Raw genomic sequence first — 60,948 nt, 5'->3', positions numbered from 1 at the left:
TGTTCACCTACACGACCGACTTGTGCTCACCTACACGACCGACTTGTGTTCACCTACACGATTGCTTCCGTCCCACATTGCTGGGTGCCCCCTATCAGTGGCGGGTTCTCCCTATCCGCAGAAATTAGTTGAACTGACTTCCCACCGAGCAAGACTGCGCAACAATGTGGATCTGCCTGGTGGCGGAAGTTCATATACAAAGATAATTCTGATCTATTCTTAGTGGAGGGTTCAACAAAGCCAAAGCACATTTTATTTGGAGTGTAAGCCGCGAGACAAGACTACGTACTTTACTAGAGAATTTCTTCACAACCGAACCAAGTCCGGTTCAAATTTCATGTCTCAACAGCTTAATATTTCCATCAAATCAATCCATTCAAAGCACGTTGAAGCCAACAGTGGGAAGAATGAAGCGATATCGTTTGAATATTTTCTTTGTTATTTTTCAAGGTGAAACACGAGCAAGAAACACAACTAGAACGGTATTACCTAAAACGCTAGGTGTCGCACGTCAGTCCCCATGCAAAAACTAAACAATTGGCGATGGAAACAAACTAAAAAGTTAACAACAACTCGTTGGTGGAGATATTGCTGATTTGTTAGCAGCGAAACCAGGTTCCTTTCAACTCAAAAATCTGTTCATTGTGATGTGGAAGTTGCTGCTTCACATGAGGAGGAAGGGAGGCTTCACATTTCCATAGTTTCCGGTTCATCGGCAGCTCTCTCGGTTGGCTGCCCGCTCACAGGGGGGACGAGTCTTCCAGTCCCACTTGTCTGCCCATCAGCTGGGGCAGTCGTGGAGGCCCGGGTACTCGTTTTATCTTCCAAAGTGGCCAAAAATGGGGCGACAGACTCATCTTCATAAATAGAAACATCTTGATCCTTTCCAACGATACAAACTGAGCAGTTCTTCACTGTGAGCTCCTGCTCGGATGGGAGGGTCTCCCTGAGCGCAGTGAGACCGTGTCGGACTAATTCTTCTCCGCTGCAAGTTTTGAAATCCTCCAGCCGTCGTTCCAAATAAGTTCTTGCACTTTGCGATCTAGATCCTATCGCCATCGCCTTGCAGTTGTAGTAATTAGCAGAAGGACAGGTCTGGTAAATATGTGGACCTTGCTCATCATAACCAGCCACTAGGATTCCCACCCCAAACGGACGACGTCCGTAACGCTGCGTTGGAGTCTGCGTCTTGTCACCGATGGTCGCGACCAATCGCGAGACGGGAAGACGATTGTCAAACATGAACTCCTGGTGCATGCACTCAGTCCTCATGAAGTTGCTCAAGGAGCGGCCATCGGAGGTCAACCCAGCGATGGATATTGCAATATGAGGAGCAATCTTTTCGATCTTCTTCTGATGAGCAATGAGCTCTGACTGGGATCTCTTCAAGGCGACCAGAACAGCATGAGAGCCGGATTTGAGGCCAATAGTGGCCGCCCCCTGCTTGACAGCTTCCATCGCATATTCTATCTGGTGGATCCGGCCCTGAGGGCTCCACACAGTGACGTCATTGTCGTATTGATTACGAAACATTGTACCAGGTTATAAGATTAATCCACTGTTCATTAAATTATCAAAATTTGGATTCTGGAAAACATATTTAAATGAATAACAAATGACTAAAGAAAAAGTTATATACAGTTCAGGCCTAAAAATAAAGTGCTTTTTTGTCGTAGCCATGCTTACGCATGGTGATTGAATATTTGAGTGGACGGAAGGCAAGGAAGCTACTCTACTCTTGTAAAGTGTCCACCTTCAGGCATGCTTTAGTGTCCTGCTAAAGACACAGTCGTATGCTCTAGCAGCGTTTCATAGGAGGTTGAATTGAAATTTTGCAGCAAAGGACTTACCATTTGTGTTACAGGTTTAAGTTTTTATAAGTAAATAATTTTTTATGCAAATATTAAAAATTTTGTATCGGTATGTAAAATGGCCTTGACTGGCGAACACCATGCATTTATTGTGGAAGATTTCATTAGAAATGGGAAAATTAAGAAATTTTAAGACTCATTTCAAACTAAACCGTAACGATTGTGGTAACGATTGTGGTCCCAATCGAAAATCTGTAATGCTTTGAATCAAAAATTTCAGAGCTACGGGTTCAGCACTAAAGCGAAAGCCACCCGGAAGGCCTCAAAGTGTTCGAACTCTAACAAACATCCTTGCTGAAAAGAGTCAATTTAACAATCTTTTAGTCGTTCAGCTCGCAAGCACGCCTCGGCATTGAGCGAAATACATCAAATGGTAACCTTTTCACTTTGAGTTGAGACAATAAATGTTTTGATTGCTTATAAATTTTGTCTCTTTTTCCTAGTTTGAAATGTGGTAGGTTTTTCTGGCGCACCCTGTAGTATTTTGTCAACTTACACAGTTACTCTTTTGTTATTAGAAAGATATTTTCATGCATATAATACTGTACATGTAATACTTTGGTGGTATTGTTGTGTACATACTACATATATATAATAAAATTACAACAGGACATTTTGTGATTGCTGTTTTAATTCCAAAATGTGCCCAAACAGGCAAACACCACTTTCATTCTGGAGGAATAATTATGTGCAGTGCCTAATAAAACAATCCATAAAAAATGCAGTTCAAATAATACGATGACAGCAGTAACATGCAAACCTTGATGAAAGCACTTCTTATTGCCATATTTATTTATTTTATAAAAAATTTTTTCTAACAACAAAATGTGAAAACCAAAAAAAAGGTCACAGAGTCAGCGTAAAAAGATAAAACTTATATAACTTGTGAAAACATTATAGATAAATAAATTATTAAATTTTTTTCTGCGAAATTAGTTTTAATTGTGAAATATTTACAAATTTGCTAAGTGGATGCAATTACGTCGATGGCCGCAAATATGTCCACAGACCCAATGTTTTTCGTTTTGTTGTTTGTCTTTGGGTTTTGTTATGTTACAGATATTTGCTTGAGAACACGAAACAACTATTCATGCATATTTTATACCATTCAAGGTTTACCTGCACTTTTCTGGTTGTTGACCGTACTGGTGCATCACTTATTGTAGGTGCAACTAACTGTTTCGTTTCAGACTTGTTATTGAGAAAAACATGTTGCTTTGTAGTTTGCAACAATCAGGGAATTCTAAAGGAGATACAGAGGCCCACAGTGATTGCCTTATTCTCACAACACTAGACGTGCAGTAGTTAGTACCACGCTAAACATGTGAGTCTTTTTTAAATTGCAGAAAGTTTTGTAGAACAGCTGGTATAATCAGCTACACAGGACAATTGGCAAATGATTGTAGCATATATATTATATATTTGAAGAATACTTGTTAGAAAGACAGCTGAAAGGTGGGTGCAACCTACTTCGTCCCCAGAACACTTCGTACCCCAATTTCAGGGTACAAAATGGGGCTATGAAGTGTTCAGGGGATGAAATAGGTGGGTGCAACCTAGTTCGTACCCTGAACAGTTTGTACCCTCAGTTCGTACCTTGAAAAGATCGAGAGAAAAAATTAAAAAAAGCCGAAGTCGCTGATAGCAGTTTAATAGCACAAAGCCGAAGTCGTTGATCGGAGTTTCCACAAACAACTCGAGGGTTAGGGTTAGCGGAAACTGCGGAAAAATATTTGCGGAAACTGCGATCAGCAAGGGTTAGGGTGAGGTTTAGGTTAGGGATAGCGGAAACTGCGATCAGCGACTTCGGTTTGTGCTATATTTCTCTCGATCTTTTCAGGGTACGAACTGAGGGTACAAACTGTTCAGGGTACGAACTAGGTTGCATCCAAATAGGTTGCATCCCTGAAAGATTACCAGTTGTTTTCTTAAAGAAACCCTTTTGCAGTAGGCTAGATGTAAAGCAAGCTAGTTTATCAAGTAACTAAACTAACAGCATGCAGTGAACATGATGTTGAAAGCACAATACAGGTCAATACTGTGAATCCTATGCTTCTAGACATGACATTATTTTCAACTGTAAGAAAACTGTTGGAAGTTTTGACTTCTCCATGCATGCGGCTGTACAATACACAAATTAAATTTGTTGGACAAGTGAAATATTTAGGTATATATACTGATTGATGATACCATCAGTGATGACACGGATATTAAAAGGCAAGTGCAATCTCTTTATGTCGCTGCCAATCACCTTAGGTCCAAGTTTGGAAATTGCTCTACCGAAGTTAAAAATGTAATGTACCAATCATATTGTATGCCAATGTATGGTTCGCAACTATGGTGTAACTATAAAACTTCTACTTTAAATCGCATACGAGTTGCTTGCAACGACTCGTACAGAATTATCCAGTGCTAAAGTATATCAGGTACAGAACGACATTTGATGCTCTATTAAGAAAAAATTGCTATGCAATTGTAGAACGTTGCAAAAGATCAATTAATTCACTTTTGCGCTTGCAATGTTATGTCTTCTGATTACTATTTTAATTGTATATACATTTTATATTCACTACAACAGTATTTTGTACGTTGTTTGATGTAGCCTGCTTGATGTTGTGTTAGTCTGATATTTTGTGTGATGACTGTTAAAAATTTGAATTCTATGGACTTTGAGTCTGATTGCAAATAAAAAAAAAAAAATAGCAAAGTTCATTCAATTACTAACAATGCCAGTTGTAATTTTGTTCAACTTTGTTCAAGACTTCAACAATCGGACACTTCACTCTGTCAATCTCGGTGACCGGGCCTGCGTCAGTGATTCAAAGCCTCTACAAGTATCCGAAACTGCCAGGATTAAGCTCAGCAAGAAGCTTTCCCAGTCCAAGGATAAAGATTCAATCAATCAAATCCATCAATTTTATGATAAAGACGATGTACGATAAATAAAAAGCCCTTCTATTGTCAGACATAATAAAAGCCTTTGTATCCCCTTTTTTAGATATCCCTGGCAACAATATCCTAATATTCACTTTTATGTGTTGTACTGGTCGACCCTGATGTATTGGGATGAAAACCAGGCTTCTTTAAAGCAAAATGGAGAGTACCGGTATGGGGATGCAACCTAGTTCGTACCATCAGTTTGTACCTTGAAAAGATCGAGAGAAAAAATTTAAAAAAGCCAAAGTCGCTGATCGCAGTTTCCGCAATCATTTTAAAATTTTCCCCCTAAAATGATCAAGAGAAAAAATAGCTCAAAGTCGAAGTCCGCTGATCGTAGTTTCCGCAAACATTTTTCCGCAGTTTCCGCTAACCCTAACCATAGAGTAATCTATGCTCTAACCCTTGCTGATCGCAGTTTCCGCAAAAAATATTCCGTAGTTTCCGCTAACCGCAGTTTCCGTTAATCCTTACCCTAATTCTAACCATAGAGTAATCTATGCTCTAACCCTAACCCTCGCTGATCGCAGTTTCCGCAAACATTTTCCGGCAGTTTCCGCACACATTTTTTCGCAGTTTTCGCTAACCCTACCCTAACCATTAACTAGGGAAGCTCTAACCCTCGTTGATCGCAGTTTCCGCTTACCCTAACTCTAACCATAGAGTAATCTATGCTCTAACCCTAACCCACGCTGATCGCAGTTTCCGCAAACATTTTTCCGCTAACCCTAACCCTCGAGTTTGTTTCAAATTGTTTGGGGAAACTCCGATCAGCGACTTTGGCTTTGTGCTATTAAACTGCGATCAGCGACTTCGGCTTTTTTTAATTTTTTCTCTTGATCTTTTTAGGGTACGAACTGACTGTACGAATGGTTCAAGGTACGAACTAGGTTGCACCCCGGTACGGTACACTACAGCATCAATTACCGGTATGCAAACATTTTGATTCTGGCTAGAAGTTAATGAAATTTTGGGCGAAAATTATGCCAAACCACAATAATTCCATCCCTGGTGATGTACAACTACTTTAACATCACTTAAGTTTGAACTAAGTATCTGAAATACCGGTACATCACTATGATTCACAATTGCCTAATGCCTAGCTTCACCATTCAGTCCATTCAGGTTAACAAGTAACATCACAAATTTGCAACCTCACAAGCACTAGTGTTGCCATATCCTAGTCTAGAAATGTAGAATGCATTGCTGGAAAATTTTCTGGTTTGAGAAAGATACCTTTTATTTCGTCTGTTGCGAGAATAGTATATGGTACAAGTATAAACAATGCGAATATAATAGCACAAAAGTCAATAACAATATTGATTCCACAACAGACAGGAAGTAGCAAAAGACTATATTAGTCATCGAGTCAGCTGCTTGCTGTATATTTAATGTGACAAATGTCAAGCATCGGCATTACGTTGGCATAAGATAGGCTTAAGTTCCGTTAAAATGAAAACAAAAAGTTGTTTAGCCTACTGCTGCGACAGTCAAGTGAATTCCTGTAGTCTTATTCAAATATCAAAAAATATCATGCCCTAAAAAAGTAGTATAAAAAAAAACTGTAATGAGTTTTGCTGGTGCTTTATTGTTTGACGTGACGGTCTATTAAGTTTTAAGGTGTTATAAATGTAAAAATAATGAAAAAGGCAATATAACGCAAGAGAACAACTGCACGCCCAGCAAGCTGATGCAAGAGAGAGGCCCAATTACGGATCCATAGGATGCACTGCCAAATAATTATAAATTCAAGACAAATGTACGACTAGTCCAATTGATGTCAAGTTATCTTATTGTGATAACTTGACATCAATTGGACTAGTCGTACATTTGTTATAAATGTGTTTGTTTTGGTTTTTCTTGTTATTTGAGAAGGTAACCAAGCTGTTGGCTCAGTTGTAACATTCCATACATACAAGGAGTTTCTGAGTCGATAAGGCGAGCATTGAATCGCGCTGAATTTAAATTCGCTATGAAACCGTTTCGAACCATTGGCAATATTTATCACTACCAAAAGACCCAACTCCATTTTACAATAAATGTGGCGTTGTTTATGAATTTTTATTTTATGCATTGTAGTCAGGGGACTGTAGTACATATCTTTGTAAAATTTTATTTTGCATGTAATTCGCTCTGAGGATGCGCATTGTCATAGTGCGCGAAGCGACAAGCAATAAATCAAGCTGTTTGTCGTTACTTTTATTTTCACTTTCATCAGATGAACCTTGCAACTAGTGATAGAAACGATAGCCTAATTGTCTTATGGACACCCAAACTTTTCAGCATCCATCAAACAATTGTTAAAATGTTTCAATTCCTTTTGGCAAAACAATTAAAAGCACACTGTATGATTAAATGAAAGCCGAACTGATATGTAGAGCATTTTACGTCAAGTGTTTTGCTCAACGACGACTAGTTCATCATGGGCGTATGAGCAGATCTTTCCAGGCTAGATTGGAGGGCAGGAAATCATCAGCCACTCAGCAGTTTCGTCGTCCAGGACCCTAAGACCATGCGCACCGTTTAGAGGCCGGTGGGTTAGGCAGTGGTGGATGATAGCCTATGGTGTGCGGTCTGTTCAGTAGCACCACACTCGCATTCTGATGAAGGAGCCAGGCCCCACTTGTGCATGCCCAAACGAAAGCGGCCGACGCCAGTTCGCAGTGGTTAAGCCTGATCCACGCAAGCCTTGCGAGTGACATCGGTGTCGGGTATGAAGTCACGGAGCGTGGAAGTATGGTTTTGCCACTCCGTGTTCCACATGTGGTTCGTCCAGTGTTCTGCACTTAAACCAAATTTTTATGCCTTCTTAAGTAGGCTAGTTGTTGTACGGCAGGCACAAAGGGGCGTCTTGATTTCAGCTGCTGCTTTATAGGTAGTGGTCGCTTGAATGCTGCATGGAGGAGATGGTCAGGTTCCAGAGCGCGTCGAGTGAAAGAAATCGTGGCTCCTTTACGGCGTAGCTCAGCGGGTTGGATGTCTGCTAGGATGGGTAGGTAGTTTGTCGGAGTGGGACGGAGGCATCCAGTCACAGTATGCAGTGCGTCGTTGATGGCGGTATCAATAATGTGGTGGGTGTGAGAACTACGACACCAGACTGGTGCGCAGGACGAGAGGCACGTAATCTGCCAGTTAGGTTGTTCAATGTACCGTACTCCATGCTATGCGACTGGAGTGCGTGAAGTAAATCGACGATTGATGCAACGGCTTCTGACCAGCGCTCCTTTCTCTTTGAGTCCAGCCTTGCCAACAGGGGGCGTAAAGGAAGTCGGAGTAGAGACTTTCGCATTCATTATCCCAGAACGGTATGTAGCCTACGTCGGCCGTGGGGGATGGAGTGTTTTGCCCCTGATATTATTGCACCACAAAAGTCCTGTAGGCTTCTTCCACGTTGTTGGTGTGTGGGGATGGGAGATAGGCTACTATATACTCCCAGTTAGCCATTTTGAAGTTCCATCGCTTAACAGGCTTGCTCAGGACTGGCATTATGATTGTAAGCGTTGGAGCCGTGATGATCGAAGGTCGATGTTGGGACCGGGGAACTTCGCAAGCACACGAACGTCTGTCCGGTTGGCAATTATCAGGGTCATTACTCGCGAAAACCAGATCGGGTGGTGTTGTAGACCCAGTCAACGTGGTGGCAATTAAAATCGCCAGCATAGAGGCTGGGTTGTGGGAACACTGGGATGGCTGTTGGTGTTAAGCGTGAGGGTGGTGGCTTATAGACATTGATGATGTGATGGTGGTGTAATGATTATAGTCTGGACAGTGGACATTGATGGTGGTGGCAATTTTTAAGTTCTACATTCGTGTTACAGTTGGTGGCGAACCAAAGTTGTTCTCAGCTAGGCTCAAACTTTTTTCGGAATTTTAATGAAATTTCTTTTTTAACATTTCTTTTTTAACAGCACAATTTTCCCTTTAAATTTTTACAATCTTCAGCTTATCTGAAATATCATATATAAATCATCAGTATAGTTTGACATTCCAGTTTTATGCTGCGAGTATTTGCTCGTATTTTGGCAACATGTCGTTATTAACTGAGTGATCATTTAAATTTAAGTAGATCTTACATTTCAATCAATCAGAAAATGTTTTATATTTTTTATATTATGCGTGGAAACTCTTTTTATTTATTTCATCCTAACCAAGCCCATCGCTTCAGTTCATCAATCAAGGGAAGACTCCAGGTCCGGCCAAGTTGGAAAATTGACAGGTTTATTGTTTGAACAAGTTTGGCAATCGAGTATATATATATATAATGATCTTTAATTGCACTATTTCTTCTGAGAGCAGTTAAACCAAATGCTCCTTCACTCTAGTGGCCAAATTTCACTTGGTCATTTTCTTCTTGGTGCTGCTGGTACCAGTTGATCTACTTACTAGGATTATAAGAGCTTAAAAATAGCCGACAGAAATTCTTCAAACAATGATACGGTGCCATACTTATTACAATACGGTGCCATCTTCAAACAATGATACGGTGCCATACTTATTACAATAACAACAAAAATGCTCAGAATCCTTTTTCATTTATTAAAGGCAGTGGCTATTTGACCGGCGCCGGTCTTTGAATCTTAAACACTATTTGACCGGTCATGACGTCACTATATAAGCATTTTTTCTTTTTCTCTTTCAAAGCAAAAGACGAGAAGAGTGCCTATATACCGTAAGTTCTAAATTCAACACCTACGTTCAACTGATTTGGTGGCGCATAGGATAAGTCTCCGGCTGGTGCTCCAAGGGAATGAGTTCGATACTACGCAGCTAAGCGTTCTTTTATTTTTAATTTTTAACTAACTTTTGACCCGAATTGACTCAATCGTTAGGCTGCTGCATTTTTGTGGTTAATTTTTAATTTGAGTAGCCTACAGCCCAATTTTTTATGTCTTTTCAACTATGAGTAATGAAGTTGGGTGCAACCTAGTTCGCACCTTGAACTATTCGTACAGTCAGTTTGTACCCTGAAAAGATCGAGAAAAAAATTTAAAAAGCCGAAGTCGCTGATCGCAGTTCAATAGCACAAAGCCGAAGTCGCTGATCGGAGTTTCCCCAAACAATTTGAAACAAACTCGAGGGTTAGGGTCAGCGGAAACTGCGGTTTGCGGAAACTGCGATCAGCGAGAGTTAGGATTAGAGCATTGATTACTCTAATACTCTATGGTTAGAGTTAGGGTAAGCAGAAACTGCGGAAAAATGTTTGCGGTCAACGAGGGTTAGAGCATAGATTACTCTATGGTTAGGGCAAAGGTTAGCGGAAACTGCAGAAAAACGTTTGTGGATACTGCGGAAACTGCGATCAGTGAGGTTCAGGGTTAGAGCATAGATTACTCTATGGTTAGAATGGTGCACGGTCGTTTGGTCGACAGACATTTGGTCGACAGGACGTTTGGTCGACAGGACGTTTGGTCGACAGGACGTTAGGTCGACAGAACGATTCATTTTTGGGTTAGGGTTAGGTTTAGAGTCAGGGTTAGATTAGGGTTATGGTTAGTTAACTAACCCTAACCCTAAAATAAATCGTTCTGTCGACCTAACGTCCTGTCGACCAAACGTCCTGTCGACCAAACGTCCTGTCGACCAAATGACCGGGTACCGGTTAGAATTAGGGTAAGGGATAACAGAAACTGTGGAAAAAATTTTCCGGATCAGCGAGGGTTAGGGTTAGAGCATAGATTACTCTATGGTTAGTGTTAGCGAAAACTGCGGAAAAAATTTTTGCGGAAACTGCGATCAGCGGACTTCAGTTTTGAGCTATTTTTTCTCTCGATCTTTTCTGGGGAAAAATTTTAAAATGATTGCGGAAACTGCGATCAGCGACTTCGGCTTTTTTAAATTTTTTTTTCTTGATCTTTTCAAGGTACGAACTGACGGTCTGAACTGTTCATGGTACGAACTAGGTTGCATCCATGAAGTTAGAGTTTTTTAATTTTCTTGAATTTAAGAATTTCTCTGGATAATTTTCCGTTCGTCATAAGAGGATGTGACCGTGTTTGCCGAACGACGCATTACATTTTTGCGTCGTTCGGCAAACATGGTCAGTCGGTCACATCCTCTTATGACGAACGGAAAATTATTCAGAGAAATTCTTAAATTCTAGAAAATTAAAAAATAAAATTAAGTAATAAAGTTAGAGTTTTTAATTTTCTGGAATTTGAGAATTTCTCTGGGTAATTTTCCGTTCGTCATTACATTTTTGCGTCGTTCGGCAAACACGGTCACATCCTCTTATGACGAACGGAAGATTATCCAGAGAAATTCTTAAATTCAAGAAAATTAAAAAACTCTAACTTTATTACTCATATTTGAAAAGACATAAAAAATTGGGCTGTAGGCTACTCAAATTAAAATTTGACCACAAAAATGCAGAAATCTAACGATTGAGTCACTTCGGGTCAAAATTTAGTTTAAAAAAAAAAAAAAAAAATGCTTCCACGTAGTATCGAACTCATTCCCTCAGGAGCACCAGCCCGATAAGTACCCTACGCGCCACAGAATCAGTTGAACATAGGTGTTGAATTTAGAACTTATATAGGCACTCTTCTCGTTTTTTGCTTTGAAAGAGAAAAAGAAAAAAATGCCTACATAGTGACGTCATGACCATGAAACTGTTGAGGAGTTAAATCACTTTGCAATTGCGAACCATTAGAGCGTAATGTGTTTTTTTTGTTTGGTCATTCTTACTTGTTTTTAATGCTTGCCGTTTTTGTTTCACGTTATTTTTGAACGTGTGTTAGTGTGCAATAAAAGATGTCTGCGGCCAAGTGTTGCAAGGTTGAGTTTTGCTGATGAACGTTGAAGAAACGTTTGTCTGTTCTGACTTTTCTCAGATAAAACACGACAACGTTTCTCAGCGAAACTTAATGTTAATTGTAGCTAGTCAGGAAGTGCAAATTTTGGTTTGTATCAGCTACTTGAAAGGAAATATTTTCATCATAATAAATGACCGAAATAAATAAAAAATGACCGAATTTATTCAAGTCATTTCGGACAAATGACCGAAAAGTCTCAGCGAAAAAAAAACCCAGATTACACCGGGTGGCAAGCCGAGGGCAAACAAGGTGGTGGTCCGCTGTTTGGGGCTCGGTGCCACAGATACATGCAACTGGGCTCGTGTCATAGCCCCTCTCCACCATTGCAGACTTAGTGCGTGCAACACCGGTTCGGAGTCGGTTTAATGTTTTCCACTTTGCCCAAGGAGCGTTTGTTCCTAGGGGGAAGGACTCTGATGGTGGGACCTTTATTTCAGTGTATGATGGGTCATTTTCGAATTGTTGTTTCCATTGCTTAACCGTATCTGTCACTGCTTCCTTTTGGCATCAAGAGTTACTGGCCGAGACCATCAGGTCTACGTCTCTCTTATTGCTAATTACTCCGTCGGCTTATATCAAATAACAACGGGAAAAAGTATGCCGTTGGTCAAAAGCCTTATCTATCACTTCAATCAATTTATTTCGCAAAATACATTCGTAATTGTGTATTTTAGGTAGAAAAGGTGATAAAGACTCGGTTTTTGACCTATGTTCGCCATTTCTTGGTCAAATTTCTCAGTTCACATTTTATTTTGAAAGTCCTCTTGCATAGAACACAGAATTTCATCAATTTTGTTTTTCCGTTTCTGTGCAAGCAGTATTCCATGCACTTTTTGCACTACAAAGCAATTTGCGCAAATAATAAATTACCTTCCTAATTGATGTCTGCCAGCAAAGAATGACTCATATCGCGTCAAAGACCAACTCCCTACCCAGACAGCAAAATCGACGTTGAATCAATGTAAAAATGACGGATTTTGCTGCCTGGGTAGAGAATAGAATTTTAGCGCCATCGTGTTATGACTGACAGACACAAAATGAAACCGCACGCTAATAGCAAATTGTCAATCAAGCTATAGAATATCAGGAAATTTCTTGCATTTTATAACTGGCTGTGACAAAAGGTTTATTGTGAACTTCACAATTATCCGATACCAACATAATCGGGATTAAAAGTTGGGGCAAGAAAAAAAAGTAAAAGTCAAGAAATCTCAGGTTTCTAGCGTCACTGTTTCTATGTGAAATTGCTGAATTAGCAGAGGGCGAGACCATAAGGTCTACGCCAGTAACAGATACGGTTAATGGCTATCATTATTAGCCTATTTGGAGAGTTTGCACAAACCCTTCAATAATTTTTCAGAAACCCCAATTATGATGTAATGTTTCTTCCCTTATACCCCAGTCCTCAATCACGGTGGCCTTTCATTACTAAAACCTACTATTATGACACAACATTGAGTTGGGATTGGATTCTTGAATCTTCAAGTGCCAAGGACTTCCAAATCCGTCCATTGTCACTCATAATGATGTAATATTGCCCCTTTGGCACCTAATGTTGCCCATTTGAAGTTTCCCTTGCTGCTCTATAAATTTCCAAAGTTGGTTGGTTTTGTGGCGTATTTTGGAATTTATTTATTGTAAGCGCCAAACTTGAACACAACTAATTTTGAATTTTGGGGATTTTTTGGTTTTAGACTAATTTGTCACTGTGTCAGTCGCGGTGGTGCCACGGCTTGTGTTTTAGCACAAGATCTTGTGGTTTTACTTTTGATCTTGTGCTTTAAGTTTTACCCTATTTGCACAAAACTATTAAAAAAAGCTTTGAATCAGCATATTATGCCATTAAGCATTTGATATAATTACTTGCCAATACCAAAATTGCTTCTTTTTGTAACACTAAAGTATCGGCCTAAAAAAGTGATATAGGTATCGGCCAAAATATTGGTATCGGTACATCTCTAGTTCATTTTTTGTTCTAATTTTAGACATTGGCCTATTCGAACCCAGTGTTCAAGTTTGGTAAGTCAGCTGCTTGATGCAACCTCCAGTTTGTGGGTAAAAGTCGTTTTGAAGATCTGGCATAAGTAATGGCTTTTAAAATATAGTTAGAATATATATACTGTAAGTGTATATATATGTTACATAATAACATAGGCCCTTTGTAATTCCTGTTGTGGATTAAACAGATAATAAGAACATTGATAATTTTTGTTAAGTTGTTCCTATCTTGTAAACGCTAAGAACATGGCTTGGTATGGTGGAAGTTGGCCAGTGGAGCAGCACAATTACAACCGAGAGCAAGTTGCTGACGAACGGCAAATGTGGCAACAAAATATGGAAGCCACTAATCACGTTGCATTCCAACACTTTCAAAACTTTGCTCCATATCGGCACAACATGGTGAACGTGGCAGCAGTGCCTGGCTTTGCTGGTGTGAAGTTTCCTGAAAGTCAATTATTTTCTCAACCTCAGCCATCTTGTGTATTTGGTGCTAGCAACGAAATCCCTTCCTCGTCAAACAAGGCCATGCCACCTGAAGAACCTAAAAATGATCTTCAAGATCAATTGCACAACACTATGAAGGTTCTTCCACCTCCCATGCCGGAGCAACAGAACCCGATCATGGTTGAGCACACTATTCCCAAGTCTCCTGATGTGCCGCCCCCTCCGGCTCCAAGCAAAAGTAAACCTTCAACAAGTAAATCTGAAACTCGTAAAGTTAAGAAACGTGGCAGGAAACCAAGCAAGAAGAAAGCACAGATTAGCTCTCCAAAAGCAGATGAATCACCTGCAAGCTCATTTCAATGCCTGATCTGTGAAAAGTGCTTTGAGTTTGAAGCGAGCTTGAAAACGCATTCGATTCTCCATCGTGGAGGGGGCCACCTCTATAGGAGAGCTCTGATTGAAAAGTCGATCAGCCAAAAGGAGAAGATGAAGAAATCGTTGGCCAAGACTTTCCAATGTAAGGAATGTGGGGAGTGGTTCTCACAGAACCGAACTCTGGCAAAACACATGAAAATACATTCTGGAGAATCATCTTCAGTTTCATCTGCATTGCCCATCATTGATAAAACATTTAGATGAAAACTGAGAGTTGCCAGAACATTTCTTTTCTTGGAGACTCCACCATGCAAGGTTGCAGTTTTATCATTCGCATTTATAAACCTCTTCAAAAAGCGTAACTGTAAAAAGTTGATGTTGAAATTGAATGCACAAAAGGCATCAGAAATTTCATATTAAATCACAAGAAAAACCTAAAAACATCACCCTCTAACTAAACTATCCCATTTGTCAATTAATATCCCCTTGGGGAAAACACATTAAGCGATTATTTGTTCCATGGTACTTGTGTGAGCATTATGTCGTTAAACATTGGTTTTGTGTTTTGCTTCTCAGCCGGCAAGTGCTTTCCGCAATTGTTTCCGTTTCATTCAATTCGTGTTTGCCTGCACAGCACCCTCCACCTGGTACTTGTTGTGGTGTGGAAGTGTAGGTCAACAAAGTTTTCAAACTCAAATCAGGACAATTGGTCCGCTTCGAACCGCGGCAGATGTTGACTGACGCTTGTAATAGAATCGGAAAATCGTGTTTCGTTTTATCACCTCCAGGGTACATCGTGTTCTTGTGGGTTTTCATAAGAAAATATCAAATCTTGTTTTATTTTCAACCAATCGAGGTTTTTCAATTTTCGTCACAGCTATTCAACCATTAGGTGGCATTATCGGGGATGTAAGTATAAAAATGACGTCACATTGGTGTGGTGCAAAAGGAGTAAAGAAAATGACGTCATATGGAACATTCGAACAGCATCTTTGTGAAGTTGTTGAAATCTTGGCCGATCCCAGTAGTCTGTCATAGTTGCTGCTTTTGTTGCACGCCACCGTTTTTCAGGTGTTTGTTTGTTGAGTGTTCACGACATTTTGACGCTGCCAACTTAGCGCCGGATAGTCGCCAGTTAAACTCGTGTATAACAGGTAACCGCATATATCGAATGAAAATCGCTTGTCCGTTATACACGAGTTGTATTTGTGGTACAACGCCATGTGGTCGCATGTTTTGTCTTCCATTGTTAATCGCGGCAAGCTGGTCGCGTCAAAATGTCCTCATGAGCCTAACTAATGTACAGTATTTTGTTCAGTCCTTGTGTTGTGTACGCGGCTTCCTATACCTACGTAGAACGACCGCGATATGACAAACTGAATGCAGCGGTCGCAGATGTGAATTTATTTTGTTTCCGCGAGCAAAACCGTGTCCGCTCGAAAGTATAATTTCCGAATGATACCTGAGTTTGTTGTGGCAATGAAGTCACCGCCGTTGGCACGGGCGGCCGGTTGTTGATATTTCTTTAATGTTTTTCATTTCAACTTTGCTGCTTATTTTGTGAATGAAATATCTTGTGGGAGTCACGCTTGATTGATTCCTCTGCTTGCATTGCGGATTCATATCAAATTGTACATATGTGAATAGAATGAATCCATGCTTGAGTCGTCGGTAGGACTTCAAGTGAATGGAGTCGTTGACCCTTGACCTCCTATCAGCGATCTCCCTATAAAGCTGAACGTGGGAGACCACGCTGAAAGGGAGTTTATTTTTGTAATCAATTATTTTTACTTTTTAGCATTTTTCAGTGGTCCCAGTCGCAAGCATTTTCCGCCAGAGAGCGCCACCGCGCATGCATGCCACTGTCAAGTAGCCGAGGTGCACAAGTGATGCTGTACATGTTGGATCGCCTTTTGTATCTGTGCTCTTCATATCAATACATTTGTTAATAAACGAACATATTCTTTGGTCGATGACGTAGGTTAGAAGCTGACGTTGAGGCTGGCTCAGGGGTCCTGTGTTGTCACAATGTGAAGGGAGCGACACGTAGCAGGTTTGCGACAATGTTTATTTTGAATGAAATAATAAAAATGCAAGAAATTATAGAAGTACTGTATATACAATTTGTCACAATGCCAAGATGTGGTGTCCACTTTGGAGTTTCGCTTAATTATAAGGCAACAATCAACACAAGACGGCCGTTCCATTGCGTCATAGGTGAGAGTTGTGTTGCGGGGCAAATGAAGAAGCACAAGCAGTGAGGTTGCCTCACTATCCGCGCGATTGTTTGTGACCCAGCAATTCCCATCAGATGGATCGTCGGGTTAAAGATTTGGAGGGGAATTTGTAGTGTGAGACCCAACTTGACCTCGGTTGTAAAGATCTCGTCCATTTCACACAAAACGAGTGTACAAAATTACGAAGGAAATATACTCGCAATTGCAAGGAGATATATAGCACACATGTCACAAAGGCACTGCTATGACGTTATTGCACTTGATGAGGTCACAAGGGTAGCGAACGAAGACGTCACTTTGAAACTGGGGTTAGGGTTGTACATCGATGACGATAGCTTTACGTCACTGAGGATCAAAATCCCATCTCCGGGTAGACGAGGAAGGAACAAAATGAACATTTATGAACACGGGAAAGTTATTGCAACGTCGCCGATCAAAATACGGGCGCGTCTCCGATTGTCCAAGCACGCGACATCCATCCACGAATTAATTCGTTCAGAGTCACACGGCATTGGAGTAGAGCTTTGTTGAATGAAAATCTGGCAACACTGCAAAGAGCTCACTATAACATGGCAACCCAGGTACGACGAAGGCAAATTTGATCAATGGAAATTAATAGTACACAGATGAGTGAATCTTATAAGAAATTGGTGGGAGGCCCCTTATGGAGGGGTGATTATCGGGGACTTGATGGGAGGTGGGGGCTTGTCGATCCATTTGCTCCATCCACCGAAGGCAACAAGTTCCCCACACGAGGCGCTAAATCTTCCCATAGTTTGCACATCTTCAAAGAAAATAATTCATGATTAGAATTTTGTAAAATGCATTCGGATCACAATGTGCTCGACACAGGCGTTCACGTCGTTCATATTGTGACGTCATACACTTATAAAACCTTTCATCTGTGGTTAATGGTAAATAATTGGGGAAGATGACATAAATTTATGAATATTATGAGCTCACAATGAATGTTTGACGCCACACCATTTGATAGTTGCCATGCAACTGCGCTCACCTCCTGATGCCCCTTGATTTGGGTGGCCACTAGGGTTGCCACAACCTCGGCCAGGATCTGCATGTTGGCGAAAATCAATTGCGTCTCCAAGTGGATGCAGTGAAGCGAGAAGTAACTTCGGTTCTCGCGGTTTAGGATCTCACTTTCTTGCTGGGGAAAACAAAATGGGCGGGTCACGTGAATAGCGGGGTATATATATGTGCGCATTATCTTTATTCAATGAAGAAAAACGTAATATCTTGTGACAGGTGTCAAACCCACAACAATGCTTGGTACATGTCTTGGAAAACAATAAGTCCATTTTCATACGATTCAGTTCAATTAGAAACACCTAAAAACTCAATTTTTATCAGCTAGATCAGCGGTCTCAAACTGTTGTGAGGGTCAAATGAATACTTGCAAATTAACCCGAGGGCCGCGACACACAATAAAAAGTCAATAAACGAAATAACACAGCAAGAAATAAGAATGCAAGATTGCAGTAAAAGAAATAAGATGTCGGTTCGTATGCACGAACCGATACTATCGGTTGTGTGGCCGAGTGAGTACGTCTGCACGACGTTCGCAAAGGACGTGGGTTCGACACCGCTCCAGAGCACGCGGATGTGTCTAAGCAGAGACGCTTAATGATAAGCCAAAATAAGGGGAGCAGATGACCCGATAAGTAAAGGTCACTTCGCTGCTTCCTGTTGTCTGTGATCGCAAGATAGAAAATTAAATTATATTATTATTCTGATAGAAAAACACAAAAATAAAAAACAATACAACGCTTTGGAGTAAAAACTTTGCAACGGACTTTTTGTTTGTTTATCTTTATCCTGCATTGCGGGAAAGCGGACTTGAGCGCTATGCATCGGTGTACGCCTCCGACATACATCTGACCCACGCTGCAGCCGACGGCAATGTCTGTTTCCGGTTGTCTACTCTACTTATGACTTAAATTTGGTACTACCCATTACTCGAAATCGATCACTGGGTAGAGGCAATTATCGTAAAGTTTCTTGCGCAGAGAAACAACAGCAATTGCGGGTGGCTGGAGTCGAACATGCAGGCTCTCGACAGCCGCAAATATCAAGGTTAGTGTTGTGGTAGCGGCACAAGCAGGGTAACGGATGGGATGAAAGACGTTTTTTCCATCTTCCATCCTAAGATTTTCTTCCATTCCATCAACAACAACAAAAAAATTGTAGGCTATCTTCATTTAAGCTAAAAATTTTACAGCAACATTTTTCTGAAGATTACGCACCATTTGGTGTTAGAAGCTTATAACTATAAGAATCCAGGGCTGTGGAGTCGGGATGACTCCACGGTGTAGCTTCCATATGGATAAAGTTATGTGTTTGATGTACAGACGAAATCGGTTAATCGTATCACCTATTTGCCAGACGTTTTGATACGATTATACGGTTGATTCGTTTAACCAATTTACTAAAAAAAAGGTTTATTGTGAATAGGCGTAATTGTTGAGAAGATGTCTGTGCTGACTAGGCTGAAACGCCATTCGCCTGTATTAATTTTCTACCATGTACCGCACTGGTATGTGAAGCTATACTGAAATAAACTTGATTAATAGATTTGTTTTTACTGTCACAGTAGTTTCCAAAGGGTTGTGTATGCTGCCACATAATGTCATTGTTTCTCACTCTTTGATTAATTGTTTAAGTGTTCACACAAATAGAATCATTCAAGAGCGAGGTTCTTCAATCTAGTGGATTTAAATGTCTAAACTTAAGTGAAATGTTGTCATACCCACTGGACACTGGATAAGTGAGGCACACTGGACGAACTACACATGGAACACGGAGTGGCAAAACAACACCTCCCGACTCCATGATTTCCTACCCGACGTCGATCCCCACCCTCCGGGAATGTCCCTCGCAAGACTTGTGTGGGTCCGGCTTAACCGCCTACGAACCGGCGTCGGTCGCTTTCGTTCAGACATGTGCAGATGGGGTCTGGCTCCCTCACCGGGATGCGAGTGTGGTGCCACAGACCAGACAGTAGACCATGTCGTCCATGACTGCCCAATCCATCAACCACCACATGGAACGCTTGGACTGAAGGCCCTGGATGATGAGACTGTCGAGTGACTGATGACTTCATGCCCTAACATATAGTCCGGAAGAAAGCTCATACGACGAAGAACCCACAAAGTGTAAATATTGTCGACTTCGCTTCCTTGAACAATCTTCCGCCGATAGCCGCGCTGGTTTATTACAAAAAAATCGACATAGGCTTAGTTCTGTTAAAAAACGTAATCAAACGGAAACTTTTACTCAATGTATTTCACAACTTTTGTATTTCTTTCCATCCCATCATCCAAATCTTCCATCCCTTTCCATTTCCATACCAAAATGTGCCCTTCATTCCATTCCCTGGGCACAAGGCAAGGTCTATGGATTGGCAATGTGATTGTGATTTAACAATACGAGTGTCTCGTGAGAAATAAAATTGCGCGACAGTTGCACTGAAATGTGAAGTTTGATTGGCATTTTAGAGTGGATTTTACCTTTCAGATTTGGAAAAAAATGTAAAACTTAAACAGTTTCTGTAGTAGTAGTCCAGTTTTAATCCGGTGATGTCCCCGTTACCGAGGGTGGCCGGATTCACCTTCAAGTGCCGCAATCGCCTTCACACCCTGCCTCCACGTCAATCTGTCTAAAGCGTCTTCTGTCTTAACGCTTCTGTCAAGCCCACCTTGTTGCTTTCCTCCTCAACTTGCCTTTTCCACGTTGTAAATCACTAATTGATAATAATTAAGTAATTGTAAACTATTGGAAACTTTACAAGTGCATCGCGGGTCCCGTGTTCGAGACCTTTGAGCTAGGTCATCTTTACAGCTGAAAGCAAACAACACAATTAATCAAAACGACAGCGCGAAAGAGTTGGATCCTGCTGCGGTAAAAAATTCATGGAAATTGAATTATAATTGAAAGCAAAATCATAAGTGACAAAAAAAGAACCGACTTTTAGCTGTTCATGATTGGCCTGTCCCGAGTGATAATAAATTTGCTTGCACAGTAGTCCCCGCTTATTAAGCCCACTGTTATTAAAGCACACACGCTTATTAAGCAGGAAAGAACCGTTTGTTGTGTACAGTTGTTAACAGATTTAGCAACTTTTAGCCACAATACAGTCGGCCATGGTCAATTATGCGTATGGGAGTGGCAACTTACCGCCACTATCTTCGACTCTATCTTGTCCATCCCTCCCTGAAACAACAAACAACAACTTTAGGCTCGGCCTATCGTGACGTCATGCTTGTCGCGCGCCGGTGACGTCACCTGTTCGATGTTGGCGACGGTGGCCGCCATCCTCTTGGTCTTCATGGCTCCGTACTTCTTGAGAGCAGAGTGATGATCCCTGAGGACTCCCTTCTCATGGCGTTCACATAGATCCTACGCATCAACAAGATGTTGTGACATCTATCCCAAACCTTTCAAACTTAACAACCGTCTCTTTTATTGACATGCCACATTCTTTCCCGTTACCGCAGAGTTGACGGAATTTGATTAATGCTGGGCACACGTTGTAAGCCTGAACAACAAAAGTCACTCAACAAAGATTACATCTAAAAGACGTTGATATTTCGTTGGTCAACATTTTGGAGCACAAGGCGGTTTGGAAACAAGTTAATATTGCTTTACCACAAACATATAAACATGCCATGCTTACGTGGTAAGCTAGCAGGAGGTCGCAGAGCATGTTGAGTTGGTCGACCACACCTTCTTCCTCCCGGATGCCCTGGAATGCAACATCAGAGATTATCATCCTACAGGTTGGGTTGAAGAGCAACCAGCGCATTCTGGTGATAAGAAACTACCCATGAAAGTTATGAACATGGAACTATGACGGAAGACCTTATATCATATTTCATTATCCACAATCCCTTCCAAACAGGCTGTTTGAAACGAACATAATTGTTTCATCACAAATTCATTGTCTTGGTTTCGTTCCGCGGTCAATTCGAAACGAGACTCATGAGAACATCGAAATGCAGGAAACGATTTGAACTTCACATTTTCATCGAAAAAGTTAAAAATATGGTTTTAGATTTCAAGTGTTCGAAGCAAAATTGTTTCCAATCGAAATTTCGTTTCATTTCAAATCTTTTTTTCATAAATCATGAAGAAAATATTTACTTAGAATGATCGGAATTGAAAGTACTGAAATTATGAGTAATAAAGTGCTTCTGACTTCTCCTGAACCTCCGTTCTGGCTTCTCGATGTTATGCGAATTGTGGAGCATTGATTTTGCTGAGATTTAAGTGAAATACAATCAAACGAATAAAATCAGTAAATAAATACAGTGGGATTTGGTAACTAAATAAAATTTGTTTAGAGGCATGGAGGCGGATTCATCAGTACTCTTATTCTAATAGAATCAATAACGTTTCAAATCATAGTTTGGAATTGAAATTAAAGTTACGAAGTCAGAAAAAAGAAGTTAAGGCGATCAGAAGAAAGTTGGAAGTTCAAGTCAAGAATCAAATAATGTTTCTATTTGAATAAGTACTAGCGAAGCCGCGAATGGTTTAAATTAATTTTATTTATGTACCGAACCTGATTGCTGTCATTCACTGAAATTGTAGTTGGTATAAAGATAGATAGTGACGTTACTTCATGCATGGATGATCTCACGTGACTTACCTGCAAGGAATGTTTCTCCGAAATTGATGAAAATTCGACGGAGAGACTTTTGAAGGACTGCTTTAGTGTGCCCAGCACGTTGTCACCCCCAGTGGCCCAACGGGAGGCCACAGAGCTGTCGTTCCCCAGACCTCTGCGTCACAACGGCAACGTCAAATACCAACATTGTCATGTCCTACGTCACCGTGGGCAGTGTGACATCACAATAACGCAAATTCAAAGTAAGGATTCAAATTGAGGTGATGAGAGGAAAGTGGAAAAAGTCGAGGATGGTTATGGTGAGTGACAAGCAATTACTTAAGAAACTAAAGGTTGCCAACATGCAATTGTCCCACCCCACGGTGAGCCGCGCCAAGAAAGCTCGGGAATAAATCGGACAATGAGATCTGCGTCATTTAATAACTTTCATTAACGTTTGTGAAGATAGTTGGCAGAAGACGACGCAGGCTGGTAATGTGTGACCGACTATAGATAAACGTGTGGGGTGGGAAAGTTGACAACCTTTCTTTTGCAATATCTTATATTCAACTCTAAGAAGTATTATGGGATTATATGTAGCAATGTGAGGTTGGGGGGCAAAAAATATATTAAAACGAGACTTTAGCAATGTGGTCAAACCGTTGTGTAGCAGTGTGGCCAGCAAGCTGCGAAGTGCGAGATTTGAAATACAAATCAGTTCAGTTTTACCTTAAAAAATTAAAAAATCAGCACCATTGAATTTGATGCCAAAAAATATCCTAGCATGGGTTTTAGCTTTAAAAAACAGATTTTCGCCTAACGAAGTAAGTGGTCGCCTAACAAAGAAAGTAGTTGCTTAACCAAGTAAGTGGTCGCCTAAGGAAGTCTTCTTGATGCCATTGCAGGGGAAAGGGAAGCTAAACATCGTCAAGAAATCGATCACCGCGGACTTGGAGAAGTCGATTATCGCGATCACTAAGAAGATCGTCAAAGTGTCCAAGGTGACGTCATAACTGTTGCTACACATCTCTCTTGAGATCTCGCTCTACCAAGTGGTTGAGCACGTGGTAGGATGTGCTTGGCTACTGGAGGCTTTCACTGCGGACCAGTGTTGACGTCACGGTAGGCCTACCGGTCTGGTACTATTAGAATCCTATTCCGAGATATCCCAATTCGGAGAAAGCCTTTTTTGGAGATTTCTAAAATTTCACAGCAGCATCTGTTTATTCAAAGAAATTAGCTTGTGATGAAGATTTCTCAAATAAAGCCTTGGCGAAAAAGCGTCAGGAAAAAAAACAGTTCTCAAACAGCGTTTCATATCTATACTTATCAACTTTATTAACCTGTAGGTAGCCCAACTCCTTTTTTGTCAGATGCATGAAATCGGCCCTCCCCTCAACGTTACTAGCATGAGCCACCACTGTGATATTAACAATAAGTTAATTGCTTAACCTATAAAATAATTAATAATTCGCCATATACTCGCAAGATATCAGCTAATTTATATCTACTTCACTGAAACAATAACTTCTCGTTTGCATGGGTAATGGGTACGGAAAGGTAAACAAAAAAACTACCTGCCCAAGTGATCACTACAAATTCTCTAATAAACAGAAGCTGTCGCTGGACTTTCGAGAAATTACCGAATTGGTTTTCTTCGATAAAGGTTGTATCCAAGTTGGGGTTTTTCCGAAACGGCAAATCCGTCACGAACCGGTGTTGGGACTTTTATGTTCACTTTCCACCAAACCTGGCGGAATCAAGAAAAGCAAGTCTCATGACAACACATTACATTGAAATGCCTGAGCTCTACCTTGACTTGTTTGTTTTCAGTCTGAAAAAGAAATCGCGGAAATGATCAAGATGGAGCTGGACGAGAATCACGGTGGACCCTGGATCGTGGTGGTGGGGAGGAAGTTTGGGGGGCTTGTTACCTACATCCCAGGTCAGTGGGGCATGTTGGTCCTGCTCAAAGGCGGGCCGCGGGAACACTAAATCTGCGGTCTCCTCTGGGCTATAGAATAAACAATCTTAAAGCTTGGGTTGAATGCGAAAGCTAAATGGGGCATGTGGCTGAAGAACTCTGTAAGATCGGTTGATGATTGGAAACAATGTCACTAATGCCACGTATCATATTAGAATACAAACTTCTGCATTTCATCAAACGATCTTTACATAAAAAAATTTCATTGGTTCCGTTGCTCCAATCAAAGTTGGCAAGTAACTTTCCAATGAAAAGATAAAAATCAAACAAAACCTGTTCATGCGATGCGCTGTGTGCGGCGAAGGTCGAAGTGCTTCATCTGTTATTACAAATAATGAAATTGCTGACCATCTAATATGATAAAGTCTTTACATATGATATCACATGCGTCGCAGTCCGCATGCAGCCCAGAACGCGAAGCAAGAAAGTTGTCGATGACGTTACAGATCGATGTTGATGACGTTACAGATCGATGTTGATGACGTTACAGATAGGGATGGGCAATTCAGAATACCGAATCCAGAAGGATTCGGATCCTAAACTATCCGAATCCAAAACGGTAATAAAACCGGGTAATAAGATTCGGTTTTAAAAATATACATAAGTCTTGTGGAAGCTGTCAGCTTGAGACAGTGAACTGAAAAAAAAGTGTGGCTTACTCTCTTTTTTCTTTGCACTGACACCATCCGCAGTTCCGCACTTTCAAAAACATTTTGCACGCGTTGTGCGCGCACGGCGCATGCAACCCTACGTCACTCGCTCGCGTAAGCAATCAAAGAAACCAAAGAAACTAAGCGCGCAATTTTCTTCACGCTCTGTGCACATGCACAATCGTGCAATGCTTTTTTTCAATCCACGTGCGTATGCGACTCTGCGATAGTTTGACTGGTGGGCGTAACAACATTGAGCAGATGCCCCTGCTAAAGGAGTTGGCTCTGAAATATCTCAGCATACCTGCCACATCAGCATCTTCCCAGCGATGCTTTTCCACTGTGGGCTTGACGTCAACTAAGCTGTTGCCAAGCTTTTTTGACCTTGGAACCAGACAACTTTTTGGTGAAATTTTCCCCACTCAATTTTTTTCAAGAAAGTTTTTTAAACTTTTTAGCAAATTATCCCTGCTCGTATAGAAAACGTTTTGCAAGGGGTTTGCGTATGCGTGATGGCAGTGTCTTATGTCTTAAAAACTATTTGTATTTTAGGCGAAATTGCTTTATTTAGGGTGTTTTAAATATCTGGTGAAATTTTAGTTATTTTTTGGTGCCAAGCGGCTTCCATCATCTGGCAACACTGCTCCCGTTTGGCTGGCAGTCATTCAGAATGCCTTAATGAATGTGTTGCATTGCAACAAACATTTACTTTGATTGTGTAGCTTTTGTGTCTGAAATTTTTTACTTTTTGCCTTGCTGGAGCCTGGAAGTTAATAGGATTTGGTATTCTGGATTCGATTCTGGATTCGATTCTGGATTCGGTTTAGTATTCCAGAATAATTCTGGAATAGTGAATTATTCTGAATTGCCCATCCCTAGTTACAGATCGATGTTGATGACGTTACAGATCACTTCATCTACTTCCAATTCAATGAGAAGTTCTTCCTCATGTACAGCACACGAAATATGATCCCGGCGGATGCTACAGCGCTCTCTAACGACAACAAATCAGTGTACGGCATGGACGATTGATGACGCAATAAGCATCATTTTGTTTGCCTGATAACGAGTGCATTGTTGCGTTCCATACGAACTGACCGTCGTGTTTCCATTCGCATTATCAAGAGCGCCACCTAGTACACTTTCGATAATAAATTGTACAAATTTGATGGAAGATTTCGTTGGTTTACTACGTGATCTGTAGTCGGCAGCTCACCCCACTTGTTGGCAATCACTTGTTACAAAATAATGCCCTGAACGATAGCCTGATTTGTAACGCAACAATACCAGAACCGACTCAAGAGATCAAAATAGTAGCCCATTACCTACTTGAATAAGAGTGAGTCCCATAAGCATAAATATTAAGGGCCTCCACCAAGGGGCTTTCCCTGACACCCATTAATACTCACATCAACTCCCGACCGAACCCAAGCATGTCGACGGCATTCCCCTTCGACCTTTCTGAGATTCGAGCCGCCATGTCGCGCAGCTTCTGCACGCGTGACGTCACCTGCTTCAATTGCTCCTTGCTGGCAGCGAACTCGGATGACGTGTCTGGGGGCACAAGCTCCTGCAACGTCATCGCATTACTACGTCACACAGCGACTATTTATGACCATTTCGACGACTAAAAATAAAGAGCCCAAAACGTACAAACTCATGTTCAGCAAACAAACGTTTCGAAAACTGTACTGTCTTCATCTTCGGTGGTATATGGCTTCGCTTCAGGATATCCCTAACCGCAACCTAACGCGTTCGATTACCCAACTAAGCAATCCTAGATAGCAAATCAGTAGTTTTGCACATTGCTTTAACGTCTGCAGACTACATTTTTCAAAAAGCGACTGATTTGCTATCGAAGCAAGCGTGATCACTCAGGCAATTGATGACGTTGCAACCAACCTTAGCTTGGGAGGCCAGAGGGCTCCTCGCGTACTCCTCCTGTGCTCCCCTGAACTGTTCTTTGATTTTGTGGACTACATCCTGCAAGAAATTGTTGCGAAATGTCATCACTTTGGTCATGCACCATTGCACAATGCAGCGATCAGCAAAAAAACAGCAGCTCGCAATGAAAGTGCAACAACAAAATATGGTCCAACTCATCGTTCACCTCAAAACACAGGACATCAAACTTTAACAGCAGGATCGCGCTGGTGAAGTGATAACAGGAGCTGCCACGTCCGAGTGTACATCTGCAGCAGTTGATCAAATCGGTCCCAGTTGACTAGTTTCACTCGGTCACAGTAACCAGCAGTATAGCATTGTTTGTTCGTTTAGTCAATTATTAACAAAGGTGACGAGGCTTGCCTAAAGGACTTCTCAGGGCTGCCTGTTGATAGGAGTGACTTGCTGTAAACTTCGGCCATGCTGCATGGTGGTCAACTTGCCAATGTAATGAGCCGCAACAAGCATAGCAATGACAACAGATGTAATCACGCGGTAAACAACTCAGAGGTGACAGTTTTCTTGGGTACTCAGATTAATTTCAGATCAGAAACATAACCAAGTGACATTTCTAAATCAAAACTAATCTGATCTGAGAACAAGCGTGTCCACTGTCCATAGTACATTGATGAACCACCACAACACAATGAACCACTTCATCGCCATGAACCACCACAACACCATGAACCACTTCATCGCCATGAACCACCATAACACCATTAACCACTCCATACCATGAACCACCACAACACCATGAACCAACCTGGCCAGAGTAGGTGAGGAAGAACTGCAAGGTCTGGCAGTTATGCATAGCGGGATGTCTGCTGATTATGTTGAGGTAGCGACGCAGGGCCTTCCGTCGGTTCTCTATGAAGTCTCGATCCGCTGCAAATGTCAATAAAAATCATTCAGAACCAACTTTTGCTGAACCAAGAATTTTGCAACTTTTTAAAGAAGAGCAAACGCACCAGCGTCTGCAATATCGTGTCAAATTAATCAGGCACATTGTTTGATCGGCATGTAGCATCCACAACATCACTCACAAGAGCTTAAAACTTTCTTTGGTGGAAGCCGAGGAATTATACGGAATGGGAATATTTGCTGAAGGAGCTCATGGAAGGCAATGAAGTCATTGTATCGTCGCTTCACTGTGCTGCGATGGAGCTGTGAAAAGGACGATGCAAACAATGAGAATCTATGAGACAAATTCCTTGTAGAAGAAGTAAGCAGTGTATGCGGCACAAACATCACAATAAGACAATTAAAAAATACTTACTTTGCTTGTGATCTCATATTCAACATGTTTTAAAAATATTCCTTTTTTCTCTGGTACCATCGTGACTTGGATGGCGTCAAGAGAGCAGAATTCAGAATACGTCATGGACAGAGTTGTTGGCGATTTCTTTGTTTGCTTGAACATGAATTTAATGTCGTCCAAGTTGCCGAGATTGGGTCGAGGAAGTTCTAAGTGAACAGTTTGTACAAACTTATTTCACCCTTATACTGAACAAGAAATATGTTTGTTTTCATCTTCACAGTACTTTGATGCACAGTGATTCTACATTATCCCAAACCTTGACTACAACTATGATCTAAAATTTCAGATATATTTAAAACTACTCAAAACCTTCCTACCTTGGCCGGAGAAAGTCTGGAAAAGTTTTTCTGAAATAGTTTTGCCTTGCTGCGCAAACGCGACAAGAGCAAGCGCCTTGTACAGATTGTTTCTGGTGACAATCCCATTCTTGCAATCCATCATCTCCCAAATCTAAACAATTTAAGGTGGAAATATGTGGAAACAATCAATGCTAACTCTAAGAATTTCATCAATAAAAAGTTACACTTTGCATCACAAAACCAGTCAGTTGTTGATTGCTTGTTGAAAATGGAATGCTTTTCCTTCTCCACTATGTCTCGGTTTTCTAGAATCAATTCAAGCCACAAATAATAATAATCATATTTGCGTCCATTGCGACAACGTACCATATACTGCGATCACAGATGCAATAAAGAGAAGACATTTGGTAAAGCAATAAAACATTAACTGACCTGACTTAAAACACTGCGTTCTAAACCAGACTTGGCAAGAACCTTTGCAAACACAGTTTGTGTAATCTGATCATCTTGGTTCGAACAAAGCGCATCATATACATCCCGGTAGTAAGGTGGTACTGCACCTGAAAGTGAAATAAGTTTCTGATGTATTTAAGCCAGGTAGAATATACAAAACATATCAGTCTTGGATCACAAATGTCACTTCAAAAGATTTACAATTCATATTACTCAAGCATAGAAGTCATTTCATCCACAAATTATGCACTTTGCAAATTTTAGGAAACAGTTGGTTCTGTAGATATGATAATTCTAGGAAAGATGTTCCTTACTTCAAAAAGGTTAGAAACCATTCATACAGATCTAGACATACAGTAAATTATGAAAAATTAAAACTTATTCTATGATAATTATAATAAATCACCTTCAAGTTCTGCCATTCGCCTTTATCCAATAAACCAGCAAAAGTCAGTATGTAAAGGAATTATATATACAGTACAAAAAAAACCTTTAAAACACATTACATTAGTTTATAGTAGCTAACTGCTCTATGCTGCTGCTGAGCTGCGTCGGAGTCTGCCTCGCTTTCTAACCTAGTCTTATTCTGAAACGATCCCTGTTCCATATCTAGAAAGCTAAAACCTCCCCAGACAGCAAATCAACCATCTTTTACATTGATTCAACATCTGTAAATGTTGAATCAATGTAAAAACGGTTGATTTTGCTGTCTGGGTCAATTGCTAAGGTAATAGGGATCAGTTGTCAGTAGATGTTACAGAAAATATATTTCGCACTTATTCAGTGCATCTTCAGTTCTGATCTGAAGATGATGTTCTGTTCTGATCAGAACTGAAGATGCACTGAATAAGTGCAAAATATATTTTCTGTAACATCTACTGATAACTGATCCCTGTTACCTTAGCAATTGAGGTTTTAGCTTTTTACATTAGCTTACTGTGTTTTAACATTTATTGGAGTGGTTGTAAATAATGGAATTAAAATGTAAAAATAAACATTTAAGTTATTTATTGACAAAACAACTGAAAGCAGATCTACCAGTCATTATGGGAAAATTAACATTATTTTAAGAATACCAATATATATATATTATACACATTATTTGAGCAGCACCCTTTCCAATATCTTTGCTGCAAATCTTCAAAGTGCAAAGAACTCAGGGTAAAATAATTAGAAAGCAAAAACTTTTTTTATTGATATGATGTTAGCATTAGCCAGTGTAAGAGAGGTCTGCTACTAATCAGAGAATACAATTCGAAGAAATCCCAGTTCGGTGACAGTCTTTTTTGAAGAAAGCCTTTTTCAAAGATTTGGCGCTGCCTCTCTTCACGTATTTCAACGATTTTGACCACATGAATGCTTGATATGAATATCGCCACAGAAATAGAAAAAGTTAAAGCACAGTTTGGGTATAGAAACGTAAAATTTGGGGAGAGGAATTTGCTACAGCAATTCACACAAATTAAAGCACCTACAACATGCAATTTTTTACTACTCTTTAGAAAATAATGTTTATTCTGTGATGACCATCTCTGATATAACTTTTGCTTTGCCAGATTTTGACAGGTGAAGCAGTGCCTCACCTGCCTCCCCTGACTGCACGTCCCTGGAACACAGTTCCCAAATCATGTGCTATGACAATGTGCGATGTTGTCATGGCACATGACTAGAGCTCGACCTATATATCGGTCAGCCGATATGTATCGGCCGATATCAGGTGTAGCCGATATATTGTATCGGCTATTTTTCGCCGATAAACATCGGCCAGCAAAAGCACACTCAAAACCAGCCATACATGCCTTTAGAAGAAACACAAGTTGCTCAAACGTGCTTGCATAGCACGAACATTGAACAATTGTTGCGAGAATATAATTTCCCGCCCATTCTAGTGCGCGCATCTAGAAAATGTTAATATTGTATCCCTTAGCTTCCATTCAAGGGGAAAACCTTTCGAGTTTTACATTGCTTCAACGATTGATGACATTGAATGTCATCATTGAATGTCACTATCAGTGTAACAAAGGTGAATTTTTTGCTAAGAATCGATGGGAGTACTTCTACAGTACAGTGTACTTCTACACTAACCACGTGCAACTTATTTCAAGTCTTCCGTCACAATGTCTGGCTTTGATCTCCGAGTGATATTGATAAGGCAAGATTCGCTACAAAATTACATTATACGAGTATGCTATCACAGCAAGATGCAGCAAAATTTGTCAAGTTTTGGTATAACAGTAAGAAAGAAAAGGCCCAGGGAAAATTAACTTTCGCTCACATAACATGCAAAAATAAACCCAAGGAAAAAAGTCTAGTGCAACTTTGCACAGAAGAAAATAGTAGCGTCATTGTAGAAGTTGCAAAAATAAACCCAAAAAAAGCCTAGTGAAACTTTGCACAGAAGAAAATAGTAGCATCATTGTAGAAGTTTTCTGACCCGTGCCCAGAGCATTGTGACGCAAGAAGCCACACGACCTCGTTTGGTGGAAGTTAATCAGTTATGCGGCGTATTGCAGCTACACGGCGCTTTGACTCCCTAAGCGCACCTCGTTGGTCTGATGAAAGCCTTCGCTGAAATTTTAAAAAGCCTTCCAAACTGTAGCCATAACTCTTAAATGGCGAAAAGTTCAGATCGGACACTTGTTTGTTCGCAGTCAGCAAAAACGAATTTCGAGGCCTGGGTTGTTTCTTTTTTGTTTGGTGTTTTTTGTGATTAGTGTTAAGAATGATTTTTCCATTACAGCAACTAATGCATAAACTTTCTTGGACTGGTTTGTTGCTTAATAAATTTGTTGGTAACAAATTTTTTGTAGCTGATGTATATCGGCCGATATATATCGGTATCGGCCTGAAAAAGTGATATCGGTCGAGCTCTACACATGACTATTGACTAGGGAACCGTGTTCCAAAAGCTAGTGCAAACCGCTACTACCACAGCAAACCGGCAGCATTAGACTAAAACAGGTCGTTTTTATCTACGTTTATGAAGTATGATATAATGAGGTGATTTACCAGAAAGATTTTATCAGAATAGAGTTTTTCCAGGGATATTTAATAGGGTATTTTGTCAGAGGGATACTTGCTGGGGTGAATTTTTTCCAGAGAAATATTTTTTTCTAAATTCTATGCTTATTATGCTTAGCCTACTGAAGTATTTAGGAATATATATGCTTTAATCTGACATAAAATAATTTGCTTAGTGTCCAAAAAAAAAGGACTGGTTAGGTTTATGAAACTAGTGTTGCCAGATAAAAAATTTACAGATACCCTAACTTAAACCTTAACTCAAACCTTACTTCTACCAACACCTTACAAACAAAGGTTTTTGATCGCAACTAGCGATGTAAAAATAGCTACTTCCTAAAAAAGTGCTGAAACACTAAGAAATGCAAAATGTTTTGAAATACAACAAGAATGCTGATTGAATCTTTATCCTAAGACTGGGAAAGCTTGTTGCATAGATTAATCATGGTTGTTTTGCATACTTGTAGAGCCTTTAATTTAAACCACTGATACAGGGCCGGTCACCGAGATTGGCAGAGTGAAATTTCCGATTGTTGAAGTGTTGTTGCCAGGGAATTACTCTACTTCTACATCCATTACATGATACAAGTACAAAGTGCACAAAATCTGCAATTAGTGGCCGTGCATGTAGCTTCTGCGAGCTCTACATAAGTCTTTTCATAATTTGTTCGTGAATCCACTACGACACCATATCGAGCTCGAGATGTTGTAGCACCACTACAACTGTATATGGGTGGCTCATCTTTAAATAGTGCTGCTACAGTGTACACACTGCGTAGCCGAGTGTCGGCTGTCGGCTGCGTAGCCGAGTGGTGAGAACGTCTGCGCGACGTTCGAAAGGACGTGGGTTCGACACCGCTCCAGAGCAAGTGGCTGTGTCTCGGCAAAGATACTTAATGGCAAGCCAAAATAAGGGGAGCAGCTGACTCGAAGACTACATGTCACCTCGCTGCTTCCTGTCGTCTGTTGTATCGCACCTGTGGTCGCAGTGTACTGTATGTTATCGCAATGGGCGCAAATAAAAATAAAAGCATTATTATTAACACTTTTTAAAAGCTTAAATGCAATAAGTTGTCTTTTACAACTGAAGACCTGAGTTGTAGAACTAATTTAGTCACATTTTTAAGAAATTGAGTTATCACCAAAAATATGTAGTATGATGGTCAAATGCATGCCTGCACCTGCGTAAGTTTGATTAAAAAACAGCTTAATTTTCAAATTAAATTTATTTTTCTTTGTCAGAATGCAAAAGAAATGATATTGTGAAAAAGAAATACAAATACATAACACTCTGGTATTTGCATTAAAATAGAAAGATTAAACAACGTTGAAAAAATTTGCTTTATCTCAAAAGTTGTATATTGGATTTCAACTAAGATCTTTAATTGCATTTGCAAGCTTCCACTCCAAGTTTTCAAGCTAGTCTTACCCAAAAAAACACTGCTGCAGTGCAAACCAAGAGATTACCAATTGCAATTACCATTGGTTCATCCAAGGTTGCCAGATAGTTTTAAATTTTTCAGCCCAATTGCTACTGAAATGTAGGTCACAAATAGTCAAAAATATGACAAATCTGCCTAAAATTAAGTCAAAAAAAAAATTGTGAAATTGGAACGAATCCAAAACGGAAAAAAACCTTGACTGCTAAAATTTTCCCGCAACTCCAAAACAAAACTATCCCCCCTTAGGTCAGTGGTTAAGCGCCCCACTCAAAATCAATTGGCTCAGGTCGTGGCCTACGAAAATAGATGGCCTGGACAACGTGCACAAGCCTTCAGAACTGACGGCTGACTTCCAAGTTTGTGATAAAGAAAAAACGTCTCCCAAGGGAGGTTTTTCTTGCGATCGTTGAGTCACATTCTAGAATTGATAAAATTTGTTTTTCTTTTACGTCGTTTCAACATCGGTAGACATTGAAACGATATAAAATAGAAAGCTTTGCTAGCTAGGGCCTGCTGGGTGCAGTCAAGTGCAGCTTTTTACTGAATTCACTAGTATTAACAGAAGCTCAAAGATGCATGTAGCCTACAGAAGTAGAGTTGAAATGCTAAAGAATAGGCTACCTGTAATGTGTTGGTATCTGTAAGCAGGATTTATGATTTAGAGGTTATTTTATAGTCCTGAGAAGGTTTACAAGGAACTAGTAGGCTAGTTGTTTCAGAGTAGGAAGGGTTATCATAACATACACTCAGGTAGTGGCATTGTGGCAATGAAATTATTTGGAAAGCCCTAGTTGGCCAGATATTTTTATATTGTACAATCACTATTTGTAGCCTACCGAAAGTGTGTTAAGTGACCTGATTATTCTTGAAAAGTTTTTAGCTGAACACAGTAAAAACTGTCGCCATCATCATCATTTGCTCATACGCCATCATCATCAGTAAAAACTTAAGTGAGGTAGTAAAGTAACAAAGAAGACTTGTAGTTAAATTAAGGCAATTTACTGTGTCTGTTTAAGGATAGCATCAAGTAAACTTTATATGATAGGCCTGCATCAGTGTAGCCCTTTTTGCTAATAGACAAGTATTTTTACAGATTACCTAATAAATAAATAATGCCTCTTAAATGCTGTGTGCCTCACTGCAATTCAAATTATGATTCTTCCGAGATCAAAGTCTCTGTGTATAAATTTCCAAAAGATGATGTAGAGCAACAAAAGTGGAAAGATAGCATTCCAAGAGCCAAGTGGGTTGTAACTAAACATAGTGCAGTTTGTGCTCGAAAGATTCCAATATTAAATGATGATAACACTATTATTTTGAGAAATATAAAGACTATTTTACCACCATTGATAGAGGTGCACTGACTGTCCCTGTTGACACCCTTGTCCAATGGTCTGTGTTTTGTATGATTTTTTTTCAAAGATTAACAGGGTCGTTCTGTAGGTCATTCTGTATAAACAATTTCATGCTAATTGCAAAACAGTACAAGTTCAGTGGTAGCCTATACCAACGAAACATTCTCGGATATTGTCTAATGTATTCGTTAAAAACTATGCCTTAATGAATACCCCGAGGAGTTCAAAAGAGACTGAACTGAAAGTGATAAAGCTGGGATAGGAATGTCTTAGGTTAGGTTTGAAAAGTATGATCAACCTCACTTTCCATTTTGAAAATGTACTTTTATGTGTAGACAACAGTTGTACATCGGAGTTAACAGACTGTACTACATAATTAAAACATTCAAAAAGTTTGCTCTAATTACCCATTTCATGTATTTTTTAGGTTTCTTTTTGTTTGACATCTAATGTTATTGTTTACGCGTATTATTTGAAGACGCCCTTACTTAACACATTTAATCTGCAAGTCTGTTTTGGAGAATGCGCTTTCACACAGTCGATTTTTTTGCAATCTGTATGTAAGCATATTGATAATGTGATAATTATATCAGTAAAAGTTCGGAAATACCAGTAGGGGAGATGTGGGACCTTTCGGACACGGGGACCAATCGGACAGCGGCATATTTCTGATACCACGTGACCGTGATGCGCTCTTTTTCTTTTATGGAACCGAGATTTCATTCTTTATCAGACCACATGTTTTTGTAAACATTATGCAAGAGGTGTAAATTTGTAAAGAGAAAAGTGATTTTCATGCTTCAAAGTAAAAATAGTGAACCAGATACTTTTAGAGTTTTGAGGCATTTTTTAAATATTCTTGTAACTTTGTTTATGCTGTTTGGTTAAGTTTGTTTAATGGTTACAGAAGGAAGAGAGTTTAGATAAAAACGCCTTTCTCACTTCAGAAAAATTTGTAAGTTTGGTCAAAATGGAGGTCAGGGGACCTTTCGGACATGATAAAAAGACATTGTCCGAAAGGTCCCCACTGTTCCAAACGCTCCAATAAAAATAAATGCAAGAATGCAATAATTACAGATACTCCAGAAAAAGAAATTATTCTTTCACGTCGCAACAAGCTGCCGGCGAAACGCCCAAAAAGAGCTCTTCCTTCCACCAGCGAAAGTGATATATTTGTAGGCTACACTTATCATCGGACACTGTAAGTGACGATGATTCTATCTTAAGTGGAATAAGTGAAATCTCAGGTGATCCACCTTCTTTAGACCACAAGGTGGAAGTTGGAGATTTTGCAGTCATTAAAGATTTTTCATCAGAGGGAAAACATAGAAATTTTATCGGAAAAATCTGTGCCGGGCCAGATGGAGATGGTGATTTTGAAGTAAATTTTGTGAAACGATCACAGAAGATCAAAGACAGCTTTCACTTTTCTGAAGAAGTAGATGTAGCATCAGTTACGTTGAATAACATTGTTTAAGTGTTTCCCAAACCATCCCAGTTGCCACTACGAAACGACTACGTGAAGTTTTTAGGTTTGGGGCTGATCTGGCTTTGTATGGGTTGTAAATAAAATCGTGTTCTGAAGACGATTTTTATATAGCCAATCTTCACAGTTTTTGTAACATCGGCAATTGTTAAAGCTGTAAAAATATTATTTCATGATATTTTACTTCATTTTTTTATCTCCGGAAGGTCCCCACCCTGTGTCCGAAAGATCCCCACCGGTGGGGACCCTTCGGACATTTGAGTCATCTTTTTCATATGTAAATAAAATTACTGTTATTATTGGGAACCGCTGTCTATGTAGTCCAGTCGTTGAAGCGAAAAAAAGGGCCGAACCTTGACTTAATTGGTGTAAAGCTGAAACTTTGCACATTGTTTCTGTTGATTATGTACATTGACCAAAAAAAAATCCCCGTGAAAATCTTTTGGTGAAAAAAAGTTATCCGCCTTTTTTGAAAATCCGCCATTTTTTTCTCAAATTGGCGGATAAACAAAGTTTGAATATTTTTTCGAAGTATCGTCATACTACGGCTTTAGAATATGATATTATCATTGTCACAATTAATAAGCAAGTAGGTACTCAATAACATCTACATTTGACTTTAAACGAAGTGACATAAACAAAATATTATAGCCTGCCGGTACGATAATGTATAATACAGTAGTTCCAAAAACGATAATTTTGTTCACTTATAGTCAGGTCAATATATATCAGGTCAAGACCCCAAAAATTTCCTACAGAAGGTTTTCCAAATTTTTTTTCATTAAGAATAATATATTAAAAATCAAGGAGAATCAGAGCACCGGAAAGTTGTCATTTTCAAGATTGCCGCCAAAATAGTATAATAACAATAATTCACTTAATATTCATGCTAGAGCTCTAATTCTGGTGTCTATCCCTAGGTTTAAGGTGGTATGGAATTCAATAAGACAATTCAAAATGAAATTAACTAATTAGTTTAATGGAAAGGCTTATATGAAAAAAAACAATAGTGAAACACTGGCAGTACAAGAATCGCAGACCACTTATTAAGTTATTTACATTCAGTTACTTAATAAGTCCTGGCACTGGCGCCGACTTACGGGGTTACGGGGTGGCCACGCCACCCCGTAACGGCTGTGGCGGGGTGGCAGCCACCCCGTTTAGGTTACATTACTTACTGCAAATAAATGTAATTTGAACGGACGTTTAAATCTTTTTTTGGTCATTAGTTTTCGCTTCAAGTCAACGTAAAGCAAGAGGTGAACCAATACAGTATTGCGAAGAAACTGATTGTTTTTGTCACAAGCATGATACTCGCGTAACATCAAGCAAGCTACGTGAAGATTACGCAACACGTGACTACGAGTTTTTTCCTTGTTGTTGTTGCGATCGTTTTATTTGTTACTTGTCATAAGTCATGTTACATTTGTTAGGTTTACAATGGGATTTATTAATCAATAAAATACGATCTTTCCCTTGCCTCCCTCAAAAATCTTTTTTGAAAATTTTTAAACTGCTCATAATATCGCTATAAATTATGCCAGCTATAAAATACTTGGAAATAAAATTATCTCGATGATTGATAGCTCCACCCCCTAAATGAATATCTATTTTTAAGTTTCATTAAAAAAATGCAATTTTTGAAACTTTTTGAGTTTTATTTAAAAAGTGCACTTAGTAAAGTAGCAGTTTTAACGTTTTGCAAATTTACACGTTTACATGATTCTATTCGGGGAAAGCTACACCCCCTACCAATTCCCAATAATAAAAGCAACCTTTTTCAATTACTCAAGATTTTGCATTTTGAATTATTTTCCGATTTCAGTTGGAGTGTACTGTACTGTGATATACTTCATGCAGTAATATTACGTGTCAATGCGTGACAAACTGTGAGGCGGGAATTTATTGGTCTGACATAGGAGTTGCTTGTTACATCACAGAAAAAATTACGAAAAGTCGTCCAGTAAAAGTTTTTGCCGACATTCCAGTTTTATTCAGCTTAAAGATGCCACCGAAAAAGCGTTCAAAGTTGCAGCCCTCCATTGAGTAATTTTTTGTTGCGTCTAGTCAGGATTTCAGCCAGCATGAAAGTGACCAAACGCCTGAACGAAACGAAAGTGTGCCCGTGCCAAAAGGCAGCACGAGCAGGATAATCGCTGTTGAAGGGAGAAGCTATCAAATATCATGGGAGAACGAATTCCCGTGGCTAGAATATGATAGATGCATACGATAGATTCTGTCAGTTCTGTCCAAATGTTAAGTGTCAGAGCAGCAACGTAACAATAAAATTCACGACATACCTTCTGTGCTTTGTTTTAAAGTTGCTTTGTAAATTATCGAGCTACAAATCAGGTGTGAAAAGACAATTTCATCTACGAAACACGCTTAGTAAAAATCAAACAAAAACATGCAGTTTGAAAGTTTTTAGGTTGCCATATTGTGCTATCCGCCACCCCGTGCAAAAATAAAAGTCGGCGCCTATGAGTCCTGGTCATTATCTTCATCCAGTAATGACTGATTGTAGCCTACGTATTGTCACAGGCATCAAGTTGCACTGTCCACATGCTGAAGTACAGGGTAGATTATTCTGCCTACAGCTATACCTGGCAGTGCTACAGACAGTTGCAGTGGATAATCTATAAGAGGGAATCTGGGTCAGCATGCGTTCATGTCACAAACTGACTGCCTTCCAGTTTCCAACCCCACCCGTAAGTTTCCATATCACTCTCCTGTCCTAGCCACGCCATTATTTGGTAGTAAACTCTTAGACAGTGAAATTTTTTCGATGACTCAGTAGGTGGTAGGCGTTCTGGTGTCACAAATGATTGGGAAGAGACTACTTTTTTTCTTAGTACGCTGTAGTGCAATGACGAGAGGAAATCCGTCCGCGTGCCCCCAAAAGTCACAGCCCTCGCTTGAAAATCTTTGTTCACAATGGATGCTGCTGTCTGCTTTGGAAGAAGGAAGTAATTAGCACAGTCTTTCAGAGTAGCATTACCCTTTACCAGCTTGTAAAAGACAGATTTTCTTACCCACATCAAAGATTCTTGATGTTGTGTCACATCCAGTGTAGGCATGTAGAAAAAGTAATTGGGAACATAATTCTTCACCCATCACCATTTTTAGCTCGTTCATATGATACACTTTGTCAGCATTTTCCTTGTCGGAACGGAAATATAGATCTTTGTCTGCTTGTTGCGCATAATGAAGAAGCAGGACCAACAGATCTGTGTCTTCTCCAATCAACGTTGTCGAGTGTGACACTGCATTAAGAACAGTAGCCTTCACAATCGGAACATCAGCATCCCCTGGAGCATTGATCACTTCACAGCCTTTAGACTACCCCGAAGTGTTTTACTGATCAAGATCATTTTTTCGTTTGTGTATGTTCATGTACATTAACGTCATCCTCGCCACAACACCATTCACAATATTGCTCAGGGTTTGATCCTGAGAAAAAGGTGCATAACCAGCCAGTGATGTCTTCTGCGCTTTATTGGCAAAGCGGAGTTGCATGATTTCAATCCTAGTCTTCTTTATGATGTTGAGTTGTGATATGTTGTGCCTTGGAATCATACGGTTTGCTTTCTGACTCGGTGTCAAGGCAGCAACCATTCCCATGCCGTGGAAAGTCCCCTTCCCATCCAGGGTGATAATATTATGATCAATATTGTCAGCTGCAAATAACATTGTACTTTCGAGTAGGTCTATGTTCTCTAGAACAATGGCTTCTGACGCTACACAATCAGCTGCATTCTTTTCAAACTTCAGGACTTCTGCGTAAGAAGAACAATATCCCATATTGTGTAAACTGTAAAGTATCAACAAGAAATCTCGACCTGTACAAATGATGTCCTTGAACAGCAAGACCAATTTGCAATGGTGCAATCACCGCTCGTGGTCTGACAGCTTGGCTAATACTTGCAACCTTTTGCTTTGTGCCTTTTCCTACAACTAAGGAACTCAACAGTGTTCGCAAAGTTTCAGGCAAGTGGGCTACATTAGAGCAGGACCGAGATTGAGTGTCGGTTGCGTAGCCGAGTGGTGAGAACGCCTGCGCGACGTTCGAAAGGACGTGGGTTTGATACCGCTCCAGAGCACGCGGCTGTATCTCGGCACAGACACTTAATGGCAAGCCAAAATAAGGGGAGCAGCTGACTCGAAGACTAGGCCTAAATGTCACTTCGCTGCTCCCTGTCGTCTGTTAGAGGCTATCGCATCTGTGATCGCAGTGTTACTGTAGGCTATGTTATGTATCGCAATGGGCGCAAATAAAACACGATTATTATTATTGAGTGCGTCTGTGCTTGGATAGTGATCATTAACAGATGCAACACGATTTTTGATAAGTCTTGCTGCAGTTTTAATTATTTCTCTCTTTTGTGACTCTTCATCATCCTCATGCCTTGTTTTTAGGTAGCCTAATGAGATCGAAGGATTTCGGATGTCTTCTCTCTCATCGTGACAATGCAATGAAGGCCCTGACCTTCAGCTATATAAATAGATTCACCGCAATGTTTCTATAATTGGGTCTTCACATATTTTAATCCACAAGGAAGGCAATCATCATTTGCTAAAAACTCCTTCATTTTAGATTTGAGGTCTGATATCGTTAACTGTTCTTCATCATTCTGTTCATGATGGGAACACATCTTTAGAAATACCTGGTCCTGTTCCTCACCCTTCGGTCGACCAGATTTTCGACGTTTTGCCTCAGGTACTCTACCACATTGCAAGGGTACGTTAAATCCATATATAAAATTAACACTACAAGAATGATGGTACTGTATAAACAGTTTGCAGCATGCAAATCGCTACCGTAATATTCAATACGACTTTTCACGACGCATGACCAATCGTCAGAACGTCTCTCACAATACTCTAATATAGTCCTTGCAAAAACATCTGTTTTAACAAAACTAAAGCCAGGTCTGTCCGTGAGCTCGAGTCCCACAAAACAAACAATGAGTCTTACTGCCGAAATTTCCATCAAGAATTCAAACACTTCGTTTCCTCGTGACGCAGGACCCACTTTCCTCTCTGTTCTTCCTTAGCTGTATATCGATTGGGTTGGTAGCCTATAACTTTTACAACAGTCTATGACTCTATGTGTACTTTACGACCAGCTGTCGCAACAGTGTTGTCCCCTCTATTAGTACTAGCAGCATTAATCCCATCAGCACCTTTTTGACTAAGTATACTGGAGGCTTCAGAAGCTTGAATTTCCTTGTCACAGATCGTAATTTCTTTGCAGGCATTTTCCCTGAACCCTTTTTCCGTGTATCCGTAAACTTCCTCCGGCAATCACGGTGGACCAAAACTTTGCCAATGTGAAATAATTGCAGTATGAAATTTACTTTTAAATGAGCACCAACACTAACAATAATTTCATAAAAATTGAATAATTCACTATTTGTACATCCGCCATTTTGAAAAAAATGGCGGAATTTCGAAAATAGCGGATAACTTTTTTTCACCAAAAAATTTTCACGGGGATTTTTTTTTGGTCATTGTACACAATGAACAGAACCAATGTTCAAAATTTCAGCTTTACACCAATTAAGTCAAGGTAAAACCCTTCAACGACTGGACTAATGGGTCAGTATGAGTTCGTTATAAATGTAAGTGAACAAAAACACATAAGAACATTCAACACCGCTTTGAAAATTAGAAATAATAGGAGTTAGGTCAATTTTGTCCGATAGGTCCCACATCTCCCCTACATCTTAAGCATTCCATTCAATGTTTAAATTATTGAATTGTGTTTGTATGTTGCTTGATAAATGCTACGATATTTTTTTTCGCATATTAAAGCTGCTTGTCATCAGAAAAAACACTATTGTGCTTGAATGAACATTCTTGACGAATATCCAACCAAAGTACGCTTTTCGTTATTTAACAGACTTCAGCTTTCAGTTCTGAAGGCTTGTGCACGGTGTCCAGGCCATCTATTTTCGTAGGCCACGGCTCAGGTTCATCTTTCGAGGTGTGTGCTTGTGCAACGCATTGCAGGACTGCTCTCCTTTCAGTGGCACCTAGTAGATGGAATAAATCTCCGACAACTACATTTAACAGAAAACTTCATTCTGTAAATCTCGGTAAGAGTACCTGCGGCAGTGGTTCTGGTCACAGCAGTAAGGTAAACCATAATCTCTTCGTGGGAAAATTGTAACATAAGATTCTCGGATCCGTTCGTCTGTATGTAATGACCGAAGAAACACTCTTTTGAAACCGTCTATTCAAAATTGTATTTCTGTAAAATTAGCCTCAACGCTGTCGAAAATGGGGTGCAACGCGATACACCACTAAAAACTTGTCACTACAATACAAACTACTTAGATAAAAGACGGAAATTTTATCCAGCTGGCAAGCACTAAGCAAACAGTTAAATATGCCTCCAACTTTCAAGCAACCATTTTACGAATGACTAGAATAATTTGCGATATCTCAAACTCACGTAAACAGTAACTGTGACGCAATAATGAAACGCAATTCAAACAGGTGTTCAAAGGTGGTGATGCAATGTTTCATCAGGTCTTACGAACGATGGTGCAATATTTGGACATTTTCTAGCAATTTCCATGACGTAAGATGCCAGCTAGGTTAAGTAGACCATAACGGTTTTATATGACGTTTGATTTGGTGAATAATTGTCGGGAACATAGCGTCCCCTAGTTATGACAGTCTGACATGGCATAACTAAAAAAGAATTGACGACAATTGTGAGCCAATGAATAAAAACACACGATACACAAATTGTTTGAATCACTCACGTTTAAGTTAATACGCAAATACAAAGGGCATGCAAAGAATGAACAACAATACGAATAATACACGACGATACATGAAATTGGTACCATAGGTACACACTAAAATGACGCTATATACAATGGTTGCGATAATAACCGACCGTTCTGGTCTCAGACAAGTGTCGGCCACCGCAGACAAAACCAGGCTCAAACCCTAACATTTAGGTGTTCTTTACGGGGCGAGGCACGAAATATCCCTCAACACGTAGTCTACTTTCACTTTTCCCGTACTCTCATCATAGTTGCAGACGGCAACTTTAGCTCTATGAACCATAGGCTTCCCTTTCCTAATTTGTGGAACTACGGTACCTCATGCACCCTCCCAAGTTGATACTTCTCACGTTTACCAATGTCTTGGAGAGAACCCACCACCACAAGTTGACCAGGCTCCAAATTCTCGGCCATTTTTAGCCATTTTTTCCGGCCCTGAAGACCTGGCAAGTAAAAATCGATCCATTTGCTCCAAAACTGTTGAGAAAGTGACAAATTGAACTGATAATCCCTTCATAGGCTAATTGGTCACGATCATGTGGTTTCCCAACAGCACAATATGGGTCTAAGTATGGGGTCAAAAGTGAGGCAGGGGTGATGACAGTAAAATCCCTAGGGTCGTCACTCAAAGGTACCAAAGGGCGTTCGTTCACGATCCGAACGGCACTGCCTGTGTACGTAAGCAGTTCAATAAAGTTGGGCTTACGTATTGAAGAGTCCAAAATGTGAAAAAAGTACTTGGTCATATCGGCCACGAAACCAAATCTACCAAGCCGAAATCTAGCCAAGAGATCTGCCAGAGGGTTTAACAAGTCAGGACATGAAAACATTACATCATTAACACAAGTTCCTCGAAATTCAGACTTTCCATCGTAAACAATACGCTTTTTTAATTGTGACGTCACAAAGTATGGTAAATACCATTCAAATCCCTTTACATTTTCTGCTTCACCAGCACGCTCAATATAGCCATTAGATTTAAGATCCTTCATGGTGTCAGTAAGGACATCACGAAGTTCAGGTTGTTTTAAAGCCTTCTTCCTTAAAGCAGCAGCTCTATCTGACGCCAGCACAAAATTGTTAGGTAAATCAATATCATCCTTCAACGGTACAGGTATCTCAAATCGACCATCTTTCAACTCAATATTCGGTTCAACAAGTTCTCTAGCCAAAATGTCATTGCGAGACAATTTCACAGGTTTCATTTTGCAAGGTCAAATCCTGAATGACTTTATTCAGGTCTGCTATTTCCATATCATGAGACTCAATTTTACGCTGAAAGCCAGAGATGACATCGGACTCTAAAGACGTCTGCACTCTGCACACGTTAGCAACGCTTTCATCTAAGGGTGACTTACCACCACAAGCCAACCAACCGAGAGGAGTGAGCAAAGCATGTGGTTCACTACGATTCTCACCAACACGTTCTTCTTTAGCCCACATCAAATAAGCGTTGTCGTTGCCAATCAGTATGGCTACATCTACAGTACTACAATCGTTCAAATGAAACATATTCACGTCATGAAAATGACGGAATCTACTTAAATCCTGTTTATGCGGTAAAGTTTTAACATCGTCAGCCCAAGCTGGGTTAACCACCAAAGTTACATCACAAAACAGTTCATCCGTCTCTAACGACTGGATGTTGAGTTTAACAAGGTTAGCACAAGTAGGTTTCTGACCAGCCAGAGTATCCATTTTAAACGACGCTTTGTCATACGGTTTAACGTCAAGTTCGCACACCAAATCACTCAAAACAAACGTCAACTGCAAACCAGGATCATGCTGATAATACACCAACTTCGATTTGCCAGTCATTGGATTCAAAACACGAGCAGCAGTAATGCGGTTAAAGGCTGCTTTAACATTTCTAATCTTAACATTACGCACAGGAACTCTGGCACCAGCATCATCTTTACCGACCGAATCCAGAGAATCACGTGACATCACATAAAAATCATGCAGAAGAAAATAGTGTTTCCTATCGTTGTTAGGGCCACACTTACGACAGTTTTTTGCTTGAACGCAATCCCTTACCATATGCTGGCGCAAACAATTCAAGCATTTGCCAGCTTTCACAATGACATCTCTCCGATCTTTAGGTGTCAAGCTCAAAAATTCTTTACAATTAGACAAAAAATGATATTCAACTTGACCACGTGACAAACAATAAAAACATGCCGGTAGGTCTCTACGTCTGGCCACACCACCGCGCGGTGCGCCATCAGCAGTCGAGTACTGCGAACTCCCTGAAATCACATTACCATGGGGTTTTACCGACGTCTGCCTAACTGGGTGGACATGAAGGCAATTTTCCTTTGCCAAACTTTTTAAAATGCTGCGACTCACCAGAATCGCCCATTAGCATAATGCTAAAATCAGTCGACTTGCGCGTTTCCTCCCGTACTACAAATTCAAACAAACTCTGAAAAGTAGGCTCATCAGTACCACCATACTGATCACCTAAAAAGTCAAAATAACGCTGCTTAACGTCAAACGGGAGTCGCTTAGCCAAATCCAAAACAAAACGTCCTTCCAGTTTGTCACGCTGACCATATAAGCTTGCGCGTAAAGCAGTATGACGTTTGATTTGGTGAATAATTGTCGGGAAACAGGTTCAAGCCTCTGCAAGTATGCGAAAGTTCTAAGAATAACCTATCAGAAGCTCAGTATTTTTTATTAAAAATGGATGGAGAATCAGCAGAGCCCTGTTTATGGCATATGCATTTTCGCTCTACTAGTGTAGAGCATCATTAGTACCAAAAAGCATTTTTCATTTATTTAGTGATAGCTTTTAGGTCGTTGTCGTCGTGTGTTACGGACAATTTTCACCAAATCAAACGTCATATAAAAACCGTTATGGTCTACTTAACCTAGCTGGCATCTTCATCATCATCATCATCGGCCATGCCTGAATAAGGCGTCGGCTACCGTGAGTCTCCACAACGATCGATTGTCCATACTTCTAATTAGGTTTTCAAAATTTTGGTTTGTCCATGTTGAAAGATTTTTGAAGATTTCCAAACATGGACGTCCCCGGTGCCTCTGACCAGGAAATCGCCCCATCATTGCCGAGTGTTCAATTCCGCGTTTGCGGTAGACGTGCCCGATAAATGTCATTTGCCTTTTTTTGATGGTTGTGATGATGACGCCAGAGGTGGCATCTTACGTCATGGAAATTGCTAGAAAATGTCAAAATATTGCACCATCGTTCGTAAGACCTGATGAAACATTGCATCACCACCTTTGAACACCTGTTTGAATTGCGTGACAATGTCTTTCATTATTGCGTCACAGTTACTGTTTACGTGAGTTTGAGATATCGCAAATTATTCTAGTCATTCGTAAGGTTGTTGCTTGAAAGTTGGAGGCATGTTTAACTGTTTGCTTAGTGCTTGCCAGCTGGATAAAATTTCCGTCTTTTATCTAAGTAGTTTGTATCGTAGTGACAAGTTTTAGTGGTGTACGGTGTTGCACCCCTATTTCGACAGCCAGGTGGCTAATTTTACAGAAATACAAATTTGAATAGACGGTTTCAAAAGAGTGTTTCTTTCGGTCATTACATACAGACGAACGGATCCGAGAATCTTATGTTACAATTTTCCCACGAAGAGATTATGGTTTACCGCTGTGACCATCGTGTGAGCCTTTTAGTATGTTTGCTTTTTAGGCACTAATGATGCATATGCCATGAATAGGGCACTGCTGATTCTCCATCCATTTTTAATAAAAAATACTGAACTCTGAACTGATAGTTGGTGGAGAATCGATGGCCTGCTGCTCCGTAGTCAGGAGATCCCCTATCCTTAATGGAACTCAATAAATGTACTATTTTTTTTGGAGGGGGGGGGGGGTTTGTGGCCGTGCTAACTACTCATATATAGCCTACTAGGCCTACATAGTTTTTCATTCAGGCAAGTTTTAGCCTAAACCTTTCAAGGTTTTGCCACCTTTTCCCGTTCGTTAACGTACTGGTAGGTCTATATCGATTTTTGTAGTTACAGTAGAATTCGCCTATAACGGCTTCGTTTATAACGTCAATTCGCCTATTACGTCACATTTCGCTCGGTCCCCGCAAAATTCCTATCTTTTACGTAGGCTACATTGTAGTTCGGCTACAACAGCATCGCCTATAACGTCAATTCGCATGTAACAGCACCATTTATTGGTTCCCAGACGTCTTTTGTTCGTTTATAACGTCACTTTAAGCCATTACCTTCACCACGAACGGTCAGTCTTTTAATCCAGTTAGCGCTGCTGCTTGCAAAATGTCTTCTCTTTATTTTGCTACGTCGTTTTCAGCAGGGACTTTAACTAAATTAATTTTTTACCCTCGTGAAAAACTATCACGTGTAAAAAGCAGCTCTACAGCTTACCTTTAAATAACTCAAAGCAACAGTTGTACGTGCAGTACTGTATCAACTAATTAACTTTTTTTTCCCGCGTGAAAAACTATCACGTGTAAAAAGCAGCTCTACAGCTGTGCCAAATCCGAAACAGCTCACGATCAATGCCTTTTTTGCTAATAAACAATGAACTTCTCTACTACTGTATGTAACGAGCTGTATTGCGCAAATTTCCTGTACTTTTCGCTGTAGGTTATTTTTTTAAAACAATTTCTTTATTTACTGTATTTTCTGCGTGCCTTTTGTCAGTTCGGTGGTACACAGTAACCCTGATTGGATTATACACTTCTTTCTTTAGTCAAAAGACAGTTGTGGAATAGTTTGCGGTAGTTCGTCTATAACGTCAGTTTTGGCAAATTCCCTAGAGGTGCCGTTATAGGCGAATTCTACTGTAGTATCTTTTTCGTCCCGGACGCGTTAATGACGAAAAATAAAATGATTGATTTATCAGAAGCTTTGCCAGTCCGAAGATAAAGATTAAAAAATCTAATTTTAATTCCGCAGAACTGGCAACACAAAGCATGAGCCAGGGACCAGGAACATGATTTTTTCCGAGTTAGTAGGCTTGACTTGGGCTTGGGCTAATGCTAATATGCAAAAATTTCCGCTGTTGTTTGGTTTTGCATCTTTATCCTCGGACTGAAAAAGCCTTAATACTTTTTGCCCCTTGCAGCTGTGCCGTCCGGGTGGAGGCTCTTTGTTGACAAATTTCGTTTCTCATCTGGTTGAAAGCAGATGGTACTCACAGGATGGGGCACGAGAAGCCATTTGTCGTCCATCCCCCTTAATACTTAATAGTTTATTACTGGTACGGTAGTTTCGCATTCTTGTAGAGGCTTTTGATGCAAGGTCGGTTACCGAGATTGACAACTAGTGAAGTTTCCGATTGTTGAAATGTTGTTGCCGTCAAATTTTTCCACTCACTAGTTGCCATTGAATGAAGAGCAGTCCTAAAATGCGTTGCTCAAGCGCACACCCCGAGAGCCAAACTAGCGCCACTTGATCTTAAGTGGAGCACATAACCAGGGTACTTTGGCCAGGGTATCAGCTAACAGGGTACTTGGCGCAGTTGTTATTTTTGTCTTGTAGCCTACTGTATATATACTTTTTATTTTCCAAGCAGTAATTTTTTCAAAAGCAGGGTAGCCTAAGCTTTTCTGTTTAAGGCAGGGATCGGGAAGATATAAACAGTGGCGTATGCAAGATTTTCTCAAAGGGGCCATTCAAAAATTTTTCAAATTGAAACGAAAACTAATTGATAAAACGTCCATTTGCTAGTAATTATCAGTGAACTATATTGTGTTAGATTTGCTTCCCATACTTCAGCTTGCATTGACGATAATTTTTTAGTTTGCTGTAACTAGTTTACTCGTTTGGATAGATTTTGTACATAGAAAACCAAAAAAGTGTTATATATATCATATAACCTTCAACGTCGCAAATAATTTTTTATGTAGACGATGCAGTAATCTTGCTCAACTCAATGAACCATGAGCCGCCTCGATGGCTCAATTGGTTAATGCGTCACTTCTGCAACGAAGAAACTTAAAAGATCAATAGCGGTGCTGGTTCGACTCTCGGGGTGTACGCTTAAGCAACGCATGTTGAGGACTGCTCTCCATTCAGCGGTATCTAATGGATGGAATAATTCCCGGCAACAAGACTTCAACAATTGGAAACTTCACTCTGTCAATCTCGGTGACCGGGCCTGCGTCAGTGATTAGTAGAGGCCTACGCCTCTACAAGTATGCGAAACTGCCAGGATTAAGCTCTGCAAGAAGCTTTCCCAGTCCGAGAATAAAGATTCAATCAATCAACCATGTCTATTAAGAGTCCATTCAGTGGCGTAGGCTACGCAAGATTTTCTCACTGGGAGAGCAGAGCATTTCATGTATCGAAGTGGCGTTTGCCTTGCACCATCCCAGTTAACATTGAACTTTCCAATGAGTTGCTTCTTGCAATTTCCTAAATATCTCAATTTTTTAAGGTTAATGTTGTTTATCAGGTTCCATTTATTGTTTATTTGTTGGGAAACAAATTTATTTGTTTTTCTTTCCATCCAGCTGATGCGTAATAGCCTTCTGTGACACCATATTTCAAAACTTTTTAATGTCATGTTTTTTGCATGTCCAAATTTCACATCCGTATGTGGCAATTGGGAAAACAAAAGTTTGCAGCAGTCTTAATTTTGTGTTGTAAGTGATGTCACAGCTGTTTTTGCCATAGCAATTCGCCTTCTAATTTCCGTGCTATCATCATAAGTGCCAGTTATGACACTGCCAAGATAGCAGAAATTACTTACACTTTCAACAACATTACCACCAATGGACAAATTTCATCTTTTTTACTTATGGCCATCACTTTTGTTTTTGTGGGATGTAATTGCAAACCGTATTCTTCACTTTTTGACTTGACCCTATTCAAAAGTTTTTGCAGTTCCGTTACACTTCCACCGACCAACACTATGTTGTCAACATATTGAAAGTTGGTTATCACTTTTCCTCCAACTTTCACAGAGCCATCAAAATTCTGCAAAACTTTTCTCATTATGTGTTCAGTATAAAGATTACAATAAAGATTAGTATAAAGATCTAGGATTAGTAGATTAGTATGCAGATTCTCAGCCATCTACCTCAGGACTTAATTTACTCTCCTCGTCATCTTCTGATATCATCTTCCCAATAAATTAAGTCGAATCTGCACTGAGAATCTGCATTTATCTGTAAAAAATGTCTTGTTTATGCATCCGTATCAAAAATTAATCGGAATGTTACTTTAAAAATCATTGGGCTGTTAAGCATACTGGGAACAAACATACATCATACTTTATTACCTTTATTCGATTCTTCAATGCATAATTCTTGAAGCATTTCAACCTCTTTCTATCAAGGGGTCCAAGAGATGCTGGTTGGTTTGTTTCAAGTAATTAAGAAACTGTATACCTTCTGCCTTACCTTCTGGTAGCAATGTTTTGTTTTTGTTAATAAGATTTTCGGCATTCTTAGCAGATATCATAAATCGTGTTGTCAGTGTTTCTCAAAATTTAATTAAGGCAGCAGATTCCTTTTTGTTTGTATTTCTTGTATTCATCAACCAAATGAATAATTTTGTTTTGGATATTTTGTTTTGTCATCAGTGGAATGCAAGGAGGCTGCCATACTTTTGCTAGACATACTGCTGTATCCCAAGCTGCGAGCTTCCCACTCTGGTGGTTACGAGGATTTAATTGAAGATGATATATGTATTTCTGAAGAACATCTCCAGTAGTTGGTCTAAATTGTCCTTAAAATGTTTTAAAGGCTGCAAATTACCAAGCAAACCACCATTGTTCATTTTACTTTTCCTCAGCTCCATGATGGATACATGAATACACACGGAATATTAGACAGTAGAAGTGTATACAATACGTTATATAATCATACAAGATACAAGTAGAAAATGCTAACTGATCAATAGTGAAACCTGAAATGCATTACAGAAGGTTATCGTTAAGTTCAGCTGACTTAATCCATTTTTTTCCACATGATTTAGATACATAGACTACATTATGCTGGGTGAGAGATGCTATTGAAATTGTGGCGGACCGTGACCATCTTGCACTTGATCAGAGCTCTTTCCGAGCAATGAAGCGTGTATTTTAACATCAAGTGCAATGGGTACCTAGATGTTAGCTACATTGAGATGATCGGTTCCATGTTATACTGTATATGACTTCAGGCATTTAACGTTTGTGGTGCCAAAGGAATACATCTCGTTGTAGGAATGAAGCGACAGCGACAAAATCATTCATGCATGACTGTTCGTATCAATTTTTTAATAACTTTTTTTCTGTTGCTCTGAGACACTTTTTAATATATTTTTTGAACTCCTTACCCCCAAAAACCCCTTGACAGCAACTTTCACCATTTTTCTAGTATCATTTGGCAATAAATTAACAAAAATCAGTCATGCGTGACTGCATAATCTGGGTACTTAAACGGTCATAACTCTGGTACCGATTGTCCAATTTTAATAATTTTTTTTTTTAATTTTTCAGCAGAAGAAATGCTTTCAGATAATCTAGATATCAGCATACTAGGTTAAAAGTAAAGGGGTTTTAAAGGGGATTTTTGTAATTTTTTTGAAAAGTTGTTGCTAAGCAACAGCGAATAACTTCCCAGACGTTGATCGAAAAAAAATTTTATGCATATTTTTGAAATCAGCATTGAAAACCCATGCAGAAAAGTCACAATATAGATGAAAACAAAAGAAAGTCCGGGGATTGGGGAGGTCTAGTGAGCACTGCGGCACCAGACAGGTGCACAGTACTCTGCAGAAGAGTAGACAAGGGCTAAGGCTGCTATTCGCAAAGTGTCAGCCCTCGCCCCCCAGCTAGAGCCTGCCAGGCGCTTCAGTAGTGCAGCGCGGGATGTCAGTTTCTTGCGCAGTGACACCAAATGGTGGCGGTATGTGAGCGATCTGTCTAGTGTCACCCCAAGATACTTTGTCTCGGGGCAAAAGGACAGAGGTTTTCCGTTGTTGTGGACATGTAGCTCACGATCAGCTTCCCGATTGTGTAAGTGGTAAGCTGCCGCCACAGTTTTGGTTTTGCTGAGTTTCAGTCGCCAGTTCTGGAGATAAGCTGAGATGGTTTGCATGTCCTGGCTGAAGGTGTCTTCTAGGTTTTCCCACGACTTTGCGGAGTGGAGAATAGCCAGATCGTCCGCATAAGCGTATTTTGCGGAGACCGTGGTTGGCAGTTCAATGCAACCTTATTAACCCACAAAACGAAACTGCAGCTGGCCTTAGGTTAGTCTGATTTGTAATCTTTGTATGGTCGCAACTTCACACATTCTTAAACCAATTTTATAATTTTGGTATCAAAAAGACGGCAATTAAATTTTCTTTGCAATCTTGTCAAACTTGACATGTATCCAGGCCCTAACCTTGTGTGGACTACTTTTTAAAATGTGGGCCTGGAGAGCAAACAACTTGCTGTGTACTTTCGAAAGCGCGGGAAACTTTTATTGAGAGTGGCGAGCGCAGACTGAGTGAAAAAGGTCGCTTCGCACGTCACAGAATTGGATCATTTGCGTTGTCAATTTACACCAGGCTTAATATAACAACAATAACAATCTAACTGTGATACATCCGCTTCTACAAATAATTGTTAGTTTTCTCTCTTGTTGCCGACCCCCTTTGATTTTTTCTAGTTGCGCCGCTGACTATATATATATAATATAGTGTAAATATAGCCACAGCCTTGATATAACTTGACATTTTTTTATCAAGAGTAGCCTAAATGCAACTTCATAGTCTGATCAAGGTTTAAGGAAGCTTAGTAGGCCTAGTTCTTACTCACACGATCTTTGCGTATGTCACTATACTTTTGGATTGAATTATTGAATATTTGAATAACTGAATATGAAAGCATGATGGTAAGCCTAAACAGTCAAGTAAAAACTGTATTATAATAGTTTGATTAACAGGCAATGTCTCCAGATTAAAGCATAATTCGAACCTCTCTGTAAAAGTTTAAATATTGAATGCAATTTATTATGGTACTTTAAGAAGGTTTGCCCTACAGTGCCCTGTGAACACCATTTTGCCCCCCTCTCCGAAATTCACTAGTGGGCATTGGCGTAATTTTTTTTAAAAATTTGACGAAATTAGGGGTGCTCTAAGTTATCTTATGAAAATTGTCAATATAGGCTAATCCATGGCCACCTGGAAACGCGGCCTGATTTGTCACATTTTGCAGATTTTGATTACAGCTACTGCTAGTGCTTGACTGACATTTTTTGAGATGTTTTTACTTTTTGCGGTTTCCTAATGACAAAAAACTTTTTTGTTGCCTTGGGGAAGCAGCAGCAAATGAGAAAAAGCAAGTTGAAAAACGCAAAATCAGATTGTTATTGAAAATTAACAGTCTGACTAAAATTTACAAAATCAAGTTTTCTTTGTTTTTCAACATGTGAGGATGGTAAAACTTATTGTGTCATCTGGGGAAGAATAAAGAAAGCATAAAAATATAATTTTTTGAAAAAATTATTTAAACGTTCGCCCAAAGTTAGAAAAACCTGGAAATTTTTGCAAAATGTGACAAATCAGGCCGAATCAATTGAAAACCTGACCGATGGAAAATGTTAAAACAAATGACTCAACCTAATAGTAAATTCAACCATGTTTAGCCTACGTCATGAAACGTCTAATCAACATAAAAGAAGATAATTTTGTCGTATGTGTAATCGAATAGACTGCAGCGGTATGTCAAACGTGTTTGTGCTTAATTGTTACGCAATAGTACAATCATGTCTGCCTTTGATATGTATGGCGCTACGTGCCACCCACAAATGTAAAACACTGAAAATATTGCGCTTTGGTGAAACGACTTTCAAGAAAGAAAAAACCCCGTTATTTAGCAATGCAAATTTCTATTTGAATCGGCGTATTTTATATGCAAACCAGGGCCCAGGGGTGCTCTCGCATTTATGTTGTTACCTCAGATTTTCATTTTGGGGTGCTCAAGCACCCTTTGCACCCCTGAAATGACGCCTATGCTAGTGGGCCTTTACCTTTTAGTACAGATTTCTAAAATGTTTTTCAAATTATAATATTTGTTGTGAATTCAGATGAAACACATTAAACTAACTCCACAATCTGTTGGGACTTCATGTTTGACTATAACAATGCAAAGAACTATTGAGATTAAGTAAAATAACTAAAAGATTATTATCATCATTTTCAGCCTGTGATAGCCCACTACTGGACGAAGGCTCGTGGGTTTCTTTATACCAGTTTGTTGTTCCACATTCCACAAAAACTAAAGAAAAAGATGAAGCAGTGTTTGTCTTGAAAAAATAAAGATGTTGAGTTGAATGCAAAACAGCCTACTTCAACAAGGTAGCTGTAAACGAAAAAAATTGGTGACGTGGAGTTTTCTTTCTTACGCAAGCCCTCTTTTCCTAAAAAGTTTTTGAATTAAAACAATCATCTTGAATGCAAAAGTATATGCTGGATAATTTCTGTCAATGCTTCTTGATGCCATTATTAAACATCTACGTCATTTCACGAGCATTTAATTTTTGACAAGTTTTATGTTATCAACCGTTGAAAGACGTTTTCCAAGAAAGTGAAAGCGTATGATTATTTCTTTTGTGAACTCCAACAAAATAGCATAAATTCACCAGTTTAGCTGATTTAAAATAGTCATTCCAAACGATAATCATAAGTACAAACTGATGGATGCAGCCTAAGCTATAAAATATAGAGTTTTTGTAGCAGTATTGTCACATTTTTTATTCAAAATTGCCGAACAATACTGCACCAACTAAATATGAATATATATATGTGGGGCGTGGGACCCTAATCAGAGATATGGGCCCACCAACCAGGGTTTTGGAAGTGGTAACTATGGCCTTGCATGATTTTAGTTATTAAATATCGAGCTTATGCAGCTATATATAATCATATATTTACATTTTTCATTTCAAATAGCCAAAACAGCCCTAAACAGCCGTGCCCAAGGGATACAAGAGGTGGTTAATATGGCCTTGCTACCAAGACCTGGGGGTTTTTTCGCTGAGACTTTTCGGTCATTTGTCCGAAATGACTTGAAAAAATTCGGCCATTTTTTATTTATTTCGGTCATTTTTTCTGATGAAAATATTTCCTTTCAAGTAGCTGATACAAACCAAAATTGCACTTCCTGACTAGCTACAGCATTAAGTTTCTTTAAGTTAATTGACTATGTGTTTTTTTCGGACATTTTGACCGAATTGACTATACTTTTTTTCGGACATTTTGCTAAAAAATCGGTCAATGACCAATAAAAGACCGAAAAAAAACCAACCCAAGACCACTCTTGAAAAAAACATTTTTGCATGACACAATTGCAACAACGCTAAAGAAAAATCAACATTTTTGAAAGGGGCATGATCCAATGCACCCTTGCGTACGCCACTGGGTATAAGTGTTATGCATGTTTTATGGGCAATATTCTGGATTGTAGTTTTGCGTTTGAAGTCGAATTGGAGTTTGGAGACAATTTTTTCAAAATATTTGGAGCATGAGTGGAGTTGCAGACTTTAGGGTCAAAATGAAGCAGGAGTCCAGAAATTCTGATTCCGTAGACATCTCTGGCCAGTTTTGAACTGAGGAGTCAGAGTCGTCTACGATATTTTTCGCCTGACTCCACACTATACAGCGTGAGAGGTCCACTGGTAAGAGGTCGTACATGCTCATAGATTTAAGAAGAAAAAGCATAAGAGTAAGCAGAAAGGAAAAATATTTTGATAAACTCCTGGTTTGCTTTTCATTTGCTAAAGAATATACGGTAATCTTAATATATGTTGTTGTGGCTTAGTCCAGATCAATTCTACTTTTTAATTAAGGATTAATTTACCAAATGTGGAATTGCTATAAAGTTCATTGATGGCTCTTAGCATATATGGAAAAACAAATGTTGAAGAAGTAGTTTGCAAAAGAAATAAAACTGCTTCTCTTCTTGATTATGCTAGCAGTAATCGTGATGTTGAGGCATTCAATGATGTAATTGTTAAAGTCGGCAAGGTGACTGTTCAGGCGAACAAGATGGTACTGTCATGTTATTCGCAATACTTTGAAAAGATGTTTAAGACCAATCAAAAGAAAAAGGGGAAGAACTTAGTCGAAGTAGATTTTGTGGACGGAGACAGTTTGAAAAGATTAATAGAGTTCATATATACTGGTTCTATAACAATCAACAGCATTAATGTTTGCAGATTAGTTGCTGCTGCACACCATTTACAAATAGAAGCTGTCAAACCATTTTTATTTAATTTTCTTGAACGTGCTATTTCTTCCAATTGTTGTTCTATTATTTTGACTATAGCAGAACTCTATAAAGCACCTGCTTTGAAGGAACGGGCTGTAAAGTTTCTTTGTGAAAATTTCAATGAAATAGCAAGCAGTAGAGAATTTAAAAGTTACACTGTTGATCAAGTAAAAGCTTTTATCACTAACCAAGATCGAAATCAACTACCAGAAACATCTGTTTACAAAGCTTTAGTGAAATGGATCCGATTTGATTTTACAGCTCATGCAAAAGACTTTGCAGAACTCTTTAAGTTGATAAACTTAAACAAAATACCTTTCACCTTCTTGGAAAAAGAAATTGCATCAGAAAAACTGGTAATCGAAAATCACGATTGTTCTAAATTATTAATTAAAGCTTTCAGCAAACAGACAAGTGAGCTTCAAGCGAAAGAAAGTAGAACCATTTCAAAAGTTTTGAGCTTGGGAGGAAGAGGTTCGATGACCAAAGTGGTTGAAGTGATCAACAACTCACGGGAAGGAAAAAAGTCTTATTGTGACTTGCCAAGCGGGCGTTGTGGAGGTTGCGCTGTAGCAATGCATGGTTATGTCTACTTCATTGGTGGGCTTGGGCCAGACCACAAGTGCAGTAAAACTGTTTGGCGTTTGAGTCTCCTGGGCAATTGTTTGCCCTGGGAAGAAATTGCTCCAATGATTCATCTGAGACACATTATGGGAGCAGCTGTCTTTCACAACACTCTTGTTGTAGTTGGAGGTTGGGATAATCATGGTTCCCTTAGTTCTGCAGAATATTATTCTGAGATACTCAACACATGGAACCTAATCCATCCAATGATGGAACTTCGTAGCGGCCATTGCTTGGTGACCTGCAAGGAATCGCTCTTTGCAATTGGTGGCTTCGTTCATGATGGCGAATGTCTGTCATCAGTCGAACAACTACAAACAGTACAAGGGGAGTGGAATCAAGTGGCTCCAATGACTATGCCAAGGTTTTGCTTTGCTGCTGTGCAGTGTGGAGAGTTTCTTTATGCGATCGGTGGCCAAGCAGGAAAAGAAGCGACTACCCGACAGAAAAGTGTTGAAAAATATGACATCGAAAATAACTTCTGGGCGATTGTTGAAGAGATGAATTTTAGGAGGAGTGGCTGTCACGCTTGTGTCTTGGAGGGAATGATTTATGTTGTAGGTGGTGTGGACATAGAGAACCGAGTGGTGAGAGAGATTGAGTGCTATAACCCGCTAGTCAACAAGTGGAGAATTACTGGAAAGACCACGGAAAATTTCAGTGACCATGCTCTTGTTGCAGTGTAATCAATTACAAAAGTGTTAGTGTGCATTCAGTGTTCGTACCATTACTACAGGGTACAGGGCCTAGCGAGTCAGTGAATAATTTGGTGTTATTCATTAGAATCGTTGATGGTTGGTTTCAGTGTTAGTGTTTTGTATCTCTTCTATCGTTGATATCAGTGTTTTGTGCGCCGTCACGCCCTGATTCATCAAAGAAATTTCGCAGCGGCGTCGCACAAATTGATTCAGTACAGTAGTCCCCGCTTATTAAGCCCACCTCAAGACCGGACAATTTGAGCTTGTTCATCGTGGACTTAATAAAACGGGGACTACTGGATAATTTTATTAATAAAATTAAAGAAAAAATTCGAACATTGTTTAAAGTAATTTAATGAATTGTTGTCACACTGCCCTGTCTTTTCTTTGTTACATCATAAGACAAATCAAGAGCACAGCTATAAAATGTGTGTTGCGGTTTATAATTCACAGGAGTTTTTTGCTTTATTGATTTTCAAACATTCTTTTATAGGCCACTCACTGAATAGAAGAGGGTATAATTTCTTTTGAAAAGTATCATGATTGACAAAAGTTTTTTTTCCATGAAATGATGCTATGAAACAACCTGGCGGCATATTGTGTCACTGATTCATCCAGCACCTGTGATAGTTTTCCTGTCAGACATAGATCGCAATGATGTTTCCAGGTTTACCGCTGCAATCACCATCAGTATTTCTATGAGATTTTTAACTTTGGTTAGGACGTTGCGGTTGTGAATGACGATAACACGTGATCTTGTTCGGCAAAGATGGTTGCATTGAGTGGCAGGAAGAGCCAGTTGAGATTACAGAACAAACCAGTGAACTTATGAAATGTTGAACTTTGTTTTTTGCTCAATGACCACTCTTTCTAATCGTTTCATGGTTTATTGATTTTATTTTTTTCAAAATCGATTAGTTGTTTAACAACAACTGAGCAGTTAAGAAACAGTTTTTTTAGCAGGTTTTAGTGAAGTTCATCTGAAGGTTACACCTGAGAGCTTATCTTTCATTTTGTTCTCAGTTTGATCTTAATATGTTTAAAACGCAGTTTGTGTTCCGGCTTCATGTGAATAACATTGTGTTTTGTATTTAGCCATCTGATAATGCAACAGACGTTTGTGAAGGAAAATTGTTTAAGGAAATGCCAAGTAGGTCTCACTGACATTAAACATGACTCGTCTTTAGCTCAAAGGATCAAAGTTGTCGCTGCAGCTCCAAAACATAGTCGAACGTCATACATTGCTACGTCACAATCTCTGTCAACCGGCACTTGTGGTGATGTCTCTGTGACGTCACGTAGTCATAGAGATATACAATGCAAGATAACAACCCCTCACGCTTTCAAGCGATGCAGTGTGATCATTCCGAAGATTGATCCTTCTTCACTGAAGACTTCCAAATTGGAGCAGCATGACCCTTCTTTTATCCATGGATTGAAAGAGAAGGAACAACTTCGAGAAGAACCGAACATTGGGAATAGAATCAACCGCGTGTCAAGAACTGACCTCGTTCCCTCCGGCACGAGTCAAAATATTCATCAAGAAATTATTTTGAAGCCAGAGTGGAACTCGGGAGGGGGTTGTGAAAATTCTTCTGTTCCTCCAGCGAAGAGCTTCATGTTCAAATGCGAATCTTGCAAGACTTTGTACCGCAAACAATGGCAGCTCTCGTTGCATGCGAGATTACGTCACGGCGCCGAGTGGTTCAAGTGTGATCGGTGTGGAACACAATTCCTAAAGAAAGCAGATTTGAAGTCGCATATGTTGAGTCATGGCGATCACAACTTATTGTTGTGTCAGATTTGTGGCCGCGCGTTCACGAGGCGCACGAGTTTAAAGCTCCACATGGCAACCGTCCATAGCAACCTGAAACCGTTCAAGTGTGACGAGTGTGGGCAATGGTTCAAGAGGAGATTCGATCTGAAGATTCACTCCAAGTCGCATGTGATGAAGATATTTCAATGCAGGATTTGTGAGCGAGTTTTTAAAAGTGATGCTTCTTTAGTTAGCCACGTGCGGCGTCACACCGGTGAGAAGCCGTTCCAATGCGTCCACATCGGGTGCGGACGAAGGTTTACGAGGAAGTCGTCGTTGGAAAGCCACTTACTTTGTCACACAGGGGAAAAACCCTACAAGTGCGAACGCTGTGGATTTCAGTTTCGACAAAAATCCGCCTTAACGTCACACATGAGAAGCCACACAGGTGAAAAGCCGTACAGTTGCCAAGTGTGTGGAAAGCTCTTCATCCGTCGTTCGAACTTAACTGTTCATATGAGATGCCACACCGGGGAGAGACCTTACAAATGCCGGGTTTGCGGAGTCAGGTTCGTTCAAGGATCGAGCCTGGCGACACATATGAGATCTCACACTGGGGACCAACCCTATCATTGTTCAGTGTGCGGGAAGAACTTTAACAGAAAATCCAATGTCAAGTTACACATGAGAACTCACACAGGGGAGAAGCCATATAAGTGCCAGATCTGCGGGAGGTCATTTGCTCTCAAAGGAAATCTCAAGTATCACATCGGCACGCACTTCCGCCGGCAGCAAACCTTCGATGGCGAAACGTTGTAACATCTCAGCCGCGGGATACGCTTGTTCACTTCATCGTCATTTTACTGCTTTTTTTGTAACTTAGAACAAGATTATTGGTTTTATTGATATTTTGAAGTTTTTGTCGTATCCAGGCTTACGCCCCGTGGTTGGTTGGTTGGTTTTGAATCTTTATCCTCGGACTGACAAAGCCTTGATAGGTTATTCCTGGTAGTTTCGCATACTTGTAGAGGCTCTTGACGCAGGGCCGGTTACAGAGATTGGCAGAGTGAAGTTTTCCGATTGTTGAAGTGTTGTTGGCGGGGAATTATTCCATTCACTAGCTGCCGCTGAATGGAGAGCAGTCCTGAAATGCGTTGCTCAAACGCACACCCCGAGAGTCGAACCAGCGCCGCGTGATTTTGAGTCGGGCGCGTAACCAGTGAGCTAACGCGGCGGACGATGGTTAGAAAGATATATCAAGTGGGTGAGAAGGCAAGGACGTTCATTATCTTGCCCATAGCCGTACGAGGCAGGGGGGGCAGCTGCCCCCCTATTGTTTCAAAACGTCGCGAATCCGGGCAAAAATTGCTGTATGAAAAGCTACAAAATTGCATGAATTAAGAAAAACTATAAATGATAATCTTTTACCTATCAAACTAAGCCTACAGCCTCTTATTTGCACATGTGCCGCAAAATTTTCATTTGGCACACCCGTATTGATGTATTGCATTGCATGGTGATCAAACTGTAGTACAAAGTGCATTTAACCAACTGCATCATGCCAAGTTGGGCAGCCACTAAAGTATGTCTCTAATACTTTTGTGAAACTGCCCAAATC

At 39.9% G+C, this 60,948-nt stretch overlaps 5 protein-coding genes across 5 annotated transcripts in view; 3 read left to right on the top strand and 2 right to left on the bottom strand.

Annotated features, from left to right (window-relative positions):
* Positions 1-230: 230 nt before the first annotated feature.
* On the bottom strand, positions 231-1,583 carry LOC145771889 (proteasome subunit alpha type-1-like). Its single transcript, XM_082583642.1, has one exon. It carries the CDS (start codon positions 1,531-1,533, stop codon positions 688-690), a length of 846 nt encoding a protein of 281 aa, XP_082439768.1. The 5' UTR covers positions 1,534-1,583; the 3' UTR covers positions 231-687.
* A 14,907-nt stretch (positions 1,584-16,490) lies between these two features.
* On the bottom strand, positions 16,491-29,439 carry LOC145771952 (sorting nexin-8-like). Its single transcript, XM_082583726.1, has 14 exons — positions 29,355-29,439; positions 28,928-29,055; positions 28,514-28,646; positions 28,155-28,342; positions 27,922-28,042; positions 27,642-27,763; positions 26,837-26,917; positions 26,344-26,504; positions 22,343-22,475; positions 21,368-21,436; positions 20,977-21,090; positions 20,869-20,904; positions 17,693-17,842; positions 16,491-17,461 (listed from the first exon to the last, which is right to left on the bottom strand). Exons 1-14 carry the CDS (start codon positions 29,368-29,370, stop codon positions 17,354-17,356), a joined length of 1,560 nt encoding a protein of 519 aa, XP_082439852.1. The 5' UTR covers positions 29,371-29,439; the 3' UTR covers positions 16,491-17,353.
* LOC145771953 (uncharacterized) lies at positions 22,552-26,104 on the top strand. Its single transcript, XM_082583727.1, has 4 exons — positions 22,552-22,620; positions 23,206-23,301; positions 24,134-24,245; positions 25,842-26,104. The coding sequence occupies exons 1-4, from the start codon at positions 22,585-22,587 to the stop codon at positions 25,964-25,966; spliced, it is 369 nt and encodes a 122-aa protein (XP_082439853.1). The 5' UTR covers positions 22,552-22,584; the 3' UTR covers positions 25,967-26,104.
* A 26,386-nt stretch (positions 29,440-55,825) lies between the features above and the next one.
* Positions 55,826-57,588, top strand: LOC145772264 (ectoderm-neural cortex protein 1-like). Its single transcript, XM_082584129.1, has one exon. It carries the CDS (start codon positions 55,871-55,873, stop codon positions 57,560-57,562), a length of 1,692 nt encoding a protein of 563 aa, XP_082440255.1. The 5' UTR covers positions 55,826-55,870; the 3' UTR covers positions 57,563-57,588.
* A 1,075-nt stretch (positions 57,589-58,663) lies between these two features.
* Positions 58,664-60,948, top strand: part of LOC145772265 (uncharacterized) — a 4,035-nt gene continuing 1,750 nt past the window's right edge. Inside the window, exon 1 of the mRNA XM_082584130.1 lies at positions 58,664-60,948. This exon is cut by the window's right edge and continues 1,750 nt beyond it. Coding sequence (XP_082440256.1) covers positions 58,680-60,149 — 1,470 coding nt within the window. The 5' untranslated portion in view covers positions 58,664-58,679 and the 3' untranslated portion in view covers positions 60,150-60,948.

The sequence above is a fragment of the Aplidium turbinatum genome, chromosome 6 (assembly GCF_918807975.1).
Source record: "Aplidium turbinatum chromosome 6, kaAplTurb1.1, whole genome shotgun sequence".
Classification (NCBI taxonomy): domain Eukaryota; kingdom Metazoa; phylum Chordata; class Ascidiacea; order Aplousobranchia; family Polyclinidae; genus Aplidium; species Aplidium turbinatum.
This window is presented reverse-complemented; position numbering and strand designations above follow the sequence as displayed.

What these genes read in the sequence shown, in the direction of transcription:
- LOC145771952 (XM_082583726.1), bottom strand. An exon ending in CTCTGGCCTCCCAAGCTAAG is followed by an intron (nt 26,505 to 26,836) that starts GTTGGTTGCAAC and finishes ATGACGTTGCAG; the next exon opens with GAGCTTGTGCCCCCAGACAC. An exon ending in CCGTCGCCAACATCGAACAG is followed by an intron (nt 20,905 to 20,976) that starts GTGACGTCACCG and finishes TTGTTGTTTCAG; the next exon opens with GGAGGGATGGACAAGATAGA.
- LOC145771889 (XM_082583642.1), bottom strand. Translation starts at nt 1,533, where the DNA reads ATGTTTCGTAATCAATACGACAATGACGTCACTGTGTGGAGCCCTCAG.
- LOC145772264 (XM_082584129.1), top strand. Translation starts at nt 55,871, where the DNA reads ATGGCTCTTAGCATATATGGAAAAACAAATGTTGAAGAAGTAGTTTGC.
- LOC145771953 (XM_082583727.1), top strand. Translation starts at nt 22,585, where the DNA reads ATGAGAGGAAAGTGGAAAAAGTCGAGGATGGTTATG. An exon ending in AAAAGTCGAGGATGGTTATG is followed by an intron (nt 22,621 to 23,205) that starts GTGAGTGACAAG and finishes ATGCCATTGCAG; the next exon opens with GGGAAAGGGAAGCTAAACAT. An exon ending in AGATCGTCAAAGTGTCCAAG is followed by an intron (nt 23,302 to 24,133) that starts GTGACGTCATAA and finishes GTTTGTTTTCAG; the next exon opens with TCTGAAAAAGAAATCGCGGA.